This window comes from Coturnix japonica, chromosome 28 (genome assembly GCF_054131305.1).
Source record: "Coturnix japonica strain WE chromosome 28, WE-NBRP24, whole genome shotgun sequence".
NCBI lineage: Eukaryota > Metazoa > Chordata > Aves > Galliformes > Phasianidae > Coturnix > Coturnix japonica.
In genome coordinates, this window is record NC_140690.1 from 8008142 (window position 1) to 8080230 (window position 72089).

Sequence of the window (72089 nt, forward strand, 5' to 3'; positions counted from 1 at the left end):
GGAATAAGCACTGCATGGGTGGAACCTTGTGTATTTCTAAAACATGCTCCTAACTGCCCTGTTCAAACTGTGATGCAGAACCAAGGTTGCACTCCCAGCACAGCCAGGCAGGCCGGCACCAGCCCCAAGGCATCAAGCCACAGCCTGAGAGGCCATCACCAGCCCCGGGGCCTAAATCCATGCCTGGCAGGTGTCATCAATTTACAAGCAATGAGCCGATAATGTTCCAATTAGAAACTTTTATTAATTGTAGCGGGTAAAACAAAAAGGCAATTCAGCGCTGGGCGACAGGGGAATCCTCGTTCCTCCAACTGCCGCACCTTCCCGTCCCTTGCAACTTCTTTTGTAAGGTCCATCCCGAGTGTATTGTCCTTTAATTGGTCGGTCGTGATCGTGCCACTTGGTGTGTCGTTCCTTGGTTGGTCCTTCCGTGAAACTTTGTATCCATCGGGGCGCGCTTTGCCTGTAACTATGCAGAGTACACAATCTACCCATAAAATTAGAGTGTTCTGCAACCCTTGTGGCCTCCATATTCCACCATCACATCCCGGTCCTAATGAACAAGCACTCCACCACAATGCTACCACATCCCGGTCTTAATGAGCAAACATTTTATCACAGTCCCCCCTTTTCTTTTATTGTACTATTTTGTTTTGCTCATTAAACCGTTTTAGTTCTTGTCGACTCCTGGGCTCTTTTTCTTTGTTCTAACTGTTTTCTTAGTTCAGCCATTGTATCTATTGCTACCCCCGTTTGATCAGCGTAGGTGCAACATTGTTCCTTAAGAGCCACACATAGTCCCCCTTGCTGCAATAGGAGAAGATCCAACCCCCTTCTATTTTGTAACACTACTTCTGATGGGACCACTTAAATGGCTCATGTGTCTGTACCTCTGTACCCCAACCCTCATTAATGAGACTTAATATTATTATCAATTGAGCTAGTTTTAGATAGGCAGTTTTCCCACTGCAGTAGTGAGTCTTTAATTGTTCGGGGGAGTTATTTCCAGTCTTGGGGTATCTTCTGGATCCTAAATCTTTGGATTCATTCATAATGGAGCAGACTCCTCCACATGTTTTATCTCCTCTGCCTCGCCCATCGACTCGGTTGCCTCGAGCCATGGGGTGTATAATCTTCTCGGCAGCAAGAGTATTCTTCAGGAGGGGCTGGTTTTGCTTCCCTTTTAAGTGGGTCTTTGGGGTACTGCACCCTATTCTTTTTCCCACTGGTTATACACTTAAGTGATGCTGGTAAGGATCCAAATTCACCCCCAGGTTTACCCCCTTCTATTAAAATTTCCACGGCCACTCTGAAGGCTAATAACCAATTTGTGTATTCCTGTTTTCGCAGTGGGTCCACTACCTTTCTAAAACATATCCCAACAGTTGCATTCACAATAGTCAAAATATTCCCTTCTACATTAAATTCTATACTGATACGTTTATACAATCATTGTTAATTCATGTTCTCATTTTCCTTGACGGAGGGTTTCGTGACAGTTTTACTTTCAAATCACCCGCTGGACTAGTGACTCTCCATTCGTGATTTTGTACTGGACCCTTAACACGACTAGCATGTGTCCATCCTTTTTCAGCAGTTCTGATGGCAGTATTGGTAGTCAATAATACCAGATAGGGACCTTCCCAGCGAGGCTGCAGTGTGGTTTCTCTCCAGGTCTTTATCAGAACCCAATCTCCAGGCTTTATCTGATGGAGGGTAATGTCAAGAGGGGGTCTTTGAGTCAATTGTCCCTTTTTCCACAATTCCTGTTTATACTTCATTAATTCCGTGATATAAGCTTGAATGTTCTGATCTACCACCCCCGGGTGATCTTTAGGGGTTCCTGCATCATATGGCATTCCGTATAACATTTCGAAGGGAGATATTCCTATGTCAGCCCGGGGCTGGGCCCTAAGGTTTAAGAGGGCAAGGGGAATGCATTTTATCCATGAGAGCTTAGTTTCTAGTGTTAATTTGGCCAATTGCTTTTTTAGTTCCCCATTCATTCTCTCTACTCGCCCTGAACTCTGTGGGTGTCAGGGAGTATGTTCTTCCCATTTTATTCCCAAGGCTTCAGCTATATTTCTAGTGATTCTTGATGTAAAGTGTGGTCCTTGATCTGAATCTATTACTTCTGTTACCCCATACCTAGGGATGATTTGTTCGAGTAATATTTTTGTTACTACCTGAGCTGTTGCTTTAGTTGTGGGGAATGCCTCTACATAATGTGTGAGGTGGTCTATTATGACTAATACATATTTATATCTTCCTACTTTAGGAAATTCGGTAAAGTCAATTTGGACTCTAGAAAATGGCCTAGTGGCCAAGGGTCTTCCCCCCATAGGCAGTTTTCTTTGTACGGCTCTGTTTATCTTTAAGCACGTAATACATCCTTGAGTAATATGTCTAGCTAGATTATGTAGGCCTATACACATGTACTTAGTGGCAAAATGATCTATTAAAGCTTGGCTTCCCCAGTGGGTCCGTTCGTGCAACTGGGTTAGCACCTGAGATGCTATTGACTTAGGCAGTACCTCTCTCCCGTCAGCTAGATACCACCTCCCTTCTGTGTTTTTAGTTATTCCCATTTGATTCAGTTTTTGTTCTTCCTTCGGTGTAAACGAAGGGGCCTCATCATGTGTCAATTCTTCCTGCCTCTCCTGCCTCAGGACCTAAGGTGTCCTCTAAGGTGTACCACCGCTATCTTCTTTGGTTTTCGTAGGGCCACTAAGAGTTGCTTTATTAATTCTTGATGTATTAAGTCCTTTCCTTGGGAATTTATCAATCCCCTTTCTTCCCAAATCTTCCCAAAGGTATGTATTACCCCATAACTATATTTGGAATCGGTATAGATAGTGCCCTCTTTTCCCTGTAATCTTTTTAGTGCCTGTAAAACAGCATACAGCTCGCAAGCTTGAGCTGACCAAGTGTTACTCAAGGGTCCTGATTCCAATACCCGGAGGGTCTTTCCATCTACTATTGCATAACCTGATCTTCTCTTTCCCTCCACTACTCTAGAGGATCCATCCACAAATAATTTTTCCCCTTCTCTTAATTCTTCTTCTTCTAAATCTGGTCTGATTTTTGTTTGTTCTTCTATCGTATGTAAACAGTTATGAATGAGTCCCACATTTTCGGGTTTTCCATATAAGAATTCTGCAGGATTCTGGAGACTTGTGGTCTTCAGGGTTAAGTTAGGGGCTTCCAGTAAGATACCCTCATACTTTAGAAGACGAGAATCAGATATCCATTTTTCAGCTTTTTGTTGGAGCACATTTCTAATATTGTGGGGAGATAGTACCTTTATATTGCTGTTAAAAGTAATTTTCCTGGCTTCTTCTACCAATAACGCACACCCAACAATTGCTTGTAAGCAAGTGGGCCATCCTCGGCTCACAGGGTCTAATAATTTTGACAAATATCCAACGGGTTTCTTCTTCCCTGCCCAATCCTGTGTTAAAACCCCATACGCTGTACCACTGTCTATGTTAACGAATAAATAAAAGGGTCTTTTTAAGTCAGGCAGGCTCAAGACAGGGGCATTGATGAGATCCTCCTTCAGCTTTTGTAGATTCTCTTCATCTTGTCTATCCCACTTTATTAATCCATCGGTACTGAGCTTTTGATATAGAAACTTTACTTTACTGCTATAATTTTCAATCCATTGTCTACAATATCCCACTAATCCCAGCAATTGTCTTATTTGTCTCTTATTGTTTGGCGACTTCAGGGACAATATTCCTTGTATCCTTTCAGGATCTATCTTCTTTTCTCCTTTACTCAGGTAATGCCCTAGATATCTAACCTCCTCTTCCACAAATTGCAATTTCCTTTTTGATACTTTAAGTCCTTTCAGTCCCAAAAAGTTCAGCAATTTAATACTTTCTTTCCGAACCTTTCCCTCATCCTCTCCAGCAATTAATAGATCATCTACATACTGTATTAATTTGGTATCAGGATCTAGCTGATACTCTTGCAGGATCTGTTCTAGGGCTTGCCCAAACAAATTAGGGGATTCTGTGAAGCCTTGGGGGAGTACAGTCCACCTTAATTGCTGTTTTCTGTTAGTATCTGGGTCTTCCCACTCAAATGCAAAAAAATCGCGGCACGTCTCATCTAAAGGGCAAGCCCAAAAAGCATCTTTTAAGTCTATGACACTATACCACAAGTTGTCGGGCCCTAATTTACTTAGCAATGTATAGGGATTAGCTACAACTGGGAACCTAGATACAGTGCGCTTGTTAATTTCCCTCAGATCATGAACCAACCGATATGTTCCATCAGGTTTCTTTACCGGTAATATAGGGGTATTAAATGGGGACATACAGGGTTCCAGTAATCCTTTGCTCACTAATCTATCTATTTCTGGTTTGAGACCCCTCCTTCCTTCCAGGGAAATAGGATATTGTTTTATTTTTACTGGGATTTCAGGATTCTTGATTTTTACCGTGAAAGGGGGTATTTTTAGTTGTCCCACACTCTCGGGGGTATACCAGACATCAGAATTGATCTCTTGTTCATCTTCTACCCTAAGAGGGCAGAGTTTGATTCTCAATTCTTTATTCTCTACTTCTAGTCCTATGCCTAATGCAATAATCAGATCCCGTCCTAACAAATTGAACTCCGCTTCAGGCAGTATCAAGAAATCACCCAACCCCACTTTGGACTCTGCTTCTATCATTACATTTTTAACTATTCCTACTGTAAAAGGTTCTCCCTTTGCTCCTATTACTTTGGTAGTTTCCCGGGAAGGTTTGCATCCGAGGGGGATCTGTTGTATAGTAGACCTTTCTGCTCCTGAATCTACTAGAAACTCTACCTCCTCAGCTTGGGGACCAATTTTCAATTTTATCAAGGGCTCCTGTTGTTTCTGGGTCCCCAATATATAGAGCCCCTGACACCCCTAGTCTTCTTGGAAGGACTTTTCGTCTCTCATTCTAACCCTGCAGTCCCTCTTCATGTGTCCCTTTTTCCTGCAATAATAGCATATTCTCTCCTCCTCCCTGTTTTCAGGCTTCCTAAATTTTTGCTGTCCTGGAATTCGATTTTGCGTCCATCCCCCCATTTTCCTTTCCAATTCCCTACTTTCTTTGACCGCTGCTACCATCATCCTAACCTGCCTATTATGTCTTTCTTCCTCCCTTCTTACATATACCTTCTGAGCTTCCCTCAAAAGTTCATCAAGCCCCCGATCCTGCCAATTTTCTATCTTTTCTAGTTTCTTGCGGATATCTTCCCAAGCCTTAGCTACGAACTGTGTTTTGAGCAGAGCCTGGCCTATCGGTGTATCGGGATCCAATCCTGAATATAGTTGTAAATTCTTGCGTAACCTTTCTAGCCATTCAGTGGGTGTTTCCTCCTTCTTTTGTCTTTCATTAAAAGCTTTATTTATATTCTGACCTCTTGGGACTGCCTCCCTAATGCCCTGGATAATGATAGTTCGCAGGTCCTGCATGTGAGTCCTATGATGTTGATTTTGATGGTCCCATTGCGGATTCTGTAAGGGCCATTTAATATCCGCAGCGGGCCCGTGGGCATGTTGAGCATCCCAAATGCGCATCCCTGCACGCCTAATCATACCTCTCTCTTCTGCTGTGAACAGTATACTTAGAATAGATTGTAGTTCCTCCCAGGTATAAACATTTGGCCCTAAGAACTGATCTACTCTGTCTGCCACCCCCAGGGGATCTTCTAGTATATTACCCATTTCCTTCTTAAAATCTCTAACATCCCCTGAATTTAAGGGCACTGATATAAACCCCATCTGAGGTTGTGGACCTCCCATGGGCATTTCTCTTAAAGGGTAGAGGTTATTTTGTCGTGCCTTTGCCCGTGTCACAGGCCCTCCCCCTTCTATCTTTTGTACTTCTCCCTTTCTCGAATCCATCTGCCCATGATCCAACTGAGGAGGAGAAGGTAGGGGAATTGCTGGTGGTACAGCATATGGTGGGGGTCCCACTAAGGCCTCCTCTTCCCTTCGAGGTTTACGTTTTTCGACATCTTTTTCTTTTCGTGTCAAATTAAAAATGGGGACTCCTAAACCCTCTGGGCGAGTGACCCATACTGCTGCATAGTCACTTTCTTCTTGATTGAAAGGGGTTTTGGAGTTTACCCAAAAATTTAATTGCTGTTGTACCCAATCTTCATTAGAACCATACTTAGGCCACCATACTGCCGGGCCAATTTGTTGTCCGCTCCAAATTTCTATACAATAATAAATCATCTTTGCTTTATCTTTATTTCTTGTTCCTGGATAGTGCGTCCAGGCAATTAGCATGAACCCTAGAGGTGAGTCCTTAGGAATGGATGGTCGTTTAGAAGGGGTGGGTGGTTTAGTTTTACACTGCCCCATCTCGTTCTTTACTTCTTGCTCTCTTGTTTTATTCAACGTCTGTAGCTCCCCCTAGTGCCCGTAGCTCTAGGGGAACACCTAAATAATAATCATCCCTAGTGTCCGTAGCTCTAGGGGAACACCTGAATAATAATCATCCCTAGTGCTCGTAGCTCTAGGGGAACACCTAAATAATAATAATCATCCCTAGTGCCCGTAGCTCTAGGGGAACACCTAAATAATAATCATCCCTAGTGTCCGTAGCTCTAGGGGAACACCTGAATAATAATCATCCCTAGTGCTCGTAGCTCTAGGGGAACACCTAAATAATAATAATCATCCCTAGTGCCCGTAGCTCTAGGGGAACACCAAAGAATAACCCTCCATAGAGCCCATAGCCCTAGGGGTTGTGGTGGTGAAAGGGTCCCGCTTATACCCTGTACCCACCCTTCGGCGTGCCCTCACTCAGTGTTGCATTCACTCGCTTCCCCCAGGTCGTGGCCCACGCCCTCGCGGGCAATGGGAACCGCACTACTGTGGGGTCCACACTCGCTCGGGTTAGTGCCGGCTGCCGGCCCCCCTTCACAAGCACACAACACTCGCCACACGCCGGATTCCCAACCCAGACCGGACTATACTCACCTGTCCTGCGTCTTCGTCCGGACTTTCGTGCACGAAATTTAAAGGGTTAACCGGTTTTTACTTGCCTTTGTGTTTTAAATTTCGGATCGTCGGCAGGAGTAGGGCGGGAGGATAGGAGCCGAGGCCACCTATTTAGGCGGGGCGCCCCCTCAGGCTCGTACCCACGCCAGTATTCCCATCCGAGTCACGGCACCAAATTGTCATCAATTTACAAGCAATGAGCCGATAATGTTCCAATTAGAAACTTTTATTAATTGTAGCGGGTAAAACAAAAAGGCAATTCAGCGCTGGGCGACAGGGGAATCCTCGTTCCTCCAACTGCCGCACCTTCCCGTCCCTTGCAACTTCTTTTGTAAGGTCCATCCCGAGTGTATTGTCCTTTAATTGGTCGGTCGTGATCGTGCCACTTGGTGTGTCGTTCCTTGGTTGGTCCTTCCGTGAAACTTTGTATCCATCGGGGCGCGCTTTGCCTGTAACTATGCAGAGTACACAATCTACCCATAAAATTAGAGTGTTCTGCAACCCTTGTGGCCTCCATATTCCACCATCACATCCCGGTCCTAATGAACAAGCACTCCACCACAATGCTACCACATCCCGGTCTTAATGAGCAAACATTTTATCACAGCAGGGACCCCGGCCTGCAGGCTTTTGGCCTGGAAGGGCTTCCCCGGCCTGCAGGCATTGGAGCTGGCAGTGCCCCCCAGAGCAGACAGCTGGCTTTTAGCCTGGCAGGGCCCCCCTAACCGCATGACCAGCTTCAGGCCTGGCAAGGTCCCCCCAACTGCCTGGCCGGCTTTTGGCCTCACAGGCCCAGCAGGTCAGGCAGCCATTTGGTTGCCTGGCACTGAGCCCCGGGCAGGCTGCATAGGAATCCCCAGGCCGGCCAGCCGGCTTTTGGCCTTCCAGTGTTTGCACAGAAAGCAGGAAACTCAGCCCACATTTCTCTTCTGGGCATCCCACGGGCTTCCTGTCAATGCAGGATCACTTGTGCTGGTGGTGTCGTATCTCAGGGCCCATCCAGGTCTCTGGAAGCCACTGGATCCCATGGGGCTGTTTCTGCCCTGCCTGCTGTGCTGCATTTGGGAGGGCGAGATGAAGGAGATGACTGTGCAGCCCCTTCCCAAAGCCTTTCCTGTGCCCTGGCTTGTGTCTCTGAACAGTGGGAGAGGGCTCCTAAGCTCTGTCCCTACACTGGATCAACTCCAGCTCTTCCTCCAGCCAGCCCGTAACCCTTCCACGCCTCATTTCTCTTTCACTTGCGGGGAGTCTGGATTCCCACCTTCGGCACCTTTGACATCATCTCCAAAGAAATCAGGACTGCAAATGTGATCGTGACTCGTCAGTGGCCGATGTTTCACCTGGCCAGCAACCTCATAGCTATGCACCACCTCAAGTCCCGCAGGGAGTCCTTGCCAGGTTGGAGGGGGAATTAAAGGGGTTCGCTTTGCTTTTTCCTTCTCTGGGCAGAGAAGGGAAAAGAGTTGAAGGCCACCCAGTCCATGTCCTTGACCAAGACCATGCCAGAATGCCTGACTGCCTCTTTTCCCATTAACTCCACGTCCCACTAGAAACCCCCTTCCCTGAGAGGCTTCCTGGCCTGTTTTCATGGTACCCACGTTTCTGCAGTTTTGCTGTTGACAAAATGAATTTCTCTTTTCTTGCACTGCACCCAGAGTTCATTCCTTCTGATATCTTTTCCTATAGAGCCTGTTTCTCAAATAAAGGCTTGCTTATTTCTAATTGCAAAGCAAATGACTGCCTGCTAGTCAGAGCAGGATGGTGCCTGCTGTCTGGTAAACCTTATGCAGAAACACTGGAGCTTTTGCATCATGTGCTCCCAACCTCGTCCCCTGCCTGAGACGGGCCATAGGGCACCCACAGCCTCTGGGCAGCCTGGGCCAGGGCCTCACTACCTCTGGGGGAGGAATTTCCTCTACCCATCTACCTCCGTTTCCACTCTTGAAGTTTAAAGCCATTCCCACTCGTATGTTCGCTGTCTGCCAATGCCAAGTGACATGCAAGGTCTGGTAGTGGGTCAGGTAATGACACAACAACAGTGCACGGACAACTGTAGTATAACTATCAATTTATTGGTAGTGTGGGGCCTGGAAAACTCTGGTTGATGACAGCAGTGGTTCTGTGGATGTCAGATGGTGCCCCAAACCAACCCACTGGGGGTGCTCCCACCTCCTGATGGATGGTGGAGAGGAGCAGGAGGGCAGAGGTGGTGCTGGGGAAGGGCTGGGGGCTGCTGGGCCTGGTCTGTTTCCCCCTGGCAGTGGTTTTCCAGGTGTCTGATGCCCCTAAGCTGACACGGTGGGGGGGGGGGCGCTTCTACCTAATAAAGGATGGTGGAGGGGGGGGGGAGGGTGGTGACGGTGCCTGGGGGGGTGGGGGGCTGCTGGGCTGGTTGTGTTTCCCCCAGGCAGTGGTTGTCTGTCTCTTGGACTGTTTCCCCACCTCTGCACTCTGCGTCCCCTGATGGATGCTGGAGGGGAGGAAGAGGGCAGAGTTGGTGCTGGGGGCTGGGGGCTGCCGGGCCTCTCATGCTTCCCCAAGGCAGCAGTTGTCCGGGTGCTGGGTGATGCTCCGGAGCTGAGGGGACCGCTCCCGCCCCCTGAAGGATGGCGGTGGGGGTTGGGGGGGGGCGGCGATGATGCCCGGTGGGGCCGGGGGCTGCTGGGCCTGTCGCTCATCTGCCGGTCAGACGTTGTTTCAGTGCTGGCCGATGACCGCAAGCCTCCACCCCGGGTGGGTTCTTTCTGTCCCCCGAAGGATGGTGGTGGGGGACGGGGGGGCGGCGTTGATGCCCGTCGGGACCGGGGGCTGCTGGGCTTGTCAGAAATCCAGTCCAGGTAGGAAGCTTGGCAGTCAGCTGTAGATGATGGTATTGTCCTGGGTTTGTTTAGCCCATTTTTTAGCTTCCCAGCGGCGCCTGCAAAGAGAGGAACGTGCTGAGGGCACAGGAGAGCCCCTGCTCTGCTTTCTCACAGCGCATGGCAAAGAGCCACCCTCAGCTCCCAGCCTGTCTCTGGCCCAGCAGTAAGGATGGGCTGAAGCCAATGACAACATCTAACTGCGTCAATCACAGACCGTGTGAGCCAACAATTAACTGGTCTCTTTACGCTGCTTTAACTAGAAACGCCTCCTGGCCCACAGCAGCCCTACAGTAAAGAGCTGGGCAGGATGGGGATGGGGGTCAACAACTCACTTTCTGTTCCTGTACCAGTAAATAAGAAGCCAGCACAGAAGCATCCCCAGCAACAGGGAACCCAAGGAAGCTCCAGCAAGTATCAGGTAGAACTTCCAACCAACTTTAACTTTCTCGGCGTTTGCACGTCCTGCACCAGGCACACCTGGAGGAACAACATGGTCATTGCTGTGTCTTGTACTCTAATGGAAATCTCAAGGAGGTCTGACATTGCTACACAATTCTTTTCCATTTTGTTGGCCTCCTGGAACAAGTGAAAATCCTCAGGCTGCAATGCTTCCCTGCTTCCAGGGGAAGCAAAGGGAACTCCCAAAGGCACCGCGCATCGAGGCGCTCTGGAGCCTCTATTTTGCCTCTCAGCTTTGGGTACGCTCTGGCTCTGCCAGATTTGCTCCTTCTTCTCCATCATGCTCTAACATTTCTTTTGCACTCACCTACACTTGCCTTGTGAGGCTGGGTAGTGCTGCCGCAGGCCGGCACACCGTGACCCTTTGGGACACGTCGTCTGACTAAACAAAACTCATTAGAGCAGAAGGAGAGTGTGTGCATCTGTTTAATCAGTTGCTGCTAAGAGTGACGTGGACAAGAACCACGGTCGTGTTGTGCAGGGAGTGCTGCCCTGAGCTCTCCCCTCCCACTCAGACCCCACTCCTCAGGGGCAGAGTCAGGGCCCCACAGCAGCACCTGAACCTGTTTCTCCCCTTTTCCTTCCCCCCGGCATGGGCACAACTTGCACGCTCCTGGTTTTCAGGATGTTTCTCCTGCCTATAAACTCCTGCCAGATCGCTGCTTACCTGGATTCCTCAGAAAACGATAGACCCCGTTGTGGTGGGCTTCCCTGGGATTTGACAGCGCTGTGAAGAAGGAGAGAAAGGCAAAGTCTGGGCATGGTGCAGGCACAGAGGAGGCAGAAGGACAAGGAGGCTCCCTCTATGCCATTGCGCCAATTGTGAGTCAGTGCATCTCTCTGGACCTCAGTTTGCAGGATGGACCCCGCTCCGGGCTGCTGGTGTGTCTGGAGCCTCAAGGGAGGCACAGCAAGCTCAGAATGCAGGGACTGTGTGAGGGAGGTACGCTGAAGGGTCCTGTTCCCTCCCATCTCCTCTGAATGTGGTTTTGGTGGCCTTGTTCCCAAAAGGACAAAGTTCCTATGTCCCTGGGAACTGGGTGCAGTGGGAGGGGAGCAACCTCTAACCATGGCCACGGAGCTCTACCGGCGGCCCTTACCTGCAGTGCCAGCTGCTTGCGAGGCCTCTCTTTCTCCCAGAGGGATGGGCAGTGTGCGACGGATGCCTTGCTGGAATGCATCCATGTGAGCAGGCTCTGCGTCAGTCCCTTTAGAAAGGAGGTAAGAGAGTAGGGCTGTAAGTAACTGCTTCTCATCAGGATGGTATCTTTAGGAGGAAGGTGATGCCGCAAGCCAGTGCAGACACAGGGGCATCACCACAGCAAGGCTCTGATCCGTCCTTTCCTGCTGTGCACACTGCAGATGCTCCATGGATATACATCTAGAAACTCAGCTTCCCAAGACTTTCAGTGGACAGACAGAAATACACCCACCATGTGCTGCCTTCTCGTTCCTGATTTTCTTTAGCATATAGGACAGCCTCTGTGGGTATCTTCCTCTTCCCAGCACCTCTTTCTGTCTCTCAGGACCTGAACAGAAAGTATTGGGATCAATTTCAGACAAACAAGGTATTGAACTGAGTGGTCTTTTCAGCGAAGTCACGAGACAGCAGCCACTCCTGGGATGCCTGTGGGGCTCCAGCACAGGAGGCAGCCAAGTATTTGGCACGGCCTTCCCTGGAGGCACTTCAGCACCCAAAGATGAGACCTTTTATCACACACTACAACCTACAGAACGGCATCACTGAAGAGCAGATGGTGCCAGGGGGTCATGCCTGGCTGACATTAGGGCTGTGAGCTGGTATCTCTCAAAGGAAGCAAAAACTCACGGCATACCCTTAGGAGTTGCTGGGGCTTTTGTCCTGGAGCTCAGCAGGGAAGATGGATCCCATCCAATGCTTCCCACACCTGTCAACAAACACAGATAGAGCAGCTCCTGTCAGATGGACCAGATGATGCGGAGGCTTTGGCAAGGCACTGCTTATAGGCACAGTGGTAATCACACAGCAATGAGAAACATCCCCATCGTGCGTTGTGATCTCTCTCTTCCTTAGGGACCTGCAGTGACTGGAAGGGGCTCAGGTGACGATGTGGCACCCAGAGCTGGGTTGAAATTTGCAGAGGGGCCAGGTGGGCAGTTGGCTGGCACTCAGCAGCTTTGCAGATACTCTCTCCAGGCCACGTGAAACAGTCCTCAGAGACAGCATGGAAGAACATTGGGGTTTTCTTACTAGAAAGATCTCCGATGGATGGAGAGAAAGCCAATGGGACAGTGGGTGCACACAGCACCCAAGGAACAGTGACTGCCCAAGCTTCTCATGGACGAGAAACCACCAGGCAGCAAAAAGCTGAACCCTTCCTGAACTTCCACAACCAAATATGAGTAAAGATCATGAGGTGAAGACTGGTGACTTACCTCTGGCATCCACCCCAGGTTCAGGGACAGGTCTCCATTCTGGTAATCCACCAAGAGGGCCTGCAGGCACAAGTGTGATCAGACACAGGTGAGGAGAGCTTCCACTGCACACTGGGGCCTGGTTTTTCTGCAGTGACCTGCAAAGACTGGCAGCAGGTCGGGGAATGACATGGCCCAAACAGCAAAGGCATCGGTTCTCTCCTCCAAAGAGTGGCAAGGGCTGCCTTCCCACTGAAATGGGACAACTCTCCAAGTAAAGAACTACTCTCAGCTGATCTGTGTACGGCCTTTAAGGCACAAAGAGACTTGAAAGACCTTTGGAGGTTCTTAAGTACCTGAATAAACTATTACAGCGCTCATTTTTCTGTCTTCCAGGAAACAGACACAACTTACCTCTGGGTTTCCCCTGAGGCACAAAATCAGTATCCACCAAAACATCTGGATAAGGAACTCCAACATCATCATCTAAAATCAAGAACAGATGAGAGATGTTCCCATTGCATGTTGCGCCTTCTCCCTTAGTGACTGGGGACTGGTCAGGTAATGGAATGGGAGACTCAGACCATGATTGCCAAAGCTAAAGAATAACCGGGGTGACCTGGAGCCTGGCACTCGGCAGCTTTTCAAATGCCCTCTCCAGGCCACTTGTAACACACCTCTGGGACCTCATGGAAGGGTATACAGCCCATCAGGGCTTTCTTACTGGGAGCTCCTTGCTGGATCTCCCACTAAAGCACCAGAGGAAACTATGCCTGTTCCTTCCTCTGGGCTCCAGCTGGGTGTCTCTGTTGGGAACTGGGATTTGCCTGTGGGAAGCACTGGGAAGCCAGAGCAGAAATGCTCACGCTTTTCCCAACACGCTTCTTCTGAGCTTTCCCATAGGACACCTCCAGGGTGGGCTCAGCCAGCAGCAGAGCCATGGCCTGGCATAGCTGGAGCCAGCCCTTGGGGAGCACTGCTTCCATAACCCACACCTGGCTCCTGGGGTGCTGCTTGGCCCCCTTCCCAATAAACCCTTGCAGAAAGGCAGCCCCAGGGCAGTGTGGCACAGGGACAACAGCCTGGACCTCTGGCCTGTAGTTACACTTGGTCCCATCTTTGCCCACCCCACCTGCTGCTGGAGCTCGCCACGGCACAGCACAAGTCTCCTTGAAACATATGGCCATCAGTAGGAGGAAAAGAGCAAGGCGGGAGGGGGACACGGCCCCCCACACTCGTGCCATGCTGCCACCACCACCGCTGCAGCCACAGCAAGTGCTGGGGCCAGCACGGAACAGCTGGGGTACACACACTGAGCACTGTGACCTCATCGAGCACGGCAGGCATTGTGACCTCACATCCCTTCCAGGATGCAGATCTGTTCTGCTGCCATGGCCAGGTTCCCCCTGGGCTTGTGTGCACTGTGTGGTGGGAGCGGATCAGCACTCATCTGGAGCAGCAGGAGACCACAGCTGAGGTTTCCACATTGACATCATGGAAACAGAATCGTGGAAAGGCTTGGGTGGGGGGGGGGGAGGGATGCTGGAGACACAGGTGCTGAGAAAGGAGAAAGAAAATCACTTTAATGTTTCTTTTATTGCTTCATACAGCTCTGGAGATTTACTTTTGACTTTCAATGGCACCAAAGAAGCCATTTCTTCAGTGATGCTATATCTGTTATCACAACCTCTAACAAAAACGGCAAATCGAGCGGTATCTGTAGCACCAACAGTTCCATCGATTGCCAGAGCATTTTGATGGATTGATTGACAGATTTTCCTATTTCTTCAGTCTGCCTGGCTCTAGTTTGTTATAACAGAGCAATTTGAGAAAAATCCATTTGTTTTTTCAGGACAAATGATATCTGCCATGCCAATTTTGATCAAAATATATCATAAACTCAATTTCAGGGTGTGAGTGTGTCACAATTTCTGTTAGAATATGTCATTAGCTCTATTTTGGAGTGTAAGAACATCATATATTGGGCCATAATAGGGGCAAAACCCAACTTCTGAGGGTGAGAACTTCACAACTCATGTCAAAATATGCAATAAATCCAATTTTGGAGTGTGTGAGGGCCACAATTTGGGTCAAAATATATCATTAATCCTATTTCAGAGAATGAGAACATCAGAGTTACTTTTATTCTCCCCAGGGTCTGCAGGCCTTTTTCCACTTGCACACTGCACTCGCTTGTCCAATGCACGACACAAAGCCCAGGTGAAACACCTGCTTGCAAAATAAGTCTTTGCCAAATCAAGATAAATGCCCAAGGTCAACTCTCTCTACAAAGCAAGTTCTTTGTGACCACAGCCACAAACAGCAGTTCCATTCAAACGATCAGAATTCTTTCTTCCATCCCAGGACTGTTCTTCAATCACAGACCTTCAGGTCCCCAACCAAACTCCCTGAGAATGTCACCCCAGGAATGTCACTCCAACGTTACTCCCTGATATCACCATCTGTCATGCGTTACCTGGATCTACCTGTGCCCGTGACAGGGGCAGCCGCCCCATAGGGCCCCCAGCCCAAAAGGGAAGGATAAAGGGAATGGGAAAAGAACAGCGGCGGCAATCCAAGGAGGAAAACTTATTTTACTGAATATGATATCGGAATACATGATAACAGAATAGAATGCAATATGATTGAGGCTAATAAATCGAATAAAACAGAGAGAGAGATTCTCCGTGACTTATCTCTGACTGTGAAGTCCTCTGGGATACGTAGTTCTCTTCTGAGAGCTGAGTATTCAGGATGTTGTTATTCCATGGAACTGGAGTATGAACCTTCTAATGATTCTGCACATGATGTTATGATATGGAATATTGACAGCAACATTACAAAGCCATGACAGCAAGCTACAGGACCGTGCCTTGGCCTCGCTGTTCCAGTGCCTTCAGGGTGTCCCAGTGTGTCTTACTGCCCCCAGTGTGTCCCACTATCTCAGTCCCCTCGGTGTGTCCCTGGATCTACACGTCCAGGTGAGCGGCACGGGGACACCTACATCCCCACAGGGCACTTGGGGGACCCTGGGTGTCTCCGCAGCCCTGAGGACCGGGCACCAGGGGCTGGGAATTGATGGCATGGAGGGGATTGTTCATGGCCTGTTCCAGGGGGACCTGGGCACTGTCACCTCCAGCCCTTCCCTTGCGCTCCATGGGGCCGTGCAGAGGAACGGATCTGGAGGGGGCAGGCTCAGGGTGCCCTATGGATGGCCCAGAGTCACCATGCAGCTGGGACAGGGGCTGTGGCTTCTGTCCCCAGGGGACTCAACGTCCTGTCCCGGGTCTCTTGGCTGCTGCCAGTCCTTCTCCTGCCCTGAGTCCTTCAGACAAACCCTGCAGGGACGAGGCTGCTCCTTGCCAGTGCTGCCCTTTAGTGCCCAGTGAAGTTCCCGATGATCAGTGACACCCTCTGATGATCAATAAATCCCTCAGCAAAGCTACACGCTGTGTGTCTGTGTCCTTGTTCTCATGCTCAGCAGGGACTGCTGGGATCTGTTCCTGCCTGGCTGTGGCCACCTCAAAGGGCTGGGAGGCTTCCCCAGCTCCATGCCATGCACACCATGTCCTGCACCCCTGTGGGCTTCCCCACCCTCTCTCATCACCTGCTCCAAAGTCCTAAAGGATGGAGCTCCTCATGCTGCCAAGCAGCCCCAATACCCTCCCTCTGCTCTCTCTCAGCTCCTCCATACAATTCCTCCCGAACCCTACACCCTTTGATCCACCTCTGCATGGACACAAGGTGACCACGTCACCCTCCTTTTAGCCCCTCTTACTGCAGCCACTTGTCTCTCCTTTGGGTCTGCTTTAGGCCTCTTGCATCAGTGCCCCAACCCCACCACCCAGATCAAGGTCTGCATATCCCCTCCCATGGACACCTCCAATCCCTGATGACCAACGAAGCCCTCTGATGACCAGTGACATCCCCTGTTGATCAACGAAGCCTTCTGATGGTCAGTGAACATCTCTGACAATCAGTGGAGCCCTCCGAATACCACCAAAGCCTTCAGATGACCGCAGTCACCTCCTCTGGACAAACTACAGGGCCGTGATGTCTTCTGTGCAGTGAGGGGCCCAAAAGTGGACACAGCACCAGAGCTGAGAACAGGGGGACAAATCACTGCCCCGTTCCTGCTGCCAACGCTGTTTCTGATACAAGGCAGGATGCTGTTGTCCTTCTTGGCCTGCTGGGCACACCGCTGGCTCATGTTCCTCTGAGCATCCACCAGTGCCCCCAGGTCCAGTTCCTCTACGCAGCCTTCCAACTACTCTGCCCCACGCCTGGAGCTTTGCCTGGGGTTACTGTGGCCAAAGTGCGGGACCTGGCTCTTGGTCTTGTTGAACCTCATCCCATTGGCTTCAGTGCAGACATCCAGCCTGTCCAGATCCTGATGAGCTTACCATGGTGGAGGCGACCGCTGGGTGGCTTGAAACATACGCAGTACCCCATGCTACCCTCTAAACACCATATTAGGTCACAAGAAACAAGTCCTGTGTGACATGGCACTCCAGAAAGAACAGTCATAGAATGGGGCTCATTTCAACACTGTCCTTGTAAATACTCGGGCCAAAGATCATGGCAAGGAGTGGATTTATCACATCCACTACCATGCACCAGCTTCTGGTGAAACTGAACGCCTAAATGGGTTGTTAAAAGCCATGTTGAAAGCAATGGGTGGTGGGACATTGAAGCACTGGAAGAAGCATTGGGCAGAAGCCACTTGGTTGGCCAACACCTGAGGATCTATCAGTCGCCGTGGTCCTGCCAGCTCCCTACATACTGTCAAGGGAGAGAAGGTCCCTGCAGTGCATGTAAAGAACATGCTGGGAAAAGCAGTTTGGGTCTTGCCAGCTTCTGGAAGGGCAAACCTCTGCGTGGAACTGCTTTTGCTCAGGGAGCTGGGTGCGCTTGTTGGGTGATTGAGTAAAATGGGGCTGTTCAATGTGCACCAGAAGGGAATTTGATGCTGGGGAAGGGCAGTCAGTAATTCCATGCACACGTATAGGTTTGTTTGTGCGTGTGTTTAATGCTTGTGAACGATTGTTTCTTGTTGGTGTGTATTAAACATGCTGTGGTGATGTGGAATAAGGGGTGGAATGTCACTGATGATTTTTGGTTATCGGTATCCCACATCACAGCACCATGTATTGCACTGGGAGCTAAAGAGTTAATCCTCAGGGCACTGCAGAAGAAGAACTCCTGCATTGCCCAGCAGGCTGTTGGCTGTGCTGTTCTCATTGCTGCTTTGGGGCAATAATACATGTAGGGCCTCAGTAGCTCATCTGACATCCCTTTTCCTTCGGCTCTCCTCCCTGCTGCTCCACCTGACGGCGCATCTCCCCTCGGCATCACGGTGAGGCCTTTCCACCTTTTGGACACTCTCATTCCATTTGATTGATGAGCTTCAATCTTCATCATATGGTATTACAGCGTGCTACCTTGCATTCCCACACCATGTTGAGTAAATCCCTTTGTTTCTCCTCAGATCGTTGCTGCTGTTTGTCATGGTTTTGGTGTCCCCATTGACAGCTCCCCTCCCATCAGTGGTGAAGATGGCGCTTTGTGGCTTTGTTCCCAACAGGGATGGTTTGTTCTATGATTCTGTGTGTCCCCTTGGGCCAACATTACCCCTTTGGCACTGAAATCCAAGCCCATTCCTCTCCATCTCTATTCCCAAGGGATCCTCCTTCCCCACCCTCTCCCCAGTCCCAGATTTCATCTCCAACCCCCAAAATTGGCATTTCCAGGTTCCAAATTCATCCACCCTTTCACAGCAACACCATGGAAGGCAGCGCTAAAGCTCGGAACTCCTCCCCAGCCAAGCTGTCATGGATTTGTACCTTTTGCTATGGGTTTCCCGCCTCATCACATCCTGTGGAGCTCAGAGAAGAACTACACATTCCAGAGGCCCTCAGGTTCAATTAGACTGTATTATATTGTGTAATCTTGCATCCCAACATCGTAGTTAGTAAAGTAAGTCTTCCTCCTTAGATCGTTGCCACTGCTCTGTTTGTTTCCTTAGCCCAGCTCCCATCTCCCTACCCCTTTCCCTTCCCAATATTGGGGGCCGGGGAGCCCAAAGGCCAACTAGCCCCCTGTTATGGACATAGATTGATCCAGATAACTCCATGACGAGGGTGAGCAGTGATAGGATAAGGGGGAATGGTTTTAAACTGAGACGGGGGAGGTTTAGGATGCATCTTAGGAGGACGTTTTTCACCCAGAGGGTGGTGACGCACTGGAACAGGTTGCCCAAGGAAGCTGTGGATGCCCCATCACTGCAGGCATTCAAGGCCAGGCTGGATGTGGCTCTGGGCTGCCTGGGCTGCTGGTTGGCGACCCTGCACACAGCAGGCGGTTGGAACTGGATGATCATGACGTTCCTTTTCAACCCAGGCCATTCTATGAGTCTGTGACTCTCACAGCCCCCACCAGAAGCACACGGCCTGTCCGTGCCCAGGACGGGAGCAGCTGTGCAATGGCACAGACATTTTTACCAGGGCATCCAAAGGAGCTCCGAGCGCAGGGTATTCCAGCCTTGGGCTGGGGGCAAACCCACAGGGTCTGTCCCTCCTGGGCACACCCTGTGAGCTCATAGAAGGCGTCACTTGGCCTTGGCAGCTGTCAGCCATTATGACATCAGAACCTGCCGTCCTGCTGAGGCACGCTGCAGAGCTGTGCAGCACTGCAGTCCTGTGAGGAGTGCAGAGCAGGCGAGTGGAGAAGAGGTGCTTGTGTCCTGGGAGGAGAGCAAGCCATTCTCTGTGTCTGTGCGAGTGAAGGAGCCAAAATGCCAGCCCAGCTGGGCAGGTGGGTGCAGCAGGGCCAGAATGTGGGGAGGGGAAGGCAGAACCGCTGCGTGCTGCTGGGCTTTCTCCAGCCAGGCAGCCCAAACTCCATTTCCGTGGGCACAGCCCTGCTCCTGCTCTGGGGAGAGCCGACTGGGGCAAGGCTGCTGCCCCCCATGGCACAGCACAGCACAGCCCTTCACTCTCACGTGTCCCATGGGTGCTGTGGCACTAAGCAGCTCTTGCTAACGGGCCCTCCCTGGACTCACATCTCTGCTGGGCAGAGGAAGCCATGGCAGCCGTCTGCTCCAAGGATCCCAGCAGACCGTGTGTGTCCCTGCGCTGGGCCGTGATAACCACCATCTGATCTCTCCCTTAGGCAACGCGTCGGCCAAGAGGAGGGAAGGAGGACTCCCGTCCTGCCTCTAGTGGTCCTTTTTGGTGAGTGTTCCCCACCCAAAGCCATCCCAGCACAGCCCAGGAGCAGGACCGTCCCACACGGCTGGGTTGGGAGGAGGGAAATGGGCTGCAGGGCTCAGAGCAGTCTGGCAAACTAATGGTCTCTCCCTACCGATGTCCCCCACAGCTGGAGCCTTCCTCTGGATATTGGGAGTTTGGAGAGAGAACGCCCTGCAGGTCAGTGCTACGCTGTGCGGCAGAGGCCAAAGCTCTGCCCTTCTGCCTCCGTGGGGACAGTTTGGCCATGGGCTCATCGCTGCTGAGACAGAGCCGGGCTGGGGGTTGCCTTGGCAGCAGGACAGGTTTTGGTGTGGCAGCATCTTCCCAGTGCCCAGCACGGAGCTGAAGGCAACAGCGCGTGGGAAGAAGGAGCCTTTGGCCCATCCGTGGGACTGGGGAGTCTGGAAAGGATGGGAAAGCAAACGGAGAAGCAGCAGATGCTCTGACACCCCATAGAGCCCTATAGGGCCCCCACAGACACCCCGTAGAGCCCCATAATGCTCCGTAAGACCCCATAGAGCTGCACAAGAGCTCATAGAGAACCAAAGAGCCTCATGGTGCCCACAGGCTGTGGTCCTCTGCAAAGTGCTGGGAAGCAGCAGGAAATTCTGCCAGCGGCTCCCTGGGAAGCTGCTTTGGAAGCTCTGGCCGTGCTCCTCATGCTTCCTCCCATCAATGCCTTTCTCTTCCAGGTGGTGTCTGCAGGACCTGGGCAAGAGCTCCTGTCTATGGGGTAAGGACACTTCCTTGCCATGCACCTGGCTCTGCAGTGTGGCCTCAGCTGGCTGTGTGCTCTATGTGGCCCTTGGCAAAGCAAAGGAACCAAAGGGACTGGGGGATAAGGAAGGGCACAACCCTCCGGGATCCTTCACTTCATGGCACTGGAACTCTGACCTGCGGGGTGGACATTGCTGAACAAGACTTGCTTTTCCTTTGCCTTCAGGAACCCACTGGTTCAGCTGTCGGCCAGGAAGGAGCTCATTGTCGAGTCACTCTCTGATGTCCTGGAAGAGAACGGGATCCACGGACTCGAGAGAGAGAAAATTCTGCAGCTGACACGGCACGCAATGGAGGCAGCTGTGGAAAAGAGCAACTGGATGCCCAACTGGGCTCTGAAATCCTTGGGTATGTAGACAGCTCTTCACTACCCTCAGCTTTGCGCTCCCCCAAACCTGCCCAGCTCTGCTTTCCATCACAGATATCTCACAGAGCTTTAGGCTGGCTGAGGTCTGAAGGGACCTTAAGACCATCCCGGCCCAACTCCCTGAAATTGACAGGGCTTTGCATCAAGGTGCTCAGGGCTTCATCCAACCTGGTCTCCAATGCCTCCATGGCTCCTCTGGGCAGCACATTGCAGGGCCTCACTGTCTACCGGGAGTCCAGAATTTCCTCCTCACTTCCCATCTAATCCCCCCATCTCTGAGGCTTTACAAACCCTTCCCCTCTGCTCCCAGGGCTGACCGGCTCCTTTCCCCAATCAGCGCTTCAGGCCGGGACTCAGCAGTTCCCATACACAGCAGGAGGGATTCTGCACCCCAGAGCCCCGCCAAGAGCTTTGGGGATTGAGCATTCCCTCCTTCAGCTCATCTCTGGGCCATTCCAGTGCACGTCTGTCCATCTTTATTTCAGGTGCCACTGTTGATGCGGAGAGGACAACCAAGAGTTATGGTGGGAAAGGCCGGCTTTCTCCCCTCTTTTCCTCTGCAAAGTCCCCCGAGACCATCTTGCAGGTATGGCAGGAGAAGTGGTGACTGTGGGCTTCCCCCCCTTGCTTTCGCCCCCCTCCCCCCACAGACACCCCACAGAGCCCCATAAGGGCTCCCCCTCCACCCCCCAGTCCTTTCTTCCCCCAGTCCTTCCCCTTCCATCCTTCCCCCCCATCCTCACCCCATGCTGGCTGCACATCCATTTCCTTTGGCCCAGCTGCTCTGCTCAGCCCACACTCTTCCCCACATCGCTGACACCAGTGTTGGGAGGGTGCTGGGCTGACAGATGCTGGGGAGGGCTGCCCCGCTGGCTCTGTGCAAGCAGAGAAAGGCAATTGACTCCAGAGCTGTTGTCCAAACCTCTGCATATTGCCCTCCCGTCCCTTGAGTAGCGTTCCATGACGGGCAGCCCCATAGAAGACAAGGTCTGTGCTCCTTGCCCACCATCCAGCTCTGGCGGCTCTTTGCCTCCCCACTGATGGACGCGTCTTTCTCCTTTCAGCCTGATGTTTCTGCTGGAAGCTGCTGGGCTTTTCAAGGATCTCAGGGCCACGCTGTCATCCAGCTGCCGGAGAACATCTGGCCCACGGCTTTCACTGTGTGGCACGTGTCCAAGGCAGTGTCTCCCTCTGGGGAGGTCAGCAGTGCCCCCAGAGACTTTGCCATCTTGGTAAGTCTCTGCCTGCTGCTGCTTCTGGAGGACCCCGAGGAAAAAGCTTTGCCATAGAGCCCCATAAAAGCCCATTGAACCCCTATAGAGCCCCAGAGACAACCAACAGAACACCATAACCGCAACATAAGACCCCATAGACCCCCACAGACACCCCAAAGAGCCCTGTAGAGCCCCCACAGACACCCCATAGAGCCCTATAATGTTCTGCAAGACCCCATAGAGCTGCACAAGAGCTCATAGAAAACTAAAGAGCCTCATGGTGCCCCACAGACACCCAACAGGGCCTCATAAGGGCCCTACAGACACCCAACAGAGCCCCATAACTGCCACATAGAGCCCTGTAAGACCTCATAGAGCCACACAAGAGCTCATAGAGCACCATAGAGCCACACAGTAGACACCCAACAGAGCCCCATATGACCCATACTGTTGGGAGCTCCCAAATTTCAGTGGTGGGCTGCTGCAGAGCATCCTGCCTGAGGGCACCGAATCCCTCGGGTGGTTCCATGTCTCCAAAAGCCTCTAGGGCTCTTTGTGGCCGAGCAGCTGGGAGCAATTGCTCCACGTGCCCTGACTCAGGTTCACCCTCCTTTGTGCTCCAATCCTGCCAGAGCACAGGGAGGGTTGGAAGGGCTCCCACCTTTGGCCTCAGTGTGTTCTTTATGGCACTGCCTGCCTAAGTGTGACCACCATCATCTCTTCTCTTTGAGGGAGTGGATGAGGACGAAGAGGAAACTCTCCTGGGGTCATTTCTTTATGACGTGGACGGAGAGATCTCCCAGACCTTCCATGTTCAGGTATGGCAAGTGTAAGGGGGGAGGCCAGCTGCCTGCAAGGCATGCTAAACAACTATTGAATATGAATCTGAATTCCAGGAAATCACTGACTGTGTATTAGGTTCACCCATATCTATGGGGCGAACCGTGGGATCTGTGGGGCACTATGTGGCACTGGTCCCCCTCCGGCCCATAACGAAGCCTCTCCTCTTTGCATTGGCAGGAGAAGCCCCTTCAGTCGTATCGAAAGTTCAAACTGGATGTGCGGAACAACTGGGGAAACGCGGAATACACCTGCGTGTATAGAGTGGAAATCCACGGAAACCCCTAAAAACCCCTAAAAACCCCTAAAAATCCCTAAAAACCCCTAATAAACCCTAAAACCCCCTAAACTCTGATCTCTACCAGAGGGTTTTAATTAGGGACTGATCATTCACTGAAGAGATGTTGATAACTTTCTGCCCACCTCAAGGCTGGTTGGGGGGGCCCTGCCAGGCTAAAAGCCAGCTGTCTGCTCTGGGGGGCACTGCCAGCTCCAATGCCTGCAGGCCGGGGAAGCCCTTCCAGGCCAAAAGCCTGCAGGCCGGGGTCCCTGCCAGGCATGGATTTAGGCCCCGGGGCTGGTGATGGCCTCTCAGGCTGTGGCTTGATGCCTTGGGGCTGGTGCCGGCCTGCCTGGCTGTGCTGGGAATGCAACCTTGGTTCTGCATCACAGTTTGAACAGGGCAGTTAGGAGCATGTTTTAGAAATACACAAGGTTCCACCCATGCAGTGCTTATTCCTGTGCCTGTGTTCCAAAGCCCAGGCTCCATGAAGGTCAGCACTGTTTTGGTGTTGACCTTGATTGGAACAGAGTTGGATCGTAGGAGGCAGTGTGATCCCACAGAGATGGCACTGAGCAGGAGGAGGAAGAAACCTGTTTGTGAATGGCCAGGTTGAGCCAAACACAGCATGTCGTGTTGTGTTGCAGAAGCACGGAATGGTTGATGTTGGAATGGAGATCTGGGCCCATCTGGTCCAGGACCTGCTGCAACAGGGCCAGCAGAATTGGTGCCCAGGAACACATCCGATGGGTTTGGAGATCTCCCAGAGGAAACCCCACAGCCTCTCTGGGTCTCTGTGCCAGTGCTGCAGCACTTACACAGTGCAGGAGTGCTCCTGATGTTTGGTGGCAACCTCTGGTCCTGCCACTTGGCTCCACTGGATGCTCCACTCAGCCCCTTCTCTCAGGCTTTTGTCATAGAAGAGTTCTCTTTGGGTCCTGTGGGTTCCTGCCCCTGACAGACTGTGGGAACAGACCACCCCCGTGGCCCCACCCTGGCAATTTGTCACTTGCCAAGGACAGAGGGGACAAAGAGGCAGAGGTAGGGGCAGGTGATAAGGAGGGCAGAAACAGCCCCATCCCTGTCCCCTTGTCTGTAGCGGCAAGTGCTGGCCGTGGTGTGTAGAGCCCCAGAGGGAACCTTAGAGGCCATAGCTTGTAGGCAAAGCAGAAGCGTATGGTGCATAGCTTACGGGGCAAAGCTGTGGGGGTTATGGGACAGAGCATCAAGGGCAGTGCTGGTTCTATCGGACACAGCCAAAAAAGGAGGCTTAGAGGCCTTAACAGCCCTGTAGAGCCTAAAGTCCTTGAAGCTTAAGGGTAGGCTTGGAGCCGAGGTACTAAAGGGCTGGACTGGAAGCACTGAGGTTTTGAGGGCCTGATGCACAGAGGGAGGCCAAAAAAGAGACCACGAGTCCATGAGCATTGACGGCACAAAGGAAGGCTTAGAGCTGTAATGGAGAAGCTGTAATGGAGAACACACCTGGAGGCACAGATGCCTGCAAGCTGTCCTAGAGGCATAGGCGGAGGCCTAAAGGCTTAGAGGTTGCCCAGGATGCTTAGAGGCCTTAAGGTAAAACAGCCTGGAGGGAGGCCCAGAGCCTGGCCAAGAGGCCTTGCAGCTTAGTAGTCTTGAGGCCAAAGGGAGGCATGGAGGCCAAGCAAGAGAAAGCCTAGAAGAGCAGAGGCCAAGAGGAGCTGGGGGTTGTACTTGTACCTCGAGGTCTGGACACCTACAGCCCAAGAAGCCTGAAGGCCTTGAAGCTGGACTAGAGGTCTTGAGACAGAGAGGCCAAGAGAGCCACAGGGTGGCCCAGGGGCACTCAGGCACCAAAGAAGGTGCAGAGGTATATGGACATAGACACCTATGGGAGGGCTTAGAGACATGGAGGTCCAGAGGAAGGCTGAGATGGCTAGAGGACTAGAGGCCTCTCTCCTGGCCTGCAGGCCAGGTCTAGTGCTCTCTCTCACTGGCATTCATGGTCTCTCAGCCTCTTAAAAAGCTTCTTGTTCCATAGGTCTCCTTTAACCCCTTGGATACTAGGCGTAGGCCCTCAGGGCCACCACACAGGCCTGTAGGAATTAGGCCTCAAGGCCGCTGATGATCCACTCCTCTTTGATGGCTGACCAGAGGTGACGGCTGATGAGAGGTTTTGCCCAGGAGAAGGGGGCAGGGCGGCCTATCTGGGCCCAGTGCCCAGCAACAGCCTCCTGCTGCAGTTCTCTGCAGGACGCTGGTGACTGTCACAGGCTCTGCTGCAGAACACAGACATCAGGACGCTAAGTGCTGGCTTCAGTTTCACTCTTTATTTCCTCTCTCCCTTTGAGCATCCTCTATGACCATAGCTGACCGGTCCTGACTGCACAGCACTTCCCATTCACACACACAACTCCATCAGTAAGAAACAAAACAAGAGAGAAAGTACCAATCTGAACAGCCAGCAGGACCTGGCTAAGCTCTGCTGTGTGATCTACCCCTGGATCTGAGGGGTCACTGTCGGGAAGTGCCCGCTGTGACAGAAGCCGGCCACCAGGGACATCCCTACATCCAGCACATCAGCATCAATGGAGCCAAGGATGGGAGCTGGAGATCCTTCCGCAGAAGGCCACCTGATCCCAGAGCAGCCATTGCAATGTGCTCTGCAGCTCTGTCAAATACAGCCAGTGGAGGTCAACAGACACAACTTGAGCATGGGGCCGGGGAGTTGGGGAACACAAGCAGTGCCCTCCAGGCATGCAGCAGGGCTGCTGGCTGCTCATGGCAGTGCCTTGGGGTTTCCAAAGCACAGTTTCCACACTTTTCCAGGGTGGGACGGGACTTTCAGTCCATTTCCCCATTGGGATTCTCTCCCTTGCAGGTGATGCTGATGAAGCCCCAGGAGCCCAAGGCGGCACATGGCTCAAACTAGGAGCTGCAGGTGTTGGCAGCATGAGCTACGACTTCTTCCTGCTTGGGGTGCAAGGCCGAGAAGGCGTGGAGGGCTGCAGGCCAGCCAGGAGATGTCACAGCACGGATGGAATCATCCGGAGCCTGTGTGCTGTCACAGTGCGCTGCCATGACATCGCCGGGCCCTCCCCAAGGACAGCCGGCCACTGGCTCCAGGAGCCACATTTGTGAGCTGTGCAGCCCGCAGCCGCTCGCCGTGCCCTGTGCCTGAGAGCAGCCCCAGCAGCAGACCAGCTCAGCCTCATCGCGCTCATCCTCCAAGGCTCAGAGAGGTGAGGGAGAGCTCCTGCACACTTCAGGCTGCAGAGGCCAGCTTGGCTCTGGTGTGTGTGAGGGGCATGTAGCACGAGACTGGCAGGACTGGCAGTGAGCAGGAGAAATTGCTGCCGGCCCTTCCGGCTCAGGAACTCCCGTCAGTAACTGCTCTGCTCTTGCCTTTAGGTTTGGAGCACATGTCTAACAACATGGACGGAGCCTGGGTGGGGACCTGGAGACCCCATCGCCCACGTGGCCTCATCTCGGCCCAGTTCCCCAGCCCCGGGCCCAAATACTACATCCCGGGGACAACAGGTACAGCGACCATCCCCAGGGCGTGAGGCGCATTGGGGACATCACGGGGCAGAGCAGCTCACCAGCCTTGCCCCGTTCTGGCAGAGCCTCCTGGCTCTCTGGCACAGCTGCAAGCCAGGCCTGGCCGAGGAAGGCCAATGCTGCTGGCGCTGCTCCTTGTGACCCAAAGGGCCAAAGGAGCTGGAAACATGCAGCTGCACAGGGGTGTGCTCTCTTCTGCTTTTCCTCCTAGGTTACGTGGGCCACAGCCCCACCAAAAACCGTGCCCCCGCTTACACCTTTAGAGGGACCAAACGGCCTGCGGCAGGGAGCTGCGGGCCAGGTCCCTGCTACTTTGTGGAGCCGGCCATCACCAGAAATGGCAAGTATGTGGTTCCAGGCGCCCACCTCCAAGGACGACCCACCACCAAGACCACCGTCACCCCCGGACCGAGTGAGTACCACTGCTGCAGTGTCCCCACGTGCTGCAGTGTCCCCGCGTGCTGCCTGTGTCCCCCAGCAATTGTGCAGCTCTTCAGAGGACTCTTTCTGGCTGCAGAAGGAGACCAGCCCTTCACAGCTTTCTTCCTCTTCTCCTCCGCCCCAGGTGACTACCGCACCGAAGCAGCCAACAAGCACGTCTTCAAGTGCCCACCGGTGCAGTCCATGGCCTTCCGGCGGGAGCCCCTCCGCACAGACCGCCCTCCAGGTACGTGACCCTGGCAAAGGCAGACCCTTCAGCCTGAGCATCCTCCAGGGACGGGCTGCTGCTCAGAGGGGCAACACGTCCCTCCTGCTCCCACCAGCGGGCTGTGCAGGCTGCCCCTCGCTGCTGCTTCCATCTCCTCCATCCCCTCACGCACACACTCTCTGCTGCTCCTCCTGCAGGTCCTGGCACTTACACACTGCCCAGGCTGATGGGGCCCAACACAGCCTACACATCGGCCAGCCCCTGCTACTCCATCAGGGGAAGGAGCCAGCGCGGTCGCTTTGACGAGGACCTTGCCAAGGTGAGCTCTGCTGCTCCTCTCTTCCATGTTAGCGTCCAAAACCAGACTCCTTTCCCTGTGCCACAGGGGCTTCCAGCCCTGCTGCAGCTTTGCTTAATGCAGCCTTCCAGGGAAAGAGAGAGCCTTGAATGTGACCCCAGCCCCGTGTGGCCACGACTCTCTTGCAGACTCCAGGTCCTGCGGCGCTCCCCAGAGTGGCTGTGGATGTGTACAAGAAAAGGGCGCCCGCATACACCATGGCAGCCCGACCAAAACATGGAGAGGGCAAAGCAGTGAAGCCTGGGCCGGCAGACTACAACGTAGGCCAGGTAAGGCAGCTGCTCAGCTCTTCCCCTCTGCTTCACAAGCACAGCCTTCACGCCTCTCCCCCCTCCCCTGAGCCTTCCCCACATCTCCCTTGCAGGGAGCAAGGGCAGCAAAGAAGGGCCCTTGCTGATCTGCCTTTCCTTTCTGCCCTTCCAGGTGACGCTGATCAAGCCCCAGGCGCCTGCCTCCACTTTTGGGATCCGGCATTCCCTCTACACAACCCCCCTCATCGTGGAATAAGGCAGCACAGTCTGGAAGGCCGTTGGGGGGGAGAAGAGAGTAGCCAACATCCAATCTCCTTCTGATCCCATTTCCCTTCATCCAGTTGGGCTTTTGCCCGTTATACTATTAGATGTTAGTGTTAGGAGTAAGTCATTAATAAATTAATTAAAAACCTTATGTAGGCCTTCTTGTTACTCCTTTTTCCTCACTGCTACACACAGGAATGAGCTGCCGCTCCCTGAAGCCTTTCTAACATCAGCGCATTGGAAAACGCTGATGCTTTATCAGTCATTTGCATTACTGAGGGGTTCTGTGTGGTCACTGGGGATCTCTGCGATCCCTATGCGTCTCTATGGGGTCCTTATCGGTCTCTATCAGGTCCCTAGCGTGGCTCTGTGTGGTGATATGGGGCCCCTTTGGGCCTCTTTGGGTTGATATGGGTTCTCTAAGGGTATCTTTGGGTTCCATAAGGGTCTCTATGGGGTGATATGGGAACCCTATGTGTCATTATAAGGTTTTTAAGGGGCAATATGGGGTCCCTGTGGGGTCACTGGGGATCTATGGGGCTCTATGGGGTCACAAGAGGTCTTCATGGATACCTAAGGGGCTCTTTGGGGTAATATAGTGCTCTACGGAGCTCACTGGGGTCCCTGAGGGGCTCTCTGGAGTCCCTGTGGGCCTCTTTGGAGTCTGCTTGGGGCTCTATGGGATGATACGGGGTGATAAGAGGTCCCTATGGGGCTCTTTGCGGTTTCTGAGGGGCATTCCTTGAACAAAGGTTGAAGGGAAAATAATGAAACACGGAGGCAAAAAGAGAACAAAAAGCAAAGGATGGCAACAAAGATAGAGAAAGCAATGTTTGGGTTGGAAGAGATCTGGAAGATCACACAGTTCCAACCCCCCTGCAGTAGGCAGGGACACCTCCCTCTACACCAGGATGCTCCAAGTCCCACCCAGCCCGGCTTTGTGCACATAAAGACAAGCCATGTCTGCCCCCTGAAACCTGTAACAGCCACTCAAGGGGACACACAGCACCTCTCATCATTTCATTACTCTGCAGACAAGGTTTAACAGCAGAGCACTGACCCGTAACCAGCAAAGCATCTTCCAGGTCTCCAGACCTCCCAGATTTAATGCTGTCTGTTATGTCCTTGATAGAAATGCCTCTGTACACATCAAAAACTAGGAGGAAGAGTCCACGGTAGAGAGTCAGAGAGATCCAAAGGGCCATTTGGCAAGAACAAGCTCCTCACATGCTGCAAGAACATTCTATCATTCCTGCAGCACTGCCAGATATATCAGGACCGTCCCACTAAAATAATTCATTTCCATTGCTAACAGTCCTGCTAATTGGCCTACCACAGCTGTTACCATTTTCAAGACCTTCTACTTCATGCTGGCAGATGAATTTCTCAGCTCCTCTCCCCCTGCCCCAATGGTGGGCACACTCCTCAATCTCTGCTTTCCACGCTAGAGCAGCAGCAAATTGTACTTAGGTTTCTGAAGTCCCTTCCAGTCTCAGAAGGGAATGAAACAGACCAAAGGGAATGGATGCAATGGGGCTCTTGCTAAGACACCTGCTGACCCAGAAGAGCTTGCACTTACTCAACACCTATGAAGCTCCTATAAAAGCATCACACACAAATAAGGAAGGGAAGAAAAACCCAGGACGCTGTGGAGGGGTCCTACCTCTGAGCAGGTGATGCCTGTTCCATGTACAGAGGATGGACATAAATTGTACCTCATCTATTCCCCACTTCCTCTCCCCTGCTTCATACAGGCACTTATAGACATTATGGATGGCAAAGTAAGGCTCGTGGAGAAGCCTGGGTATACACAAGGTCTTTAATTCATTGGTGGTAGAGAACTGCTGGCCTGTACGTGTCCAGATCATGGATATTTTCCAACAAGCACCATCCAGGCATGGCAACTCACAGCTGAAATGTCATTGCCCCTGCCAAGTAACTTGCCTGCTTGAGACGTCTCATTAGAGACTCGCAAACAAGAGCAGAACCCATTTATTCCCATTTCACAGGTTGGCTTCTCTTCACCACACATCACATGCACAAGAACAGATTGTTCTTGCAAGGAAGCACGTTCCTACACACCACAGCATCCTGCTGAGCAAGGGCATCATCCACATACATTCCCTCATCTCTGTTACCCTGCAAAGGTTCAAGGACACAAGACACAGCTCAGCACAGCATCTACTGGAAGCAACCCTTGAGAATTCCCCACTCAGAAACAGCTGCTGGAGATGGCTATTGGAGTCCTTCAAAGGGAATACTAGCTCACAAACACAGTGACGTATCAAATGTGCTTTGGGCTTCCTTCTGAAATGAGCAGCAACCCACTTTACTGGGACATTGAGAAAAGAGCCCATGGCATTCATGCACACCCAGAGTCAGAATCCCCTCCCTGCACAAGATGGATTTGAGGAGCAGGCCATGAGACACATCGGGTGAGAAAAAGCCAGCCTGGAGCTCCTCACCGCTGAGCACAGAGCTGCACCCACAAGAAGATTCAACCTCTTCTCCCCTCGCCTTGGCTCACTTGGCCAGAAGTTCAGCAATTACAAAAGAAAGATTTGCAAACCTTCACAGCCCTCCTCACTTTGTGCACATCAGACATGGCGGTGGGAGTCATCATCCCCACCATCACCCTCTCAAAATTCCCACTCAGCAACGTCAAGTCACCAATCAAATCCTAGAAAGCCAAGAGAGGAGGAAGGAGGTGGCAGAAGGTGCAGCCTTCCAGGACAGACAGAACTGAGCTGTTCCCCACTTCTCTTTAGGCTCTAGCCCTCCTTGCATCAACAACTGCTCTGAACTGAACAAGAACAAAACAACCTTGGTCAAGGAAATTCTCCACCGACCTTTCTCTCACGGAGATCGGGTCCTTTTTCACTTTTCACCCCAGTGACACAACCGCCTTCACACAGCTCTGTAGACCTTTTAGGTGATCGGAACTTGCTGACGTTGGGAAGCATTTAGTTTGGTCAAGATGTCAATGATGATATCTTCATCCGTGCCTGCAAGAAACAAATGGAAGCCAGTCAGGCTGCTTGCACAAGAATTAGAAGTGCCCTCTGGTGCCACCTCCAGTCCCCTGCACAGCCAGTTCTCAACAGCCCCAGGACTACATCCATGCACACAAAGCTGCCAGGACACACTCCACCAGAGGAGCTGTATTTCAGGACATGTGAAAGGCAGTTGTCTTCCCACTTCCCAACTATTTTAGGGCAGCTGTGCAGCAGAGCAATGCAAGCAGCTGCGCTTCCCTGGAACGAACCACCAGAGCAGCCATTCCCAGTGCTCGGGAAAAAAACAAGAAATAAAGTTGACCTGTGGAGGGAGATCAACTTAGCAGAGCCCTTCATGGCCTTCCTGAGTGCTGTGCTTCTTGCTCAGCGCTGAAGCTCGAGATCCCCTTGACTGTTGCCTAAGGCCACAAGAAAAGGATTTAGCAAAGGCAGACTTGTGCCCATGCACACAGAGAGTTGAATTGAAACAAAACAAAGCACATAATAGACGTGAACACGGAGATAGTAAAACTCCACCCACACAAGTGATGTTGTATCAGACTTCTGTCTCAGGCAGCAGTCTATTCTAAGGGGACTACATCTCCCGCTCTCCCACCGTCCACCCAGCTAGTGACATCTTCATAAAAGGCCACCAGGTTGGTCGAGCACGACCTCCCCTTGGTGAACCCATGCTGGGTACTCCTGAAAACCTCCTTATCTCCCAGGTGTCTGGAGATGGCATCCAGCACAAGCTGTTCCATCACCTTTCCTGGGACAGAGGTGAGACTTGCCTATAGGCTGACTTGCCTATAGTTACCCAGGTCTTCCTTCTTGCCCTTTTTGAAGACCGGACTGACACTGGCCGTCCTCCACTCTTTAGGCACCTCCCCAGTTCTCCAGGACCTCTGATAGATTACAGAGAGTGGCTCAGCAACGACCTCCGCCACCTCTCTCAGCACCCGCGGATGCGACCCATCAGATCCCATGGATTTACGGACCTTAATGTTTCCTAGGCACTCACGGACCACCTCTTCCCTGACTAAAAGGGAAATCTCCCATTCCCCAGTCTCTCTCATCAACCTCCAGTGACTTGCGGAATCAAACTCTATAACCCAGAGATGGGTTATAAAGCAGGTCTGTTTATTCCAGCGCCGGGTGCAAGGGGGATAGCTCCAACCAAACTTGCACACCGACTTGTAAAATCATGACACAGTTATAGGTACATCTAATACATAGTCAATGATTTATTGGAATTCTGATACATAGTCAATAATTCTCGGAATTCTGATACATATTCAGTAGTTCTTTAGCATGCAGACCCCCCTTGTTCTTATCAGGGGGATGCAACTCCTCTTCTGGTATTTACATTATCTATTCTCCTCCTTGCCTGATGTTGTCCATGAGGTCTCACTCCTTATCTGCATCCTCCCTGCTCTCTCAGGCCCCTTGTTTCTTTTACTTGTTACCTTTAATTTTCTTTTACTTATTTCTACAAACTACCTTTAAGTTTCCATTACTTGTTTCTACAAACTACCTTTAAGTTTCCTTTACTTATTTCTATAAACTACCTTTAAGTTTCCTTTACTTATTTCTATAAACTACCTTTAAGTTCCCTTTACTTGTTTCTATAAACTACCTTTAAGTTTCCATTACTTGTTTCTACAAACTACCTTTAAGTTTCCTTTACTTGTTTCTATAAACTACCTTTAACTATCCCCCTTTTAGCCCCCCTTTATTCCGAATTCCAGCAGAGCATCTGTTTCCTGCTTCACTGTTCAACAGGGGCTACAGGGGGCTCCGAGGGGATACGGGGGCTCTATAGGAGCCTACAGAGGGAGCTGTATAGGTTCCATAGGAGCTCTGCGGGCTCTATGGGGCTGTAGAGACTCTATGAGGGACACGGGGAATCTACGGGGGGGCTGAAGGGGGCTCTGTGGGGGCTCTAGGGCGGATATAGGGAGGCTGCGAAGGGCTGTATCGGCCCTATAGGAGCCATAGGGCACCGAGGGGGCGGGGCTATGAAGGGGGCGGGCTAATCACTTCCGGTGCGGCTCGCAGCGCCATGTTGGGGCCTTGGGGGCGGCTGTTGGCGGCCCTCAGCCCACAAACCTCTTCCGCTCCCCCGGCGCTCCGCTCCCTGCACCGTTCCCCCCCCTCCGCCCCACGCCACCAGGTGAGGCCTCTCCGGTTTCCCCCCATTATCCCCAATGGGTCCGTGCCGTAACCCGCTCCCCCGGAGGGAACGCGTGCTCTGCAGAAATGGGTCCCCCTGGGAAACGCGGTCCGCTTCACTGGCGTTCCGCCCTCGCTTTGGTTCCTACGGCCCTAAGGGGATGGGGGGGTGTCCTCAGAGGGGTGGGGACGTGTCAGCTGTGTCTCCACGGAGGGCTGTGTGTCCCCCCCCTACAGGTGGAGCTGCTGCTGCTGCTGCTCGAGTACCCCCGTGAAGCATGCGGGGGTCCCGGGGGGGTCCCGGCGGTATACGAGGCTCTACTGGAGCTGCTGACTCTGCCCCACAACCCTCCGGGTCACCCTCGGGCTCTGCTCCTTCTGGCCACCGTCACCGTCCTATTGGCCACCGGCACGGGGGGGTCCGTGGGTGTCGTTGCCCCCTTTGTGACCCTCCTGCTGCAGGAAGCCGAGGGGGTGAAGCAGGGGGGGGCCCCGGCGGCAGCAGCTGAGTTTCTGCGGGAGCTGCTGAGGGGCCGGGGGCCGGGGGACCCCCCCAGGATGTTGCCTTGTGGGGCTCGGAGGTCCCTGCTGGGTCGCCAGCACCAAATGGGCCCCAGAACCCCATACAGGCCCCAGAACCCCATACATGCCCCACAACCCCATATGGGCCCTGAACAGGGAAGCAGAAAACAGATGCTCTGCTGGAATTCAGAATAAAGGGGGGCTAAGAGGGGGATAGGTAAAGGTAGTTTACAGAAATGATTTAGTTAGAATAACAAGGAATGGAGACAGTGGGTCTGGAAGAGCAGGAAGGATGTAGATAAGGAGTGAGAACTCCCTGAGACCTGTCCAGAAAGGGATTAGAGGTTGTAAATATCAGAAGAGGAGTTGCATCTCCCTGACAAGATGGGCGATAACAAGAGGGGGTCTGCATGATAAAGAATGTGTATTAGAATTAAGGGATGCATGTTAGAATTACGGGAAATCATTGACTATGCATGAGGTGTACCTATATCTGTATCATGGTTTTACAAGTTGGTGTGCAAGTTTGGAGGAGCTATCCCCCTTGCACCCAGCGCTGGAATAAAACATACCTGCTTTATAACCCATCTCTGGATTATAGAGTTTGATTCCGCAAGTCAGCCCCATAGAGCCCATACAGGTCCCACAACCCCGTATGGGCCTGTCACGGAGTTCTCTCTAGAGCTCACTCCGGGACAGTGGGCAAAAACCCGGGGGAGCAGGAACAAAAGTGCCCCCCTTTGTCTAGCGGCGCTGCACGGTACGGCACAGCACGGTCCAGCCACGTGCGTTTCGGGAGAGGGGAAGGGAAGGGAGATTGCAATTGGGTCTAACAAAAAATGAAGGAGGAAAAAGGTGATCTGAGAACGAACGGCAGTTTAATAACCTAATAACGCTAAACAACAACAAGAGAGTTTCAACAAAGAGAATACCAAGTCCCCATTCTCACCGAGGGAGCTGTGGAAGGTAAGAAGCTCCGTCCGCGTTGTCTCCCCGCAGGGAGCCAGGCCAGGAACCTCGTCCCCTGCCCCACTTCCCCTCCAGTGCCCCTCCCCACATGAACTTTTAAGGCAGTCCACAGAAAAAAAAAACTTGTCCCCTTTCCTCCCATTTTTAGGCATGGTGTTCTGATGTGGAATACCAACACCAACCAAATTACAAAACTATAACAGGGCCCCATAACCCCATACAGGGCCCACAACACCATACAGGCCCCACAACACCAAAATGGCCTCGCAAACCCATACAAACCCCACAACCACATATGGGCACCATAGACCCCATACAGGCCCCAAAGCCCCATACTGGCCCCATAGACCTCATTCAGACCCCACAACCCCATGTGGGCCCCATGGAACCCATACAGGCCTCACAACCCCATATGGTCCCCATAGACCCCATACAGGCCCCACATCCCCATATAGGCCTCACAAACCCATATGAGACCCATAGACACCATAAGGGCCTCATAAACCTCATACAGGCCCCACAACCAACATTGGCCCCAAAATCCCATACAGGCCCCACAACTCCATATGGGCCCCATAGACTGCATACAAACCCAAAAACCCCATACAGCCCCAAAAACCCAATACAGGCCCCACAACCCCATAGGACCTACAATGCCATAAAGGCTCCAAAAACCCATACAGGCCCCATAGATCCCATACAGGCTCCACAAATCCATATAGGCCCCATAGACCCCATATGGGACCCATAGACCCCTTATGGGCCCCATAGACACCATACAGGCCCCAAAACCCCATATGGGCCCTATAGACCCCATACTGACCCCACGACCCCATAAGGTCCCTATAGACCCCATACATGTCCCACAAAACCATACAGGTCCCTCAAAACCATATAGGCCCCATAGACCTCATACAGGACACATAGACCCCATATGGGCCCCATAGACTCCATACATGCCTCACAACCCCATATGGGCCCCACACAGGCCCCATATGGGACACATAGACCCCATATGAAACACAAAGACCCCATACAGGCCCCACAACCCCATACAGGCCCCACGACTCCATACATGCCCCACAACCCTATATGGGACCCATAGAACCCATACAGGCCCCACAACCCCATACTGGCCCCATAGATCCCATACAGGCCCCACTACCCCATATGGGCCCCATGGACTCCATACACGCTCCAAAACCCCATATGGGCACCATAGATCCATACAGTCCCTACAACCCCATACAGGCCCCATATACCACATACGAGCCCCATATACCCCATACGGGCCCCACAACCCCATACGGACCCCATAGACCCCATAAAGGTGCTACAAGCCCACATTGGCCCCATAGATCCCATATAGGCCCCACAACCATATACATGCCCCACAAAACCATATTGGGCCCATAGACCCCATACAGGTCCAACAACCACATATATTCCCCACAACCCCATATACGTCCCACAACTCCATACAGGCCCCACGACACCAAATGGGCCCCAGAACCCCATACAGGCCCCATAGACCTCATACAGGCCCCACAACCCCATATGGGCCCCACTGATCCCTTTCAGGCTTCACAACCCCATACAGACCCCACATCCCCATATGTGCCCCATACAGGCCCCACAACCCCATATGTGCCCCATGGACCCCATACAGGCTCCAAAACCCCATATGGGCACCATAGACCCATACAGTCCCTACAACCCCATATAGGCCCCAAAACCACATATGGGCCCCACAACCCCATATAGGCCCCATAGACCCCATACAGGTTCCACTACCCCATATGGGACCCATAGACCCCATACAGGCCCCACAACCCCATACTGGCCCCATAGACCCCATACAGGCCCCACAACCCCATACTGGCCCCATAGACCCCATACAGGCCCCACAACCCCAGATATGCCCCACAACCCCATATGGGTTTCATACATTCCATATAGGTCCCACAACCACGTATATTCCCCACAACACCATACAGGTCCCACAGCCACATATAGGCCCTGCAACACCATGTGGGTCCCACAAGCCCATACAGTCCCCATAGACTCCGTACTGGTCCCACAAGCCCATACAAGCCCCACAGACACCATACAAACCCCACAGAAACCATACAAGCCCCATGGATGCCATACAAGCCCCATGGATGCCATACAGGTCCCACAACCCCATACAGGCCCCACAATCCCATATGGGACCGACAGACCCCATATGGGACCCATAGGCCCCATAAAGGCCCCACAAAACCATATAGACCCCATAGACCCATATTAACCCATAGAACCCATATGGGCCCCATAGACCCGATACAGGACCCCAAACCCACATGGGTCCCATAGACCCCATACAGGCCCAACAAGCCAATATGGGCACCATAGACCCCATATAGGCCCCACAACCCCATATGGGCCCCATAGACCCCATAAAATTGCTACAACCCCATATGGGCCCATCAGACCCCACAGAGGCCCCACAACCCCATATAAGCCCCATAGACACCATACAGGCCCCAAAGCCCCATATAAGCCCCATAGACCCCATACAGATCCTACAACCATACACATGCCCCACAAACCCATACAGGTCCCACAACTACATACAGGCCCCATAGACCCCATACAGGCCCCACAACCCCATACATGCCCGACAACCCCATGCAGGCCCCATAGACCCCATACAGTCCCCACAACCCCATACATGCCCGACAACCATGTGCAGGCCCCATAGACCCCATACAGGCCCCACAACCCCATACATGCCCCACAACCCCTTATGGGCCCCATAGAGCCCATACAGGTCCCACAACCCCGTATGGGCCTGTCACGGAGTTCTCTCTAGAGCTCACTCCGGGACAGTGGGCAAAAACCCGGGGGAGCAGGAACAAAAGTGCCCCCCTTTGTCTAGCGGCGCTGCACGGTACGGCACAGCGCGGTCCGGCCACGTGCGTTTCGGGAGAGGGGAAGGGAAGGGAGATTGCGATTGGGTCTAACAAAAAATGAAGGAGGAAAAAGGTGATCTGAGAACGAACGGCAGTTTAATAACCTAATAACGCTAAACAACAACAAGAGAGTTTCAACAAAGAGAATACCAAGTCCCCATTCTCACCGAGGGAGCTGTGGAAGGTAAGAAGCTCCGCCCGCGTTGTCTCCCCGCAGGGAGCCGGGCCAGGAACCCCGTCCCCTGCCCCACTTCCCCTCCGGTGCCCCTCCCCACATGAACTTTTAAGGCAGTCCACAGAAAAAAAAAACTTGTCCCCTTTCCTCCCATTTTTAGGCATGGTGTTCTGATGTGGAATACCAACACCAACCAAATTACAAAACTATAACAGGGCCCCATAACCCCATACAGGGCCCACAACACCATACAGGCCCCACAACACCAAAATGGCCCCGCAAACCCATACAAACCCCACAACCACATATTGGCACCATAGACCCCATACAGGCCCCACATCCCCATATAGGCCTCACAAACCCATATGAGACCCATAGACACCATAAGGGCCTCATAAACCTCATACAGGCCCCACAACCAACATTGGCCCCAAAATCCCATACAGGCCCCACAACTCCATATGGGCCCCATAGACTGCATACAAACCCAAAAACCCCATACAGCCCAAAAACCCAATACAGGCCCCACAACCCCATAGGACCTACAATGCCATAAAGGCTCCAAAAACCCATACAGGCCCCATAGATCCCATACAGGCTCCACAAATCATTATAGTCACCATAGACCCCATATGGGACCCATAGACCCCTTATGGGCCCCATAGACACCATACAGGCCCCAAAACACCATATGGGCCCTATAGACCCCATACTGACCCCACGACCCCATAAGGTCCCTATAGACCCCATACATGTCCCACAAAACCATACAGGTCCCTCAAAACCATATAGGCCCCATAGACCTCATACAGGACACATAGACCCCAGATGGGCCCCATAGACCCCATACAGGACTCACAACCCCATATGGGCCCCATAGACTCCATACATGCCTCACAACCCCATATGGGCCCCATACAGGCCCCATATGGGACACATAGACCCCATATGAAACACAAAGACCCCATACAGGCCCCACAACCCCATACAGGCCCCACGACTCCATACATGCCCCACAACCCTATATGGGACCCATAGAACCCATACAGGCTCCAGAACCCCATACTGGCCCCATAGATCCCATACAGGCCCCACTACCCCATATGGGCCCCATGGACTCCATACACGCTCCAAAACCCCATATGGGCACCATAGATCCATACAGTCCCTACAACCCCATACAGGCCCCATATACCACATACAAGCCCCATATACCCCATACGGGCCCCACAACCCCATACGGACCCCATAGACCCCATAAAGGTGCTACAAGCCCACATTGGCCCCATAGATCCCATATAGGCCCCACAACCATATACATGCCCCACAAAACCATATTGGCCCCATAGACCCCATACAGGTCCAACAACCACATATATTCCCCACAACCCCATATAGGTCCCACAACTCCATACAGGCCCCACGACACCAAATGGGCCCCAGAACCCCATACAGGCCCCAGAACCCCATATGTGCCCCATGGACCCCATACAGGCTCCAAAACCCCATATGGGCACCATAGACCCATACAGTCCCTACAACCCCATATAGGCCCCAAAACCACATATGGGCCCCACAACCCCATATAGGCCCCATAGACCCCATACAGGTTCCACTACCCCATATGGGACCCATAGACCCCATGCAGGCCCCACAACCCCATACTGGCCCCATAGACCCCATACAGGCCCCACAACCCCATACTGGCCCCATAGACCCCATACAGGCCCCATCGACCCCATACAGGCCCCACAACCCCAGATATGCCCCACAACCCCATATGGGTTTCATACACCCCATATAGGTCCCACAACCACGTATATTCCCCACAACACCATACAGGTCCCACAGCCACATATAGGCCCCACAACACCATGTGGGTCCCACAACCCCATACCGTCCCCATAGACTCCGTACTGGTCCCACAAGCCCATACAAGCCCCACAGACACCATACAAACCCCACAGAAACCATACAAGCCCCATGGATGCCATACAAGCCCCATGGATGCCATACAAGCCCCATGGATGCCATACAGGTCCCACAACCCCATACAGGCCCCACAATCCCATATGGGTTCCGACAGACCCCATATGGGACCCATAGGCCCCATAAAGGCCCCACAAAACCATATAGACCCCATAGACCCATATTAACCCATAGAACCCATATGGGCCCCATAGACCCGATACAGGACCCCAAACCCACATGGGTCCCATAGACCCCATACAGGCCCAACAAGCCAATATGGGCACCATAGACCCCATATAGACCCCACAACCCCATATGGGCCCCATAGACCCCATAAAATTGCTACAACCCCATATGGGCCCAACAGACCCCACAGAGGCCCCACAACCCCATATAAGCCCCATAGACCCCATACAGGCCCCACAAGCCAATATGGGCACCATATACCCCATATAGGCCCCACAACCCCATATGGGCCCCATAGACCCCATAAAATTGCTACAACCCCATATGGGCCCAACAGACCCCACAGAGGCCCCACAACCCCATATAAGCCCCATAGACCCCATACAGGCCCCACAAGACAATATGGGCACCATAGACCCCATATAGGCCCCACAACCCCATATGGGCCCCATAGACCCCATAAAATTGCTACAACCCCATATGGGCCCAACAGACCCCACAGAGGCCCCACAACCCCATATAAGCCCCATAGACCCCATACAGGCCCCACAAGCCAATATGGGCACCATAGACCCCATACAGGTCCTACAACCATATACATGCCCCACAAACCCATACAGGTCCCACAACTACATACAGGCCCCATAGACCCCATACAGGCCCCACAACCCCATACATGACCGACAACCCCATGCAGGCCCCATAGACCCCATACAGGCCCCACAACCCCATACATGCCCGACAACCCCATGCAGGCCCCATAGACCCCATACAGGCCCCACAACAACATACATGCCCCACAACCCCTTATGGGCCCCATGGACTCCATACACGCTCCAAAACCCCATATGGGCACCATAGATCCATACAGTCCCTACAACCCCATACAGGCCCCATATATCACATACAAGCCCCATATACCCCATACGGGCCCCACAACCGCATACGGACCCCATAGACCCCATAAAGGTGCTACAAGCCCACATTGGCCCCATAGATCCCATATAGGCCCCACAACCATATACATGCCCCACAAAACCATATTGGGCCCATAGACCCCATACAGGTCCAACAACCACATATATTCCCCACAACCCCATATAGGTCCCACAACTCCATACAGGCCCCACGACACCAAATGGGCCCCAGAACCCCATACAGGCCCCATAGACCTCATACAGGCCCCACAACCCCATATGGGCCCCACTGATCCCTTTCAGGCTTCACAACCCCATACAGACCCCACATCCCCATATGTGCCCCATACAGGCCCCACAACCCCATACAGGCCTCACAACCCCATATGGGCCCCACATTTCCATATTAGACCCATAGACCTCATATGGGCCCCATAGACCCCATACAGGCCCCAAAACCACATACAGACCCCACAACCCCATACAGGCCTCACAAATGCATACGGGCCCCATGGACCCCATATAGGCCCCTTAGACCCCACAAAGGCACCATAGATCCAATACAAGCCCTTCAACCCCATACAGGCCCCATAGACCCCATACAGGCCCCACAACCCCATACATGCCCGACAACCCCGTGCAGGCCCCATAGACCCCATACAGGCCCCACAACCCCATACATGCCCCACAACCCCTTATGGGCCCCATAGAGCCCATACAGGTCCCACAACCCCGTATGGGCCTGTCACGGAGTTCTCTCTAGAGCTCACTCCGGGACAGTGGGCAAAAACCGGGGGGAGCAGGAACAAAATTGCCCCCCTTTGTCTAGCGGCGCTGCACGGTACGGCACAGCGCGGTCCGGCCACGTGCGTTTCGGGAGAGGGGAAGGGAAGGGAGATTGCGATTGGGTCTAACAAAAAATGAAGGAGGAAAAAGGTGATCTGAGAACGAATGGCAGTTTAATAACCTAATAACGCTAAACAACAACAAGAGAGTTTCAACAAAGAGAATACCAAGTCCCCAATCTCACCGAGGGAGCTGTGGAAGGTAAGAAGCTCCGCCCGCGTTGTCTCCCCGCAGGGAGCCGGGCCAGGAACCCCGTCCCCTGCCCCACTTCCCCTCCGGTGCCCCTCCCCACATGAACTTTTAAGGCAGTCCACAGAAAAAAAAAACTTGTCCCCTTTCCTCCCATTTTTAGGCATGGTGTTCTGATGTGGAATACCAACACCAACCAAATTACAAAACTATAACAGGGCCCCATAACACCATACAGGGCCCACAACACCATACAGGCCCCACAACACCAAAATGGCCCCGCAAACCCATACAAACCCCACAACCACATATGGGCACCATAGACCCCATACAGGCCCCAAAGCCCCATACTGGCCCCATAGACCTCATTCAGACCCCACAACCCCATATGGGCCCCATGGAACACATACAGGCCTCACAACCCCATATGGTCCCCATAGACCCCATACAGGCCCCACATCCCCATATAGGCCTCACAAACCCATATGAGACCCATAGACACCATAAGGGCCTCATAAACCTCATACAGGCCCCACAACCAACATTGGCCCCATAGACTGCATACAAACCCAAAAACCCCATACAGCCCCAAAAACCCAATACAGGCCCCACAACCCCATAGGACCTACAATGCCATAAAGGCTCCAAAAACCCATACAGGCCCCATAGATCCCATACAGGCTCCACAAATCCATATAGGCCCCATAGACCCCATATGGGACCCATAGACCCCTTATGGGCCCCATAGACACCATACAGGCCCCAAAACCCCATATGGGCCCTATAGACCCCATACTGACCCCACAACCCCATAAGGTCCCTATAGACCCCGTACAGGTCCCACAAAACCATACAGGTCCCTCTAAACCATATAGGCCCCATAGACCTCATACAGGACACATAGACCCCATATGGGCCCCATAGTCTCCATACATGCCTCACAACCCCATATGGGCCCCATAGTCTCCATACATGCCTCACAACCCCATATGGGCCCCATACAGGCCCCATATGGGACACATAGACCCCATATGAAACACAAAGACCCCATACAGGCCCCACAACCCCATACAGGCCCCACGACTCCATACATGCCCCACAACCCTATATGGGACCCATAGAACCCATACAGGCCCCACAACCCCATACTGGCCCCATAGATCCCATACAGGCCCCACTACCCCATATGGGCCCCATGGACTCCATACACGCTCCAAAACCCCATATGGGCACCATAGATCCATACAGTCCCTACAACCCCATACAGGCCCCATATACCACATACGAGCCCCATATACCCCATACGGGCCCCACAACCCCATACGGACCCCATAGACCCCATAAAGGTGCTACAAGCCCACATTGGCCCCATAGATCCCATATAGGCCCCACAACCATATACATGCCCCACAAAACCATATTGGCCCCATAGACCCCATACAGGTCCAACAACCACATATATTCCCCACAACCCCATATAGGTCCCACAACTCCATACAGGCCCCACGACACCAAATGGGCCCCAGAACCCCATACAGGCCCCAGAACCCCATATGTGCCCCATGGACCCCATACAGGCTCCAAAACCCCATATGGGCACCATAGACCCATACAGTCCCTACAACCCCATATAGGCCCCAAAACCACATATGGGCCCCACAACCCCATATAGGCCCCATAGACCCCATACAGGTTCCACTACCCCATATGGGACCCATAGACCCCATGCAGGCCCCACAACCCCATACTGGCCCCATAGACCCCATACAGGCCCCACAACCCCATACTGGCCCCATAGACCCCATACAGGCCCCATCGACCCCATACAGGCCCCACAACCCCAGATATGCCCCACAACCCCATATGGGTTTCATACACCCCATATAGGTCCCACAACCACGTATATTCCCCACAACACCATACAGGTCCCACAGCCACATATAGGCCCCACAACACCATGTGGGTCCCACAACCCCATACAGTCCCCATAGACTCCGTACTGGTCCCACAAGCCCATACAAGCCCCACAGACACCATACAAACCCCACAGAAACCATACAACCCCATGGATGCCATACAAGCCCCATGGATGCCATACAGGTCCCACAACCCCATACAGGCCCCACAATCCCATATGGGTTCCGACAGACCCCATATGGGACCCATAGGCCCCATAAAGGCCCCACAAAACCATATAGACCCCATAGACCCATATTAACCCATAGAACCCATATGGGCCCCATAGACCCGATACAGGACCCCAAACCCACATGGGTCCCATAGACCCCATACAGGCCCAACAAGCCAATATGGGCACCATAGACCCCATATAGGCCCCACAACTCCATATGGGCCCCATAGACCCCATAAAATTGCTACAACCCCATATGGGCCCAACAGACCCCACAGAGGCCCCACAACCCCATATAAGCCCCATAGACCCCATACAGGCCCCACAAGCCAATATGGGCACCATATACCCCATATAGGCCCCACAACCCCATATGGGCCCCATAGACCCCATAAAATTGCTACAACCCCATATGGGTCCCATAGCCCCACACAGGCCCAACAAGCCAATATGGGCACCATAGACCCCATATAGGCCCCACAACCCCATATGGACCCCATAGACCCCATAAAATTGCTACAACCCCATATGGGCCCAACAGACCCCACAGAGGCCCCACAACCCCATATAAGCCCCATAGACCCCATACAGGCCCCACAAGCCAATATGGGCACCATATACCCCATATAGGCCCCACAACCCCATATGGGCCCCATAGACCCCATAAAATTGCTACAACCCCATATGGGTCCCATAGCCCCACACAGGCCCAACAAGCCAATATGGGCACCATAGACCCCATATAGGCCCCACAACCCCATATGGACCCCATAGACCCCATAAAATTGCTACAACCCCATATGGGCCCAACAGACCCCACAGAGGCCCCACAACCCCATATAAGCCCCATAGACCCCATACAGGCCCCACAAGCCAATATGGGCACCATAGACCCCATATAGGCCCCAAAGCCCCATACTGGCCCCATAGACCTCATTCAGACCCCACAACCCCATATGGGCCCCATGGAACCCATACAGGCCTCACAACCCCATATGGTCCCCATAGACCCCATACAGGCCCCACATCCCCATATAGGCCTCACAAACCCATATGAGACCCATAGACACCATAAGGGCCTCATAAACCTCATACAGGCCCCACAACCAACATTGGCCCCATAGACTGCATACAAACCCAAAAACCCCATACAGCCCCAAAAACCCAATACAGGCCCCACAACCCCATAGGACCTACAATGCCATAAAGGCTCCAAAAACCCATACAGGCCCCATAGATCCCATACAGGCTCCACAAATCCATATAGGCCCCATAGACCCCATATGGGACCCATAGACCCCTTATGGGCCCCATAGACACCATACAGGCCCCAAAACCCCATATGGGCCCTATAGACCCCATACTGACCCCACAACCCCATAAGGTCCCTATAGACCCCATACAGGTCCCACAAAACCATACAGGTCCCTCAAAACCATATAGGCCCCATAGACCTCATACAGGACACATAGACCCCAGATGGGCCCCATAGACCCCATACAGGACTCACAACCCCATATGGGCCCCATAGACTCCATACATGCCTCACAACCCCATATGGGCCCCATACAGGCCCCATATGGGACACATAGACCCCATATGAAACACAAAGACCCCATACAGGCCCCACAACCCCATACAGGCCCCACGACTCCATACATGCCCCACAACCCTATATGGGACCCATAGAACCCATACAGGCCCCACTACCCCATATGGGCCCCATGGACTCCATACACGCTCCAAAACCCCATATGGGCACCATAGATCCATACAGTCCCTACAACCCCATACAGGCCCCATATATCACATACAAGCCCCATATACCCCATACGGGCCCCACAACCCCATACGGACCCCATAGACCCCATAAAGGTGCTACAAGCCCACATTGGCCCCATAGATCCCATATAGGCCCCACAACCATATACATGCCCCACAAAACCATATTGGCCCCATAGACCCCATACAGGTCCAACAACCACATATATTCCCCACAACCCCATATAGGTCCCACAACTCCGTACAGGCCCCACGACACCAAATGGGCCCCAGAACCCCATACAGGCCCCATAGACCTCATACAGGCCCCACAAGCCCATATGGGCCCCACTGATCCCTTACAGGCCCCACAACCCCATACAGACCCCACATGTGCCCCATACAGGCCCCACAACCCCATACAGGCCTCACAACCCCATATGAGCCCCACATTTCCATACTAGTCCCATAGACCTCATATGGGCCCCATAGACCCCATACAGGCCCCAAAACCCCATACAGACCCCACAACCCCATACAGGCCTCACAAATGCATACGGGCCCCATGGACCCCATATAGGCCCCTTAGACCCCACAAAGGCACCATAGATCCAATACAAGCCCCTCAACCCCATACAGGCCCCATAGACCCCAAACCAGCCCATAGACCCCATACAGGCCCCATATACCCCATACAGGCCCCATATACCCCATACCGGCCCCACAACCCCATATGTGCCCCATATACCCCATAAAGGTGCTACAAGCCCACATTGGCCCCATAGATCCCATACATGCCCCACAACCATATACATGCCCCACAAACCCATACATGCCCCACAACACCATATTGGCCCCATAGACCCCATACAGGTCCAACAACCACATATATTCCCCACAAGCCCATATAGGTCCCACAACTCCATACAGGCCCCACGACACCAAATGGGCCCCAGAACCCCATACAGGCCCCATAGACCTCATACAACCCCATATGGGCCCCACTGATCCCTTACAGGCCCCACAACCCCATACAGACCCCACATCCCCATATGTGCCCCATACAGGCCCCATAACCCCATTCAGGCCTCACAACCCCATATGGGCCCCACATTTCCATACTAGACCCATAGACCTCATATGGGCCCCATAGACCCCATACAGGCCCCAAAACCCCATACTGGCCCCATAGACCTCATTCAGACCCCACAACCCCATATGGGCCCCATGGAACCCATACAGGCCTCACAACCCCATATGGTCCCCATAGACCCCATACAGGCCCCACATCCCCATATAGGCCTCACAACCCCATATGGTCCCCATAGACCCCATACAGGCCCCACATCCCCATATAGGCCTCACAAACCCATATGAGACCCATAGACACCATAAGGGCCTCATAAACCTCATACAGGCCCTACAACCAACATTGGCCCCAAAATCCCATACAGGCCCCACAACTCCATATGGGCCCCATAGACTGCATACAAACCCAAAAACCCCATACAGCCCCAAAAACCCAATACAGGCCCCACAACCCCATAGGACCTACAATGCCATAAAGGCTCCAAAAACCCATACAGGCCCCATAGATCCCATACAGGCTCCACAAATCCATATAGGCCCCATAGACCCCATATGGGACCCATAGACACCTTATGGGCCCCATTGACACCATACAGGCCCCACAAAACCATACAGGTCCCTCAAAACCATATAGGCCCCATAGACCTCATACAGGACACATAGACCCCAGATGGGCCCCATAGACCCCATACAGGACTCACAACCTCATATGGGCCCCATAGACTCCATACATGCCTCACAACCCCATATGGGCCCCATAGACCCCATACAGGACTCACAACCCCATATGGGCCCCATAGACTCCATACATGCCTCACAACCCCATATGGGCCCCATACAGGCCCCATATGGGACACATAGACCCCATATGAAACACAAAGACCCCATACAGGCCCCACAACCCCATACAGGCCCCACGACTCCATACATGCCCCACAACCCTATATGGGACCCATAGAACCCATACAGGCCCCACAACCCCATACTGGCCCCATAGATCCCATACAGGCCCCACTACCCCATATGGGCCCCATGGACTCCGTACACGCTCCAAAACCCCATATGGGCACCATAGATCCATACAGTCCCTACAACCCCATACAGGCCCCATATACCACATACGAGCCCCATATACCCCATACGGGCCCCACAACCCCATACGGACCCCATAGACCCCATAAAGGTGCTACAAGCCCACATTGGCCCCATAGATCCCATATAGGCCCCACAACCATATACATGCCCCACAAAACCATATTGGCCCCATAGACCCCATACAGGTCCAACAACCACATATATTCCCCACAACCCCATATAGGTCCCACAACTCCGTACAGACCCCACGACACCAAATGGGCCCCAGAACCCCATACAGGCCCCATAGACCTCATACAACGCCATATGGGCCCCACTGATCCCTTACAGGCCCCACAACCCCATACAGACCCCACATCCCCATATGTGCCTCATACAGGCCCCACAACCCCATTCAGGCCTCACAACCCCATATGGGCCCCACATTTCCATACTAGACCCATAGACCTCATATGGGCCCCATAGACCCCATACAGGCCCCAAAACCCCATACAGACCCCACAACCCCATACAGGCCTCACAAATGCATACGGGCCCCATGGACCCCATATAGGCCCCTTAGACCCCACAAAGGCACCATAGATCCAATACAAGCCCCTCAACCCCATACAGGCCCCATAGACCCCAAACCAGCCCATAGACCCCATACAGGCCCCATATACCCCATACAGGCCCCATATACGCCATACCGGCCCCACAACCCCATATGGGCCCCATAGACCCCATAAAGGTGCTACAAGCCCACATTGGCCCCATAGATCCCATACATGCCCCACAACCATATACATGCCCCACAAACCCATACATGCCCCACAACACCATATTGGCCCCATAGACCCCATACAGGTCCAACAACCACATATATTCCCCACAAGCCCATATAGGTCCCACAACTCCATACAGGCCCCACGACACCAAATGGGCCCCAGAACCCCATACAGGCCCCACAACCACATACATGGTCCAAAACCCCATATGGGCCCCATAGAGCCCATACAGCTCCCACAACCACATATATTCCCCACAACCCCATGTGGGCCCCACAACACCTTACAGGTCCCACAACCCCATATGGGCCCCATAACCCCATACAGGGCCCACAACACCTTACAGGCCCCAAAACCCCATATGGGCCCCATAACCCCATACAGGGCCCACAACCCCATACAGGCCCCAAAACCCCAGATGGGCTCCACAACCATATACATGCCCACAACCCCATATGGGCCCCATGGACCCCATACTGGCTCCACAGCCCCATATGGTCCCCATAACCCCATACAGGGCCCATAGATCCCCATAGAGGGCCCACAATCCCATACAGGCCTCACAACACCATACAGGCCCCACAAACCAATATGGTCCCTATAGACCCCACACAGGCCTCACAACCCCATATAAGCCCACAACCCCATATAGGCCTCACAAACCCATATGAGTCCCATAGACCCCATAAGGACCTCATCGACCCCATACAGGCCCCAAAACCAACATCGGCCCCATAGACCCCATATAGGATTTACAACCCTATATGGGCCTCATTGAAAACATACAGGCCCTACAACCCCATACAGGGCCCACAACCCCATATGGGCCCTATAGACTCCATACAGGCTTCATAACCCCATACTGTCACCACAACGCCATATAGGCCCCATCGACCCCATAGAAGCCCTACAACCCCATACAGGCCTCACAATGCCATATGGGCCCCATAGACCGCATACAGGCCCAAAAACCCCATACAGGCCCCATAGCACCAAATGGCCCCACAACCCCGTGTAGGACCTACAAGCCAATTCAGGCCCCACAACCCCATACAGGGCCCTACAGACTCCATACAGGCCCCATAACCCCATACTGTCCCACAACCCCATATAGGCCCCATTGACCCCATACAGGCCCCACAACCCCATACAGGGCCCACAACCCCATATGGGCTCCATAGACTCCATACAGGCCCCACAACACCAAATGGCCCCACAACCCCATATAGGACCTACAACCCCATAAATGCTACACAACCCCATATGGGTCCCATACACCCCATACAGGACCCACAACCCCATATAGGCCCCAGAGACACCATACAGGTCACACAACCCCATACAGGCCCCATAGACCTCATGCAGGCCCCACAACCCCATATGGGCCCCAAAATTCCATATGGGACGCATAGACCCCTTACAGGCCCCACAACCACATATGAGCCTCATAGAGCCCATAGATTCCCCACAACCCCATAGGGCCCCATAGACCCCATAAATGCCGCAAAGCCCCATATGGGCTCCATAGACCCCACACAGGCCCCACAACCATATATAGGTCCCATAGACCCCATACAGGCCCCTGTTACGGGTTACTTAGATTTACCTATGCCCGTGACAGGGGAAGCCATACCGTGCCCCCCCCCCCCCCCCCAGAGCCCAGAAAGGAGGGGAAAAAAGGAGTGGGATAAAACAGCGGCAATCTAAGGAGGAAAAACTTATTTTACTAAATATGATATTGAAATACAAGATAACACAATATAATATAATTGAGGCTAACAAATCGAACGAAACACAGAGAGAGAGAGTCCCCGAAAACCGAGAGGCCTACTGTGAACTCTAGGCGACACGGCTGGAACGCTTCCCACTCTCTGAGAAGTTGGAGAGAAGAAGGAGGGCACTCCAGCCTGGAAACGAGATTATGCAGCGTCCTGGTCCCATGACTTATTGTTACCCCTGTTGTTCTCTGGGATATGTAGTCTTCTTCTGTGGACTGCACATTCAATAGAAGTATCCATACTTGACATGATGTTATGATGTGGAATACTGATAGCAAAATTACAAAATTACAAAACCATGACATTCCAGCCCTTATTCTACATTATTACATCATGGTTAATATATATACATATATATACACGTATGTAAAATTATGATAGCTAAATAGTAGAATTGCATGTAACATAACTAAATGTACAACTATAATAACTAAAATACACTACACATGCAAACATATATATATAGATAGATAAAATAAAATTATAATATAATTATAAAATTATTGACTGCACTCCCCCAGCATCAAATTCCCTTGTGGTACACACTGAACATCCCCATCCTTCTGCATTACCCACCAAGTGCACCCAGGTCCCTGGGCAAAGACAGTTCCACGGATAGGTTTGCCCTTTCCAGAAGCTGGAAGGACCCAAACAGCTTTTCCCAACATGTTCTTTACATGTATAACAGGGACCTTATCTCCTTCTATAGTGTGTAGGGGGCTAGATTGACTAGGACCATCACGATTGACAGATCCTCTAGTATTGACCAACCAAGTGGCTTCTGCCAGATTCTTCTCCCAGTGCTTAAATGTTCCACCACCCATTGCTTTCAACATAGTTTTCCACAACCCATTATCTCATTCAATTTTACCAGAAGCTGGTGCATGGTAGGGAATATGATAAATTCACTCAATGCCATGATCCTTGGCCCAAGTATTTATAAGAGAATTTTTGAAATGTGTCCCATTATCAGATTCAATTCTTTCTGGGGTGCCATGTCACCACAGGACTTGTTTCTCAAGACCTAATATGGTGTTTCGAGCAGTAGCATGGGGTACTGCGTATGTTTCAAGCCACCCAGTGGTTGCCTCTACCATAGTGAGTACATAACACCACTGCGAGATCATGGCAAGGTGATATAATCAACCTGCCACGCCTCCCCACATTTATACTTTTGCCATCGCCCTTCCTCCCAGAGAGGTTTCATCCTTTTGGCTTGTTTAATTATGGCACATGTTTCACAATCATGAATAAACTGCGCAATAGCGTCCATGGTTAAGTCCACCCCTCAGTCTCTGGCCCACTTATATGTTGCATCTCTTCCTTGATGGCCTGAGGTCTCATGAGCCCATCGAGCTAGAAATAATTCGCCCTTATTCTGCCAATCCAAGTCGATTTGAGCCACCTCAATTTTGGCAGCTTTATTTACCTGATGGTTGTTTCGTTGTTCTTCAGTAGCCTGACTTTTGGGCACATGTGCATCCACGTAACGCACCTTTACAACCATATTCTTTGTTCGGGCAGCAATGTCCTTCCATAGTTCAGCGGCCCAAACAGATTTACCCCTCCGTTGCCAGTTATTTTGTTCCCACTGCTGTAACCACCCCCATAAGGCATTTGCCACCATCCAGTATAAAGTCAGTATGAGTCAGTATAAAGATACAGCATTGGCCACCTCTCCCGTTCAGCAACATCTAAGGCCAGCTGGACAGCTTTTACCTCTGCAAACAGACTTGATTCTCCCTTACCTTCAGTGGCCTCTGCAACCTGTCGTGTGGGGCTCCACACAGCAGCGTTCCATTTGCGATGCTTCTCTACAATGCGACATGATCCGTCAGTGAATAGGGCATATTTCTTTTCATTTTCTGGTAATTCGTTGTATGGTGGGGCCTCTTTAGCACGTGATATCTCTTCTGCTGGTGATGTTCCAAACTTTTTATCTTCAGGCCAGTCCATGATTACCTCTAGGATTCCTGGACGATTGAGGTTTCCCATTCGCGCTCGCTGTGTAATCAGCGTAATCCACTTGCTCCAGGTGACATCGGTAGCATGATGGGTGGAGGGAACCTGTCCTTTGAACATCCAGTTCAGCACTAGCAGTCGAGGTGCCAAAAGGAGCTGTGTTTCAGTCCGAACTACTTCGGAAGCAGCCCGAACCCCCTCATACGCGGCTAAGATCTCCTTCTCAGTTGGAGTGTAGCACTCTTCAGACCCCTTATATGATCGACTCCAGTATCCCAGGGGTCGGCCTCGGGTCACTCCTGAGGCTCTTTGCCACAAACTACAAGTGGGGCCTTTCTCTCCAGCACCAGCAATGTAGAAGATGTTCTTTACATCCTGTCCCATCCGTACTGGCCCAGGGCCACGGCACAGGCTATCTCTTGTTTAATCTGCTCAAAAGCCTTCTGCTGTTCAGGGCCCCATGCACAATCATTCTTCTTCTAGGTCACCTGCTAAAGGGTGCTTACAATGAGGCTGTAGTTTGGAACGTGCATCCTCCAAAAGCCTCACTACACCCAGGAAAGACTGTCTCTTTCTTGCTAGTTGGTAGAGACATGGCAGTCATTTTGTCGATCACATCTGTTGGGATGTGACAACGTCCATCCTGCCACTTTATACCTAAGAACTGAATCTCCTGGTCAGGCCCTTTTACTTTGCTACGCTTAATAGCAAAGCCAGCTTGTAGAAGAATTTGGATTATTTGCTCTCCTTTTGTGAAAACTTCCTCTGCTGTATTGCCCCTCACAATAATGTCATCAATGTACTGCAGGTGCTTAGGAGCACCACCCTGTTCCAATACAGATTGGACCAAAACATGGCAAATTGTTGGGCTGTGTTTCCACCCCTGGGGCAAACGGTTCCAAGTATACTGAATGCCCCTCCAGGTGAAGGCAAACTGTGGCCTACATTCTGCGGCCCAAAGAATGGAGAAGAAGGCGTTAGCAGTGTCAGTGGTGGAATACCATTTGGCTGCTTTTGACTCCAGCTCGTACTGGAGTTCCAACATGTCCGGCACAGCAGCACTCAGTGGGGATGTGACCTCATTCAGGCCACGGTAGTCTACCCTCAGCCTCCATTCTCCACTGGCTTTACACACTGGCCATATGGGGCTGTTAAAAGGTGAGTGAGTTTTGCTGATCACTCCCTGATTCTCCAGCTGGTGAGTCAAATCATGAATGGGGAGCAAGGAATCCCTGTTAGTGTGGTACTGCTGTCTGTGCACTGTCTTTGTAGCAATTGGTACCTGCTGCTCTTTTACTTGTAGCAGCCCCACAACAGATGGGCCCTCTGACAGGTCAGGCAAAACAGACAGCTTCTTAATGTCCATATCTACAGCAGCTATTCCAAAGGCCCATCAATACCCCTTCGGAACCTTAAATGCCCCCTTCTGAGGTAATCAATACCAAGTATACATGGAGCCACTGGGCCAGTCACAATAGGATGCTTTTGCCAGTCATTTCCAGTGAGGATTATTTCGGCCTCCAACACACTCAGTTCTTGAGAGCCCCCGATCACTACAGAAATATGGATTGATTCTGTCCCTTTGTGATTCGAGGGCATTAGAGTGCACTTTGCACCGGTATCCAGCAGTGGTTCTGTGGTTCTGTTGTGCCAGACCATTTAATCCACACAGTCCAATAAACTCTTATTATCCCTCTCCCCACCAAGACTGAGGGCAGGGCCCCTCTATTGGTTACCTGTGATGACTGGAGTAACTCCACTGGTGGTTGGTATGTCTAGCAGTTCTTTCACCCGTGCTCGTAGTGCAGAAGTGGGCTGATCATGCCACTTCCTCATGTCTTCTCCACGGTCACGTAGGTAGCGCCACATGGAAACACGCGCTGCAATCGTACTGTTGTTCTTTGCTCGAGCTGGGAAGCGTGTGTGTTTAACACAGAAGACTGTCCTGAGACTTTTGATGATGCAGGTGAGGAGTAGGACTGGACTAGTTTGATCAGATCCTTCATTAGACCTGTTGGCTCGTACGAGGATTGACCTTCATCAGTTGTTTCTGATACTATTACGGGATCATTACAATTAGTTGATGGAAACAATTTCTTGCACATTTCATCTACTCGGTCTTCTAGCCATGAGATGGCAGAAACTGCGGCATGCAGTTGGGGGAGCTGCTGATCAACGGTTTGAAGCATTATAATCAGCTCAACAACTCGGGGCCATCTGTCCTCGAATCCTTTAGATCCTGTTACCAATGACTGTGCAATTCTCTCTGGTGCTGTACTTGTGATTTTCTGCCACATGTCAGGATCGGCCCTCACTCTCTCAGGGTCAAGTTCGCTTGGATCAGGGCTGTAAAACATTTTCGCCATGGCCAATTACCTCAGGCGCTGAATACCTTTTTGGACGGTATTCCAACTATCAAATTTAGGCTTCAAAGCATCCTTATAGGGGTACCTTTCTCTCAGGGCTTCTAACAGCCGCAACCAGAGAGTGGCAGCTCCATCCGAACATCTGCTAATCCCTCTGTCGATACCTGCATCTTGGGCAATGCTTCCTAGTTGGCGAGCTTCATTACCATCTAGAGACAAGCTGTTGGCCCCGTTGTCCCAGCAGCGAAGCAACCAAGCAAGGATACCTTCATCTTGACGCCGTGTAAACTACTTTCATGAGCTGCAGTCTTTGTACATATGGATTTTACCTAATTTTTAATAACTACAAATTGCTTCACTTAGATACTGAGACCTTGAAACGAAATACTCGTATCTTGTTCTAAATGCAGAAACAACAATTGATTCCCACAAAATGTATGGCAGTCAGTTGGTGTCTGTGGCAATTTGGAATGTATTGCACTTGATACGTAGGGTCACCCCCAATACATTAGACCTTCTCTTTTTACAGCGGGAGGGGGCTGTGTGCCGCACTTTGAGAGGAGTGCTGGGTATAAGCTGACCATACTGGGGTTGTAAGAGAAATAGTCATCAAAATACGAGAGGGACTAGAAAAAGGGAGAAAGGAGAGAGATGCAACAAAGCTGGTATGAATCAATGTTTAACTGTTCTCCCTGGCTGACTACCTGCTGTCCACTTTAGCGGGACCTCTTATTTTATTAATCCTGAGACTAACTCTTGGACCATTTCTGTTCAATACACTTATTGCTATTGTTAAGGGTCGGTTAGAAACAGCCTATTTAATGTTAGTAAGAACAGAATATGAATGTATCAGTAGCAAGGAAGATGATGAATCTACCCTCCAAAGGGCTAAAGAAGCAGTAAAACGATTTAATGAACAAAATCAGGATTAAATAGAAAAAGGGAGATTGTGATAGGTAAGGGTTAAGTTTGTTAGTCAAATGAAACTCAGTGGTGCTTTCTCAGGAGTCCTGGAATGTAAACAGTGTTGTAAAATGTAGATCGTGTTGTAAAGCAGGGAAACTAAGAAGCAGCAAGCACTGCAAACTACACATTGCCAGGGCACATAAGCTGCTAGAAAATAACCAAAGATATAGGAAAAGATTGCTGACTTTCACCCCCACAACACTCTACGACCCCAGCAATAACCTGCCCAAGCCGCAAGAATGACTGGAATATATAAAAGAGATAACAACTGTACAAATGCAGAACCTTTGTTCAAATTGCCACCCTGGCGGAGTACAGACTCCCCTCAGCACCCAGCTCTGTTTTGCTCACTTTACCACCTTCCTTAATTGAATAAAGCAATCCCTTTATTTAAATCACAAGACTTTGCCTGGTTTTGACACGGTTTTGACACGGGAATCTATAACAGACAACCATACAGACCAAAAACCCACACAGAACTCCATAGTATTGCTTCACAGAAGACTTATTAGGACCCTTAGACAAGGATCTGGGGAAAGTCGTATTCTTACCGCAGCTTTTGGGTAAAGCTGCTACCCACAGCTCGGTTCCATTGCAAGAGTTCTGTTCAACACACAATGTCCTCTGGTACTGTACCGGAGATTGCCTCATGCTGGGACATACTCGCAGGGGAGAGGAGTGAAAGGAACGCCAGGACAGCAAGGGAGGGATGTCTGACCACAAGGGTGTGCGAATGTCCCCACCGAAGGAAGCAAAGAGAGCCGGCAGAAAGCGATGCTTCATTAGCGTAACAAAACACATCCCCCATTCCTCCCTCCCTCCCACCCTCCTCCCGTACACCCCTCCCATCGCCCTCCCTTCCCCCGGATGCAGAACGACCTGTGAAACTTCCGAGAGCCTGGCGGAAGCCGGTTCGGGTTGTGCTCGCTGTGGGAATTCCTGCCTTCCTGAGCCTGTGCGGAAGAGGCGAGAGCCTGTCTGGAAGCCATCTGGGCAGCACCGCGGTGGCAGGAGGTGCACCAAGGCCGTCCTGCGGCCAGCTCCGGGCTCAGGGCACTCGGCATCCTCTGCTCTACGCGACTCCGAGGAGCCCGGCTACCTGCACCAGAGCTGGGAGCAGCCTGCTCCGCACCCAAGGTAGGTGCCCTTCGTGGCTCGTGCAGAGGAGCGCACGCTTCCTGCCCCCTGCCAGCAGCACCGGGAGAGGAGCGGGGAGCGGCCCCGGACGGGGCGGAACCCGCACTGCCGTACCCCAGGCGGGACCCTGGTCCCGGCTCCAGCTCCCACTCAGCGCAGCAGGTTTGCTGGCCCAGACGGGCTGCAACCAGGGCAGCAGTTTATGCAGCCCGGGCTGGGCTCCGAGGGGCACGGGAACGGGCTGGGAGCTGGGACAGTGAGGAAGGGAGCAGAGGAGGTCAGCGTGCTCTGCTGCCCGGTTGGATCTCTGTAACACAGCGCAGCTGGGACTGCAGTTCTTCCTCTGGGCCACGGGAGACACGAGACGGCCTCGCTCTGCAGCTCTGCACGAGTGGAATGATGGAAGCTTTAAACTCCCCGATGCCTCCTTTGGAGTGTCTTAATGTGAAGCCTCCAAGAGGGAATTTCCACTCCCCCTGCTTCTCCTCCCCGGCAGTTCCCAGCTTCCCTTCGGGGACCCTGCGGGCAACACGTGTCTCTGGCGACCCTTGAAATGGCGTTACCTTTTGTTTGCTGAGCGCTTGCCTGATGGCTCAGCTGGGGTTGTGCAAAGCCCTGGCAAGGCTTTTGTTGAGTCTGTCCCGGCAGCTGCAGATGCCTTGAGCGCACAGCTGCGGGCCCTGAGCACGTTCAGCATCTGCAGCAGCTCCGGCACTGGGCTCTGGAACAGACAATGAGAAGCTGGCAGCACAATTCTACTTCCGCTCCTGAGAGGATGTACAGACATCTGCCAGAGGATTTAATCCATTTGCCACCAGGTGTTCCCCTCACTGATCTGTAGAGGCAGTGCTCTAGCAGGCTGCTCTGCTGGCAGCTGCCATCTGCGCTGAGGCTTGCTGTGTTTGTATGTTGGGGGCTGCATTCACAGTGTTCTTCCATGAACCAGGTGCTTTTGTGCACCTCCTGCTGGATGGTTGGATGGCCATACCATTTTCTAACAGTATTTTTGCAGCTCTTTCCTGGGTAGCCGTCCCATTTAGACGTGCTTGCAGTCAGTCAAAAGATCCCCCAGTCAGCACAGCCTGTCCTTGTTGTATGTCCTCAACTTTCTTCTCCACTCAGACCTCCAATAAAACTCCCCTTCTGAGGTGACTGGATACACTTGGTTATTTACTGCATAGAGGGTAGGGTTACATGCACAGCTACAGGAGGCCATCCCATTGAGTCACGATGCTCAGAGTACTTCCCCTTTCTTTCTCATGTCTTCAGACCACAGAGGTAAGGAGCTAGGATGTGGCTGGATCCTCTCCTAGTCCCAAACTTGCTCAAGGCTTTGTGTGGAAGGAATCAAACGGTCCCACTAAGGCAGAGCCTTATAGAGCACATGAAAGCTCCAAAGTAACCACAGGTGCCTTAGAGAAGATCTGTACTGAGGAGGAGTCTTGATGTCAAGCTGCAAGGGATCTCTGTGCAGGTTTGAGCTGCAGAGACCTCTGCTTGAGGGCAGGTCCTGTAGTGCAGCCTGCTGCTGTGCAGCAGAGCTGGAGGGGCACTTGTACTGCTCCCTGTTTTGGGATAAGATGGCTGCCTCCATGCCTTGCTTTGTCTTAAGTCCCCAGCTCAGTCTCAGCTGTTGAACTAAGTGTCTGCTACCAGTTGCATCAGCCTCCCAGTATGAAACAGCTTTGTGGCAGTTTATCTCTTTGAGCTAGGCTGTTTCCTGTACTGCAGCACATTGTCTTCCTCTGTAAGCCCAGGCTGTGCCCTGCAGAAGGGCTGATCTGGGACTGGGACTGCTGCTTCCCTCACAGCTCCCCTGCCATTTCTCTTCTCCCTGCAGGCTCCAGTTCAACTTCTGCCTTCCAGCCGTGATCATCCCAGCCTGCAGGAGAGCAGGAAATGGCCGCAGCACATCCAGCTGAGGTAGGGGTTGGGGAAGCAGGCAGGAGAGGCCAAAGGGCCAGGGATGTGAATGCAGGGGAAGAGGGAGGTGCTCTCAGCCAGCGTGTGTGTGCAGGGGACAGAGAAGCGGCTGGGATGGGAGGTTCTGTCCTGTGCGAGCTGTTTGTCTGGGCCTTGGCTGTTCCCAGCAAGGAGCCTCTTTGCTTGCAGGAGCCCGTGAGCTTTGAGGAGGTGGCCGTGTATTTCAGCAGGGAGGAGTGGGCGCTGCTGGACCCTGCGCAGCGAGCGCTCTACCGGGATGTGATGCTGGAGACGTACCAGTGCGTGGCCTCGCTGGGTGAGAGCTTGTCTGCCTTTCCTCCTTGTTAGGGCACCTTTGGCTGTGCAGAATGAGCCTCTGCAAGCCGGGCCTTGGATAATGGCCATGCAGCTACATATTGACTAACACAGCAGTGCCAGCAAGAAAGGAGATACTGAGAAGCATGAGTTCAAGAAGGGATTAGTATGCACGGCACTGTGATCAAAGCTGCAGAGTCATTGCTGGCAAGCAGGCATCAGCCAGGAGGGAGAAAACCAGCCCTTGTGTTGTGTGTTGCATGGTGCCACCAGCTCCAGCTCACAGATGACTCCCTGGTTACTGCTATAGAATTTAAGATTTTCCATGCAATTGCCGTCAACATTTTGATGCCTTGACCTCTGGTAGATTGTAAGAAAATAAATAAGCTGTTGTAAGTTTAATTTGAAAGCAAAAATACCCCTTCATAATGTTCAGAGATGTCAAAGCATTCTTTGCTCCAAGGGAAGCTGTAGCTGCGATGTCATACAGGCCCAAATAGTGGTTTCTCCTTGGGGAGGGAGACAGAGTGAGCTGTTGAACAGGCACTGTGCCAGAATGAGGGAAATGCTCTCTTGTTCCCTGTTTCTCTCACTGAAGCTCCATTTCCAGGCCCCAAGCCCGTGGTGATCTCCCTGCTTGAAAGTGGGGAAGACCCCTGGATCCCAGATGTGCGTAGCCCTGAGGCCATGCCAGGAGACCTCATCCCAGGTGAGATGGTGGAGGGAAGGGGAATGTTGGGGCTGTAAGAGCCTTCTCTGCCTGTGTTTTATTTTGGGCACCGTGTGCTATTGCTGCATTTTCTCTGTCATCCAGCAGCTGATGGGATCAAAAATGCAAAGGAGGTTCTGCAGAGAAGTTGTGTAGCAGATAGACAGTGGGGTCACATCTCTGCGGAAGAAATCAGAAGGGATGCCCATGAAGGCCTGCAGCAAGGTCAGGGTGAGCACATCAAGAAGCCCCTGGGAACGCATCTGGGAATGACATTGAGGAAGCCAGTGGACTTCACCATAGGTCCAAAGCAGCCTGAGGAAACCAGGAGCAAGGATGCGTGCCAGATGAAAAAGCAGAATCCGTGCACTGAGTGTGAGAAAAGCTTTAAAACAGATTCCAGCATCACTAACCACCAGTGTATGCACTCAGCAAAGAGGCATTACGAGTTGTGTGATTCTGCAGAGAGCATGAAAAGGAGTGTCCAACCCACTGGCCAGCAGTGCATGTACACAGGAGAGAGAGCCTTCGAGTGCTCTGATTGTGGAAAGAATTTCACGGACACTGCGAGCCTCACTTCCCAGCAGTGTATCCACAGAAGAGAGAGAATGTACAAGTGTGCTGAGTGTGGGAAGAACTTCAAAGATAGTTATGAACTCAAAAGGCACCAACATGTCCACACAGGAGAGAGACCATATAATTGCACTGAGTGTGGGAAGAGCTTCAAAAGCAGTTCCAGACTCACTTGCCACCATCGCGTCCACACAGGAGAGAGACCATATAAGTGCACTGATTGTGGGAAGAGCTACAAATATAATTCCAACCTCTCTTACCACCATCGCGTCCACACAGGAGAGAGACCATATAAGTGCACTGAGTGTGGGAAGAGCTTCAAAAGCAGTTCCAGACTCACTTGCCACCATCGCGTCCACACAGGAGAGAGACCATTTAAGTACCTTGACTGTGGGAAGAGCTTCAAACAAAGTTTCAACCTTACCTACCACCGTCGCATCCACACAGGAGAGAGACCATTTAAGTGCACTGAATGTGGGAAGAGCTTCATACGTCATTCTCATTTGATGCGCCACCAGCGCATCCACACAGGAGAGAGACCATATAAGTGCAATGAATGTGGGAAGAGCTTCAAAAGCAGCTATGAATTGAAATGGCACCAGCGCATCCACACAGGAGAGAGACCATATAAGTGCACTGAGTGTGGGAAGGGCTTCAAAATGAGCTATGAATTGAAGGTGCACCAGCGCATCCATACAGGAGAGAAACCCTATACGTGTCCTGTGTGTGGGAAGAGCTTCAAAAGGAGATATGCATTGAAGGTGCATCAGCGCATCCACACAGGAGTGAGACCATATAACTGCTCTGAGTGTGGGAAGACCTTTACCACGAGGCGTGCTTTGAAGTGCCATCAGTGCATCCACACGGAAGAGAGACCCTGAAAGTGTCCTGAGTGTGGGAAGAGCTTCGAAGGGAGTTCTGAATTGAAGCATCCATACAGGAGAGTGTCACGGTGTTATCTAGATCAAATGATGTCCGTGACAGGGGGTTAGCAGGCTTTTGGGCTCCCTGCCCCCCAAAAATGGGAAGGGAAAGGGGGTAGGGAGATGGGAGCTGGGCTCAGGGAAACAAACAGAGCAGCAGCAACAATCTAAGGAGGAAGACTTACCTTACTAACTATGATGTTGGGATGCAAGATTACACAATATAATACAGTCTAATTGAAACTGAGGTCCTCTGGGATGTGTAGTTCTTCTCTGTGCTCCACATGATGATATGATGAGAAATACCAATAGAAAAAATATTACCAAACCATGCCATTCCATCTCTTATTCTACATCGCTACATCATGCTTAAAATACATATAAATAAACAAAAATTAAAATGTATGACACACACAGGTCTATTTACATATATATACATAGAATTACTGACTGCACTGCTCCAACATCAAATTCCTTTGTGGTACATATTGAACATGCCCATCTTTCTGCATCACCCACCAAGTGCTCCCAGGTCCCTGGGCAAAAAAAATTTCACCAAGTGGTTTGCCCTTTCCAGAAGCTGGAAGGACCCAAACAGCTTTTCCCAACATGTTCTTTGCATGTACTACAGGGATCTTATCTCTCTCTACATTGTGCAGGGGGCTGGATTGGCTAGGACCCTCATGATTGACAGATCTTCTCATACTGAGCAACCAAGTGGCTTCTGCCCAATGCTTCTCCCAGTGCTTCAGTGTTCCACCATCTATTGCTTTCAACATAGCTCTCAACAACCCATTGTTCAATTTTACCAGAAGCTGGTCACTGTAGGGGATATGATAAACCCACTCTTTTTATAAGGAAATGTTTGAATTGTGTCTCATTTTCAGATTCATATCTTTCTTGGGTGCCATGTCACCATAGGACTTGCTTCTCAAGATTCAGTGCGGTGTTTCAGGTGGTAGTATGGGTACTGTGTATGTGTCAAGCCACCCAGTGTTTGCTTTCACCATGGTAAGCACATAATACTTGCCATTGTGACTTGCGTAATCCAGCTCCATAACCACGAAGCAGTTATAAAGCAGGTATGTTTAATGAGTGATGCGCATGCACCCTGGTGCATGGGGGATAGCTTCACCTTACTTGCACACCGTTAGGACAAAATGTGCAACAGATATAGGCTGAACTAATACATAATCAATAGTTTGCAGGAATTTGGATACATATTAATTATATTCATGAGACCCCATTAGCATGCAGTCCCTCCCCCTTGCGTATGTGTACTGAGTTGTGGGGGTGGTTGTGGGATGAAGGCTCATCATCTTCCTCGCTGTAAACTTTCGACCCTGCGGGAGGGGCACCCCCCAAACTCATTCCAGCTTGCTCTGTGGACATCTAATCACCACACTGTTCTGGGGCTCTTCCACCCTTCTCTTCATGGTCTTCATCTCCTTGTTTTCTCAAAATTAGTGTCTGCAATTCCCCCTCTCTGCCCCTCCTTAACATAAACTATCTATCTGTAACTACCCTTTGCCTTAGTGAGGCCCCCTTTCCCTTTCTGTAGCAAAGTGTTCCCTTTTCATCTACTATGCGGTCTTTTTTCACTATTCAATTGTGAGATGGTGGCAAGGTGATATAATCAACCTGCCACTCCTCCCTGTATTTAACCTTCTGCCATTGTCCTTGCCCACAGAGAAGTTTCACCTCTTGGCTTGTTTAATTACGGCACGTGTTTCACAGTCATGAGTAACCTGCGCAATAGTGTCCATAGTTAAGTCCACCTCTCGGTCTACGGCCCACTTATATGTCACATCTCTTCCCTGATGGCCCGAGGTCTCATGAGCCCATCGAGCTAGAAATAACTCACCCTTATTCTGCCAGTCCAAGTCAATTTGAGCAACCTCAATTCTGGCAGCTCAATCTGCCTGATGGTTGTTCTGTTGTCCTTCCGTAGCCCGACTCTTGGGCACGTGTGCATCCACATGACGCACCTTTACAACCGTACCTTCGGGTTTCAATGTCTTTCCACAGTCCAGCAGCCCAAATAGGTTTACCCCTCCGTTGCCAGTTACTTTTTTCCCACTGCTGTAACCACCCCCATGAGGCATTTGCCACCATCCATGAGTCAGTATAAAGATAAAGCATTGGCCACCTCTCTCATTCAGCAACATCTAAGGCCAGCTGGACAGCCTTTACCTCTGCAAACTGACTTGATTCTCCTTTACCTTCAGTAGCCTCTGCAACCTGTTGTGTGGGGCTCCATTTGCGATGCTTCCCTACGATGTGACATGATCCATCAGAGAACAGGGCATATTTCTTTTCATTTTCTGGAAGCTCGTTGTATGGTGGGGCCTCTTTAGCACGTGAATCCCCCCTGTGGCGCAAGTGGTAGAAGTGCCGCTCTGCTACACAGGAGGCTCGAATCCCGGGGGGTTGGACTTGATGATCTCTAAGGTCCCTTCCAACCCGCACGAGACTATGATACTATGATACTATGATACTATGACACCTCTTCTGCTGCTGATGTTCCAAACTTTTTACCTTCAGGCCAGTCCATAATCACCTCTAGGATCCCTGGAAGGCTGAGGTTCCCCATCTGAGCTCGTTGTGTAATCAGCACAATCCACTTGCTCCAGGTGGCATCAGTAGCATGATGGGTGGAGGGAATCTCTCCTTTGTACATCCAGTTCAGCACTGACAGTCGAGGTGCCAGAAGGAGCTGTGTTTCAGTACCAACTACTTCGGAAGCAGCCTGAATCCCCTCATACACAGCTAAGATCTCCTTCTCAGTTGGAGTGTAGCACTCTTCGGACTCCTTGTATGCTCAACTCCAAAATCCCAGGGGTCAGCCTCAGGTCTCTCCTGAGGCTCTTTGCCACAAACTTCGAGTGGGACCTTTCTCTCCAGCAGCAGTGTAGAGGATGTTCTTTACATCCTGCCCCATCCGTACTGGCCCCAGGGCCACGGCACAGGGTACCTCTTGTTTAATCTGCTCAAAAGCCTTCTGCTGTTCAGGGCCCTATCCAAAACTAATCTTCTTCTGTGTTACCTGATAAAGGTGTAGGGCTGTAGTTTGGAACGTGCATCCTCCAAAAGCCTACTACACCCAGGAAAGACTGTGTCTCATTCTTGCTAGTTGATGTAGACATGGCAGTGAGTTTTTCGATCACATCAGCTGGGATGTGACTATGTCCATCCTGCTACTTTATACTTAGGAACTGAATTTCCTGGGCAGGCCTTTTGCTTTGCTTAATAGCTTGTAAAAGAATTTGGATTATTTGCTCCCCTTTTGTGAAAACGTCCTCTGCTGTATCGCCCCTCACAACAATGTCATTAATGTACTTCAGGTGTTCAGGAGCACCACCCTGTTCCAGTACAGTTTGGACCAACCTATGGCAAATGGTTGGGCTGTGTATCCACCCCTGGGGCAAACGGTTCCAAGTATACTGAATGCCCCTCCAGGTGAAGGCAAACTGTGGCCTACTGACGTATCTGCAAATTAACCTGACTTATCCCAGGACCTTGACTTTGCAGGGGAGAGACACAAACATGGATGCCATGATGTCTTCTCTCATTTTTTCGCTGCGTCACACTCCTTATATACCATCCTACATCCTGTGCAGACACGTACACCCTCTACGCAAAACCCGATGCACGCGAGAAAGCCTCTACACACACCTAACTAAACCCCCCACCCACTAACTCTTAATCTGCGGGCCTTACTCAGCTATTCTAGAACACTCCATCTACTCAGAACTACTGTATGCACTCATAAATCCTTGCAAAGACAGCTTAGTACCCCAACAGCCGACATTCTGCAGCCAAAGGAATGGAGAAGAAGGCATTAGCAATGTCAATGGTGGCAATGGTGAGTGAGTTTTGCTGATCACTCCCTGATTCTCCAGCTGGTGAGTCAAATCATGAATGGGGAGCAAGGAATCCCAGTTGGTGCAGTACTGCTGTCTGTGCACTGTCTCTGTAGCAATCGGTACCTGCTGCTCTTTTACTCGTAGCAGCCCCACTACAGACGGGTCCTCTGACAGGCCAGGCAAAACAGGCAGCTGCTTAATGTTGTCCATATCTACAGCAGCTATTCCAAAGGCCCATCAATACCCCTTCGGATCCTTCTGAGGTAATCAATACCAAGTACACACGGAGCCACTGGGCCAGTCACAATAGGATGCTTTTGCCAGTCATTTCCAGTGAGGCTTATTTCGGCCTCCAATACAGTCAGTTCTTGAGAGCCCCCAATCACTCCAGAAATATGGATTGATTCTGTCCCTTCATGACTCGAGGGCATTGGAGTGCACTGTGCACCAGTATCCACCAGTGCCTTATATTTCTGTGGTTCTGATGTGCCAGACCATTTAATCCACACAGTCCAATAAACTCTTATTATCCCTTTCACCGCCAAGACTGAGGGTAGGGCCCCTCTATTGGTTACCTGTGATGACTGGAGCAACTCCACTGGTGGTTGGTCTGTTTTGTAGTTCTCTCACCCGTGCTCGTAGTACAGGAGTAGGCTGGTTGTGCCACTTCCTTATGTCTTCTCTGTGGTCCCGTAGGTAGCACCACATGGAAACACGCTGTGCAATCTTACTGTTGTTCCTTGCTCGAGCTGGAAAGCACGTGCGTCTAATAGCTGAAACTTTTGATGATACAGGTGAGGACTAGGATTGGAATATTTTGATCAGGTCCTTCACTAGACCTGGTGACCCGTATGGAGACTGACCTTCATCAGTCGTTTCTGATACTACTACTCGACCATCACAATTAGTCGATGGAAATAGTTTCTTGTGCATTTCATCTATCAGTCTTCTACTCGTGAGATTGCAGAAACTGCGGTGCGTACTGGGGGGAGCTGCTCTTCATAGTTTTGAAGTGTCATAATCAGTTCAAAAACTCGGGGTCTTCTCTCTTGTTCCTCAGATCTTCCAAATGTTGTTGCCAGTGTGTGTGCATATCTTTCTGGTGCTGTACTTGTGAGTTTCTGCCACATGCTAGGCTTGGTCCTCACTCTCTCAGGATCACGGTCTTGTGGATCAGGGTCATACAACATTTCCACCACGGTCATTTCCCTCAGGTACTGGATACCTTTTTCGATGGTATCCCACTTAATAGTCTGAGGCTTCAAAGCATCCTTGAAGGGGTACCTTTCCCTCACGGCTGTTAGCAGTCCAGAGGGTGCCAGCTCCATCCAAACATCTGCTAATCTCTCTGTCCATAGCTGGGTCTCTGGCAATGCTTCCTAGTTGGTGAGATTCATTACCAGCTAGAGACAGGCTGTTGGCCCCGTTGTCCCAGCAGCAAATCAATCAGGCAAGAGACCTTCATTTTGATGCCATGTAAACTCCTTTCTTGAGCCTTGGAATTCATCCATCTTCAGAGATTGATGAACGGTAATAGAGATTTCCTCCTCATCACTCTCTTCTTCATGCCTCTTAGTTTTTGTTTTTGTTTTGTTCTGTTTTTTTGCATTTCTCAGTGCCAATCCAGACCCCCTACCTGGATCTTCTGCTGCCTCCTCCTCCTCTGCTTCTCCTTCTTCTCGTCCTAGACACAAGGACACCCGTTTCCATTTCTTCCTTCCACAGGGGCAACTGATATTGTTACTGGTGCCTCCTGTGACTGACCAGTATTGACTTGGGGATTTTTTTTTTTTTGAGGCTTGAACCTCAGATCGGAAACTCTCTCTCTCCAGGGTAGTAGTATATAGAGCACAGTAAGCATAAGCCAACCCCCAAGTATGGTTTACCTCCTTAGATCTCTGACTCAAATACTCAATTTCTCAGGGTCCCTCAGATGTTCAAGAGTGAAATCCCATGACACTGTGGGTCCCCACGCTTCTAAGATTTTTCCTAAACCTTTCCATATTCCCTGCCAGTCAGCATTTTCTGGTTTTGGAGGGGACTTCCGCATAGAACGAATGGAGAGAAGTACATTCATATATATTGATAATGATAACATGAACATGAGTATGAACACAAGGATGAACACTAACTCAGTTTTCAAAAACTGTGTGGCAATCTGATAAGGCAGCCTGGAAACCGGATTGAACATCGTGGTGTTTGTAAAATTAGCTGCTGTGAAATTAGCAATTGTGAAATTAGTCATTCTAAAATTAACTATTTCATCTGGGATGCAAGTGTCAAAATTCACATCATACCACATTGCGTAGAAGTACCAGGCCCTTACTTGTTTGTACAATGCATATATTCTATAACAAGAAATCAATAAATTAAGAAGGGCCAGTAAGTTTCAAAGAACATGATGGCTTTGAATCCCCTATGCAGTGCTCCTAAAATAAAGAGCAGACTCATAGCTGGCAGTAGCTGGCAGGCGCTGTAAAAGTCAAAGCTAGCTAGCTGTGCTCTGGGAGAGAAAGAAATCCCATTGTTTTCTTTACAAAAGCAAGATAACAATGCTCAGAGTTTACAGCTACCCCTGAATGTTGACAGTTTGCCTGGACTTTCAAGGTCACGTTCTCAGTGAGCAGCTATGAAAAGATATCACATCCCTAACGAAGCTCTCTGAGAGCAAAGAGAGATTTGTTCTAAAAGCTAAAAAGCAGCAGCTTATGCCCGCCATCTCCACCAAAATCTGTCACAGGTTACCTAGATTTACCTTTGTGAATGACAGGGGGCAGCTGGCCCATAGGGCCCCCAGCCCAAAAAAGAGAGCTCCAGCCTGGGAGGAGATTATACATATGTCCTCCTCCCATGACTTATCTTTGGCCGCGAAGTCCTCTGGAATATGTAGTTTTCTTCTGAGAGATGAGTATTCGGAACGTTGTTATTCCATGGAACTGGAGTATGAAGCTTCTAATGATCCACACTGCACATAATGTTATGATGTGGAATATTGACAGCAACATTATAAAACCATGACACAATGTTTTGCCCAGATTGTGTTAAAGCCAGAGTTACAGTTTTTAATCAGTCAATATCATCGCACTCTTAGCTCCAGTTTTATTCAATTTCTTGCCAGAGTAACCTGGCAGGTACAAGAATTTCTGTATTCCTACTTGTTTTCTTAGCTTATATTTAATTAGTCCAAAAAAGGAAACCTTTTCTTGTTGGGCAATAGCTTCTGAGAAGCATCAATATCCACCAGAAAATGAACCTCTATATCCTGCTTTCCTAGATGCAATTTCCCACTGCACTTTGCACACTGTTTTCCTTCCAGTGGGGAAGAGCCCACCCTGGGCTCTTTAAGACCCCACCCCCTCACCTCTCCCTGAGGGGATATCTGGGTCCTACTGCCTTATTCTAACACTGCAACTGTAACAGCTGTTCTTATTCCCAATTCCCTTACTATCTGTACGTCAATCAGTTTTGTTTTGGTTAGTTTTCATATCATTCACCGCTCTTCAGTCCTGACATTCCTTTTATACCTTGCCAGTCCTTCTTTCTTCTGCCTGTGTCTGTCCCAAACTTTCTTATTTTCCAAACTCTCATCATTACATAAGCTACTAACATCCTATTTTAACATCCTATTTCACTTTCGCCTCCTTCTCTCCAGAGGTGTCCAGTGCTAACACTGGGATTTCAGGTTTCCTAGATCTCTGCACATGATGGCTATTCTCACTTCCATTGCCCCGTCCTCTCCACCTCCCCATTCCCTGTTTACAGCAGCAGTCTCTTTCCCTGGCTCTCTCTCACTCCAGAAGTTCCTGCTGGGGGAGGGAACAATGAAGGGGGATTGCTCTCACAGAATCACAGAATTGAAGGGGTTGGAAGGGACCTCTAGAGATCATCGACTCCAAACCCCCTGTCAAAGCAAGTTCCCTACACCATGTTGCACAGGTAGGCGCCCAGTTGGGTCTTGAATATCTCCAGAATCTCTCATACCAGCGCAGATAAACTCACTTTCTCCTTAACCCATTTTCCTTTGAACACTATTCCACTACTTGTACCCTCAGTTACAGTTCCACATACCCTCAATTATTCTTTTGTATAGGTATATCACAACTTATATATATATATATATATATATACACATTGTTTTAGTTTATACAGTTATACGGTTAATTATTTTAACTTCTCCTCTTTGGATCCTTTATTACTCAGGTCTTGTTTGTCCAGCACCAAAAATCAGTAGTTCTATTTCAGATGGCTGGAGAGAAATGAGCTGCAGTCTTTGTACTTATGACTTTTACCTAATTTTTAATAACTACAAATTGCTTCACTTAGATGCTGAGAGCTTTAAACGAAATACTCATATCTTGTTCTAAATGCAGAAACAACAATTGATTCCCACAAAATGTATGGCAGTCAGTTGGTGTCTGTGGCAATTTGGAATGTATTGCACTTGATACGTAGGGTCACCCCCAATACATTAGACCTTATCTTTTTACAGCGGGAGGGGGCTGTGTGCCGCACTTTGAGAGGAGTGCTGGGTATAAGCTGACCATACTGGGGTTGTAAGAGAAATAGTCATCATAGTTTTGACACGGTTTTGACACGGGAATCTATAACAGACAACCATACAGACCAAAAACCCACACAGAACTCCATAGTATTGCTTCACAGAAGACTTATTAGGACCCTTAGACAAGGATCTGGGGAAAGTCGTATTCTTACCGCAGCTTTTGGGTAAAGCTGCTACCCACAGCTCGGTTCCATTGCAAGAGTTCTGTTCAACACACAATGTCCTCTGGTGCTGTACCGGAGATTGCCTCATGCTGGGACATACTCGCAGGGGAGAGGAGTGAAAGGAACGCCAGGACAGCAAGGGAGGGATGTCTGACCACAAGGGTGTGCGAATGTCCCCACCGAAGGAAGCAAAGAGAGCCGGCAGAAAGCGATGCTTCATTAGCGTAACAAAACACAGCCCCCATTCCTCCCTCCCTCCCACCCTCCTCCCGTACACCCCTCCCATCGCCCTCCCTTCCCCCGGATGCAGAACGAGCTGTGAAACTTCCGAGAGCCTGGCGGAAGCCAGCTCGGGTTGTGCTCGCTGTGGGAATTCCTGCCTTCCTGAGCCTGTGCGGAAGAGGCGAGAGCCTGTCTGGAAGCCATCCGGGCAGCACCGCGGGGGCAGGAGGTGCACCAAGGCCGTCCTGCGGCCAGCTCCGGGCTCAGGGCACTCGGCATCCTCTGCTCTACGCGACTCCGAGGAGCCCGGCTACCTGCACCAGAGCTGGGAGCAGCCTGCTCCGCACCCAAGGTAGGTGCCCTTCGTGGCTCGTGCAGAGGAGCGCACGCTTCCTGCCCCCTGCCAGCAGCACCGGGAGAGGAGCGGGGAGCGGCCCCGGACGGGGCGGAACCCGCACTGCCGTACCCCAGGCGGGACCCTGGTCCCGGCTCCAGCTCCCACTCAGCGCAGCAGGTTTGCTGGCCCAGACGGGCTGCAACCAGGGCAGCAGTTTATGCAGCCCGGGCTGGGCTCCGAGGGGCACGGGAACGGGCTGGGAGCTGGGACAGTGAGGAAGGGAGCAGAGGAGGTCAGCGTGCTCTGCTGCCCGGTTGGATCTCTGTAACACAGCGCAGCTGGGACTGCAGTTCTTCCTCTGGGCCACGGGAGACACGAGACGGCCTCGCTCTGCAGCTCTGCACGCGTGGATTGACGGAAGCTTTAAACTCCCCAGTGCCTCCTTTGGAGTGTCTTAATGTGAAACCTCCAAGAGGGAATTTCCACTCCCCCTGCTTCTCCTCCCCGGCAGCCCCCAGCTTCCTTTCGGGAACCCTGCGGGCAACACGTGCCTCTGGCGACCCTTGAAATGGCGTTACCTTTTGTTTGCTGAGCGCTTGCCTGATGGCTCAGCTGGGGTTGTGCAAAGCCCTGGCAAGGCTTTTGTTGAGTCTGTCCCGGCAGCTGCAGATGCCTTGAGCGCACAGCTGCGGGCCCTGAGCACGTTCAGCATCTGCAGCAGCTCCGGCACTGGGCTCTGGAACAGACAATGAGAAGCTGGCAGCTGGTTGATTTCAGCAAGCCCAAGGCTACTTCCGCTCCTGAGAGGACGTACGGACATCTGCCAGAGGATTTAATCCATTTGCCACCAGGTGTTCCCCTCACTGATCTGTAGAGGCAGTGCTCTAGCAGGCTGCTCTGCTGGCAGCTGCCATCTGCGCTGAGGCTCGCTGTGTTTGTGTGTTGGGGGCTGCATTCACAGTGTTCTTCCATGAACCAGGTGCTTTTCTGCACCTCCTGCTGGATGGTTGGATGGCCATACCATATTCTAACAGTATTTCTGCAGCTCTTTC

The 72089-nt window shown here is 51.6% G+C and overlaps 2 protein-coding genes, 1 long non-coding RNA gene and 1 pseudogene across 5 annotated transcripts; 3 read left to right on the forward strand and 1 right to left on the reverse strand.

Annotated features, from left to right (window-relative positions):
• Nucleotides 1–10814: 10814 nt before the first annotated feature.
• On the reverse strand, nt 10815–13952 carry LOC146756267 (uncharacterized). The gene is made up of 6 exons (XM_085524838.1): nt 13575–13952; nt 13123–13261; nt 12730–12789; nt 11748–11843; nt 11415–11522; nt 10815–11041 (listed from the first exon to the last, which is right to left on the reverse strand). The coding sequence occupies exons 1-6, from the start codon at nt 13950–13952 to the stop codon at nt 10953–10955; spliced, it is 870 nt and encodes a 289-aa protein (XP_085380964.1). The 3' UTR covers nt 10815–10952.
• Nucleotides 13953–19363: 5411 nt separating this feature from the next.
• Nucleotides 19364–23505, forward strand: LOC146756268 (SUN domain-containing protein 2-like). Of its 2 annotated transcripts, XM_085524974.1 has the most exons (9): nt 19364–19521; nt 19879–19940; nt 20086–20135; nt 20651–20691; nt 20902–21083; nt 21588–21688; nt 22167–22334; nt 23048–23134; nt 23337–23505. In XM_085524974.1, the coding sequence occupies exons 1-9, from the start codon at nt 19502–19504 to the stop codon at nt 23442–23444; spliced, it is 819 nt and encodes a 272-aa protein (XP_085381100.1). In that variant the 5' UTR covers nt 19364–19501; the 3' UTR covers nt 23445–23505. The 2 variants fall into 2 exon arrangements, with proteins under 2 accessions (XP_085381100.1, XP_085381098.1); XM_085524972.1 differs by lacking the exons at nt 19364–19521; nt 19879–19940; nt 20086–20135 and having other exon boundaries at nt 20139–20691.
• Nucleotides 23506–33525: 10020 nt separating this feature from the next.
• On the forward strand, nt 33526–34772 carry LOC146756269 (uncharacterized). The gene is made up of 2 exons (XR_014937670.1): nt 33526–33664; nt 33901–34772. It is a non-coding gene; the product is annotated as an uncharacterized LOC146756269 (long non-coding RNA).
• A 24451-nt stretch (nt 34773–59223) lies between these two features.
• Nucleotides 59224–62093, forward strand: LOC146756270 (uncharacterized; annotated as a pseudogene). The gene is made up of 4 exons (XR_014937667.1): nt 59224–59367; nt 59557–59683; nt 60281–60391; nt 60497–62093. The product of XR_014937667.1 is annotated as an uncharacterized LOC146756270 (transcript).
• Nucleotides 62094–72089: the final 9996 nt, after the last annotated feature.

Coding starts and splice junctions, on each gene's coding strand:
- LOC146756267 (XM_085524838.1), bottom strand. CDS start 13,952: ATGGCACGAGTGTGGGGGGCCGTGTCCCCCTCCCGCCTTGCTCTTTTC. Junction 11,844..12,729: donor ACCTGGGGTGGATGCCAGAG/GTAAGTCACCAG, acceptor CTTTCTGTTCAG/GTCCTGAGAGACAGAAAGAG. Junction 11,523..11,747: donor GAACGAGAAGGCAGCACATG/GTGGGTGTATTT, acceptor TCCTTTCTAAAG/GGACTGACGCAGAGCCTGCT.
- LOC146756268 (XM_085524972.1), top strand. CDS start 20,513: ATGGTGCCCACAGGCTGTGGTCCTCTGCAAAGTGCTGGGAAGCAGCAG. Junction 20,692..20,901: donor CAAGAGCTCCTGTCTATGGG/GTAAGGACACTT, acceptor CTTTGCCTTCAG/GAACCCACTGGTTCAGCTGT. Junction 21,084..21,587: donor CTGGGCTCTGAAATCCTTGG/GTATGTAGACAG, acceptor TCTTTATTTCAG/GTGCCACTGTTGATGCGGAG.